Source organism: Melospiza georgiana, chromosome 1, assembly GCF_028018845.1.
Source record: "Melospiza georgiana isolate bMelGeo1 chromosome 1, bMelGeo1.pri, whole genome shotgun sequence".
Taxonomy (NCBI): domain Eukaryota; kingdom Metazoa; phylum Chordata; class Aves; order Passeriformes; family Passerellidae; genus Melospiza; species Melospiza georgiana.
Genome location: NC_080430.1, coordinates 22092964 through 22148000, shown reverse-complemented (window position 1 = coordinate 22148000; position 55037 = coordinate 22092964). Strand labels below are relative to the sequence as shown.

At 35.6% G+C, this 55037-nt stretch overlaps 1 protein-coding gene across 1 annotated transcript; it reads left to right on the top strand.

Moving 5' to 3' along the window:
- Positions 1-355: 355 nt before the first annotated feature.
- On the top strand, positions 356-48595 carry ABCB1 (ATP binding cassette subfamily B member 1). The gene is made up of 29 exons (XM_058020327.1): positions 356-531; positions 12455-12617; positions 13412-13527; positions 14280-14340; positions 15627-15774; positions 18623-18695; positions 22306-22497; positions 23113-23284; positions 24403-24527; positions 25266-25437; positions 27017-27130; positions 27433-27543; positions 28611-28736; positions 28928-29131; positions 29495-29665; positions 30756-30917; positions 32455-32697; positions 33456-33602; positions 33927-34031; positions 35264-35341; positions 36742-36825; positions 37897-38100; positions 39972-40072; positions 41051-41191; positions 42311-42467; positions 42775-42972; positions 44656-44862; positions 45787-45933; positions 47316-48595. The coding sequence occupies exons 3-29, from the start codon at positions 13436-13438 to the stop codon at positions 47508-47510; spliced, it is 3930 nt and encodes a 1309-aa protein (XP_057876310.1). The 5' UTR covers positions 356-531; positions 12455-12617; positions 13412-13435; the 3' UTR covers positions 47511-48595.
- Positions 48596-55037: the final 6442 nt, after the last annotated feature.

Sequence of the window (55037 nt, the reverse complement as noted above, 5' to 3'; positions counted from 1 at the left end):
TTGTATTTTCTTCAGTTTGTTTGATTTTCTTCAGTTTGTTTGCAAGCTTGCTGTTTCTTCCAATATCAAATCTACTGGGATTACCACAATCTTGGCATGGGTGTGTGCTTGACTGTTATTCCAAGACTGCTACCTCTGTGTTTCTTTTTGGTAGGCTTTTACATGACCTGCATTTTTTTTCTCAGTGCTTCTATTAACCTATGTTTAGGTTTTCCTTTCTGTGATGGAGAGGCCACCAGATTTCCATACTTTGGTAGCCAAATAGTTAAAGCTTGATGTATCCGGTCTGAAACCAAGTATGAAGCTAGGTCATTTCCTTTGGGTTTCTCTTTTAACATCATTAGCAGAGGTTGTGGCTGTGTTGCTTGTGCAGAGTGAAGGCAGACAGCTCTTTTTTAGTTTTCCCAGCATATCTAATAGAGGATTTTCCATACTTTTGATAAAAACTGGAGCCATTTGTGAACCACACAGAATAACCTGTGGCACGAGGACAATAACGGAGCTTTTATCCAGTGAGAGACACATAAAAAGGTAAAGTGCACTTCTGTTCTTTCCAGTGATTAAAAACTCTATAGAGCTAGTGGTAAAGTCTTGCTTTATTCTACAGAAAGCTCTTATTTATAAAAGCCAGTGAGCATCCAGCTAGCCTAGATTTGCTATATATTCAGGTTTTACTTTTCCACTGATTATGTACTTTAGTGGAGCATGTGTGATATGAACTGCTGCAAAGCAGCCTCTAGTGATGCCTATCCAAAACTAATTGCCTATACTAATGCTAAACATGGTTTTTAATAAGGAATAGAGTTTTTTTCCCACAAATGTTAAGAATCTTGAAGCTAAATAAATTTTTTTTCTGTGTTCTTTAAACAGCACCGTATAGATTGGTAGTGGCCAGCTGAACATGAAGCAGCTTACAGTAATGTACATCTAAAGGCCAGCATTTGAACTAATACAGTTTTACTTCTTTTTTTTTCTTCTTTTTTTAAATTCTTTTTTTGTGAGATTTCTTCTCTATTTTGGTTAGTGGTTTACTAATTTCTGCAAATATGATTCTCACAAAAATGTAAGCAGCTGCAAAAGTGAAATAAATACAATTTTTTCATGCACGGACTCTCATAGTCAGTTCTACCCTTTGGTGGTACCAGCATCACCATTCTTTCAACCTAAAACTATGACTGAGTATTTCACTTTAGATTGTACCTGAGTTTTGTCATGATTAGCTTTGAAACCTCTTATTTAAGTAATGCTGGCTACTTCTTGAATATATTACCAAACTTTTAGTTTTTCCGTGTACTGATATATCATTAATGTGTGGTATGACATAGCATATTCTGATGGTAATTTCATGCGTATGTGTTGTATTTTGTCTGAAAGTCTGGAGTAACATGGATGAAACAACATTACTTTCTCTCACAACTAGATGTTGTTATCAGCTGTGCTCTGTTAGTGGAATTCCAAAGAAAGCACTGGCTAAATCAGGAACAAAATAGCAGTCAAATAATCTGCTTAGTATTACACGAATTTCAGGCACACAAACAACCTGAGAGATGGTTACATCATTATTTAAGTGCTAAAATCTCACTTTTTGCATTTTTTCTTTGCTTTTAACCCTGGACAAATAGGATGTTAAAATAATAGGTCTCTGTACTAATATCTTGCTTGCCAGTAAACTTGTTGATGGTGGATTGGAGTCCTTCCTCTGCTATTAAAACACAATTTCTATTTTTTCACATTTTAAATTACAGACACACAAAACTTGAGGAAATTCTGTTACCCAAATATCCACTGTTTTTGCTTCCTCCGGATTCTTAATAACAAAGCATCAGTGACTTGCAGGAATCACTCCACCCTCACCTCCCACTGGTCAGGCCCAATTTCACAAACATCCGTAGCAAAATCTGTGGCTAATCCATTTTGTTTCAACAAGGCTGTGCCAATAATTCCCTGGTGTTCCTAAAAGGGATCCTCCCATTCCTGAAGAAACAGGGAGGACTCTTGAACTTGGCAGCTATTTAACTGCAGGCAGAGATCTTAATACAGGTACTTGAACATCCATTCATGCATACAGGGCTGCAAGTTTTATTATTTTCCCTCTTTCTTGATCTATAGCTGGAATAAATATTTGTTGAGGAGAGTGGTTATTGACACTACAGTATCAATTAACAGCATGGCACTAGTGGTGGTTAATGTTCTTCCTTTGACTACCCAGTACTGATATGGCTATTGGCCATTTCCATTGGTTATATTGCAATTTTACCACTAGACCAAGGGCAAATAGACAGCAGAGTCTCCCTAGACTTTGTTACTGAGACGAAGAGATGATGCCTGAGGGCTTTGCTGAGAGGGACCTATAATTTTCCATAGTTTTCATTCCTCATGATTTTTTATTTGCTTGACAAAAGGAGCCAGCAAGGAATTTACGTATTCCATTCCATTTTCTAAAAGCTTTGCCTCTTTTTCTCAAATTTACGATGTTTTCTTCCAGCAGTTTCAATGTTGTCCCCTAAAGGAAGTTTTTATTATATTGTCCAAAAATATTTTGCAGTTACCATTACAACCTCTTTTTACATAAAGAGCTTAACCCACACTGAAGACTGTTTTTTCCTTTTCTGTTCCTTTTTATCATTATCTTAAATGGAGACTGGGTCATTTAAGGCTGTATTTCTGAAAACTATAGTCTACAGTGTGTAGAGATCCACAGAACTGGGATTTCCTTGTATTCTTTCTTACCTCCGTCACCTTGCCATTTTCCTTGTCCATACCTGCTGAAGCTGAATTTGCAGCTCTTTCCATTGTATCTCTGCTTGATTGCCACATCTGATAATTACTCTTTCTAGCTTAAGTCTTGTACCACTGCCACATGAAAGACAGTGGTTCTATTTCACCAGATACATTCCCAGATGCCAATACTAACAATTATCTTAGAATTCACAATATTTTATAGTCTCATAGCATTCTAGGTGGAATAGCCTGCTAGCCAAGTCTCCTGGCATTGCTCAGATAACTGTTCTGAGACATCTACCTACTAAATTTCTTGCAGAAAATTGTTCCTGCAGTATAGCTGATAATCATACTCCATTCTGAGGCTGTACAATCTTTACTAGTTAAGGAAAACTAATTCTTTAGCCCCGAAACCCCCATTTTAAAAGTTTCTGAATTCAGTGGCCCCAAGTTTTAAGCAAATCCTCTTGCTCTGCAGTCAGGTCAGCTACTATTGTTATAATAATCTCCCACATTTTAGGAACAGCACAGCCCAATCAGGAGGAACCAGCAGGGTGCATTCTTTTTTTACCACTGTTTTGGTTTTAACATCATAACTAGGTCTTAAAAGCCTATTTTGTTTTCACTTTAACCTGAATTTTCAGTATAGTTACGGCTTGAGTTTCCCTTATATCCTTCTAGTATAGTTGACAGTTGTGTTCTGGGTGACTGGTAATGAAGTAAAATGGCTTTCTGAGTGTGCAGAAATCCATCTGTGCAGTAGAGGTTTCAGGGTGTGTCTTCAAGTTAGTAAATGGTTAACTGCAGAAACTTTAAGGTAAACCTAGAAATCAGAAACTGAGAATCTACCTTTAAACACCACTAGACTAGTATTATACACACAGATCCAAAGAGAGACAAAAGCCTGAATGTTCTTATTATCAGCTAGATTAAAACAGATGCAAAACAGAGATAACATTTTTTTGTAAGAATTTGCCATTATTTCCACTCATATTTTGCTGATATATAAGATATACATATATTTTTTCCCTTTCTATTGTTCACCCCTCTTTTTTCTTGTATTAATCTAAATATATATGAAGAAGGGATTTTTAGAGTTGAACAATGTAATTATTATTATTTTCTTCTATTTCCTATCATGGTTTAACACTAGTGTATATGAGTCATCTGATATGGCATGACAGTCAGGTTCTTATCTGTATCCATGTTATCTGTTGGGAGGAGATCAGTTTGCAGAATAGCCACTACTGTGAACATTGTGGTCTCACAAAGGATATTTTGATGACTGCAAAAATGGTGGCACATAAGAAGGAGCAAGATAACTTTTACTGCTCTTGGGGTTAGAATGTTTATGGGGAACATCTTACTATGAAATCTTGAGGTAAGCATTATTCTTCCTGCCCAACTTCACCCTTTTGTGAAACAGAGGAGATTGTCTGTTCTAGTGCTGGATTTAATGGAGCAAGGTGAACTCTGCAACAAATTAAATGTGATAACACAATCCAACCCCCAGTTCATGAAAAGACATGCACTCATGATGACTTAGACTTAGTTTCATTATTGGGCCTGAAGGAAACATGTACAAATGCTTCTCTTGAGAGATCTACTACTCTTGAATAGTTCTGTTTACTTGATATGTGACTATAGGTGGAAATCTATTAGGAAAGTAGGTTGTAAGTATGTGACTATAGGTGGAAATCTATTAGGAAAGTAGGTTGTAAGTCTATTCTGTGAAACAATGCATCACACCAGTATTCAGAAAGAGATTTTGTCACGTATATATTTGGAACAAAATGAAGTACTGAATTTCGGTTATTTTGTTCTTGTAAACATACCATTTCATATACACATTAGATTATGCCATTAGTGTGTGAGTAATTTTTATGGTCTTGTAACATACAGTAATAAGCATCTTTCTTTCCTAATGTGTTGCCAAGGTGTTCCATAAATAACCTAGGCAGATACATTCTCCTGCCTCTTGTGCACCGTACCATGGAATCAGTTTCATTATAGAACTTGGCCTGGTTCTGCTCACACCTGCTTATAACTTCCAGCTCGGTGGATGTCTTCACTAACTGATTGTCAGTCATGCATGATCACTGCAGAAATCATTTTTCTTCTTTAGGGTGTGGGGTAATTTAGCAATATATCCATCTACAGACACCACGAAAAGTCCTATAATGTCTTTTGCAAATGGCCCATGACATGGAGTCACTGCCAGATTTTTTCTTCTATTGGTTAGATAAAAGGCTTTTTTTGCATACCAAATCTCATAGATACTCACCAGAAGTAGTTTCAAAGAGATCAATTTTCTAAATTTGGTTCTGCTTCATAGTACTGACAATTTAGAGAACCCCAGAGGATGCTCCCATTGAGGAATCTCAATTAGCATTTAATAAGCATACCTTGCCCACAGGTATTCTCTGGATCCTTTGCCTTAGGTTCTCTAATTTCTACTGGAACAGCATTCCTTGCATGCCAGGTGCAGACAATGAATGCAAGGAGAGTAGATTTCTCCTTACAATAGGAGGTATCTTGGTTTGATTAGTGCTCAAATGAGATGCTGAGAGTTGCTTTCTTGAATGTTTTCCATACTAACAAACTCATTTGTCCTCAGTGAGTGGTGTTATGGCAACAGGCCTGCTCTGAACACTTTATTCAATCAGGGTGAGCTGTTAATCATTCATGATTTATTGTTGACTATAAAAAGAAATCAAGGTATACGTGTACTATCAGGGCGTTCACACTGGCTCACGTGTCATTGCATGTGAGCAGAATGTAAACTCTGCAGAGGTCATGACACGGCTGAGTCAGAAAGGAGGATGTCTAGAGTGCAAAGAGTGAGGAAGTTGGAATATGAGCAGAGATCACTTTGTTCCTTCAATTATCATTTTGTGGTGCTGCAACACTGTCCAAAGCCTTGTGATTCAAGGGTTCCCATGAATATCAACATTTGGGGAGCCACCTGCCAGTCCTTCTGCCTCTGACCTGCAGCCTTTATCTTCCATTCTGTCTGGGAAGTAGGAAATCATGTCGTGACTTCACTGTCCACACAGGGAAGGGGAGGAACATTGAGGAAGACCTCTGAGGCTTGCTGAGTAGTTAAATATCTTATGTGGTGCTCTCTTCTGTTTCTTGTCAGGAAGGTCTGAATTTACTAATATTACTCAAATGAGTTTGGCCATGATTAGCACTTCTTAAGTTTCATTGATTGCATTACTGTTTAATATGTTATGTCTCTTTTACACAAAGTTTATACTTAGGCATCAGTAAGAAATAAATAAGAAAAATGCGCTGAAATCTGGATTTGCTATGCATAGTCTAATAAATTCAAGTTTCAGTGGGAAGTGTATGGAAAAATGATGTTTTCCCTTAACAAGGATAATACCTGCGGATAGAATGATAAACTTTGTTGTAATCCAAATACACTTTAATGATCTTATGATGAATTTATGGAAATTAAGATTAAAGATCCTTTATGGAATTAGGAAAATAGGGATTTAGAGAAGATGCAAGTAGATTAATCAGACATGAGAGCATCAAATCTAAGTCACTAGAAAGACTGCAGGTAATTGCCTGTTCAGTTACTGTAGCCACAATGTAGCTGGCCACAAAATAGAGAAATCTGATTTTCTAGTTGCTGAAGTCTTGCATGGTGAAGAGTTATTTCCTCCAGGCTCTTTAGAACTGTTTCTTGCAAAATGATCACAAGCAGACATATCTTGATATCATAACTGGAATCTTCCTGGTGAGTCTCCCAGGATTGCTGTCAGGCATCATTGGTGTTGACATGTAAGGTAGAGGTGTGGTACGTGGCAGATGTTTCTGGAATTATATGAGGGAGCATTGCCTCTATTGTCTGTGGTTATGGATGTTTGAAAGGTTTGGAGCCTGTGAACATGTGTCTGCACAGTATCCAATTGCCTGCAGAAACACTTTTACCTTAGAGTGCACAATCATTTGTTTTACTGTAAACATCAAAAAGGAACAAGGCAATTTGACTGTGGTTAAAGACAACGTGCAGAGAACATGGTCACAGTGCTGTAACCAATGTCTTATGAGAGGATTATCTTTAGTCACTTCACCACAGCTATGAAATCCAAAGTCTAAGATCAAATAAAATAAGTAAGTATACTTTCATACTGCCACAGAAAGTGGAAGTCAAATTACTTAGAGAAATTAAAAATATTTGCCTATTATTGAAATAACCCTTAGTTTGGGGCTACTTTCCTGAAAAAACACCAAATCTTTGAAATAGTTTTGTGTCAAGAGGGTAGTAATGTTCAAGACCAAAAACACCAATTCTGCCCTAGAGGGGTTGTAGGAACTGTGAGGGGGACGGGGGGGGTTGTTTGTTTCTTTTGGTTTGGGGTTTTGGTTTTGTTGAGTTTTTTGTCAAGAGATGACAAGCAACACTTGTGAAAGCAGCATTAAAATTTTGAACGTACTGTAAAGTGAAGTGAAAGAAGAAGTTCTTCCTATTTGTTGTGGACAGGGAAGGGGTAACAGGTCTAACTTGTCTCAAGAACAATTCATTTTAGACATCCAGAAAAACTCCGAGTAGTTCAGATAGTCTGAAGTTCTCCATCTTTGCTTTTGGAAACTAACAGTGAAGGTACAGAATTCAAACACCTGTTAAGAATTTAATATGTAATATTTGATGTTATCTGAAGGAAGGAGGATGGACAGGACAGCATTTTGACATTATATGTCTTCCACATATAATGAACTTCCAAATGTAATTAACTGTAACTATAGAAATAAACAAAAACTTGAAATTCAGTATTACTGGGGAAAAGCGGAATGAGAGGTTTTTCAGTCTTATAATTTCCTGTGTGATTGAGACATTTCACAGATAGTATGGAATAGAATGCAAGCATTTAGAAAATATGGCTTTAAATGCTATTGTACGAGGGAATCAGTCAATAGCTTTGATTTCTGTATAAAATATAAAATCAATGCTGTTATATATTTCATATATAGGGAGTTTGTAAACTCCTTTCCTTGTTTCTCAGGTGTTCACCTGTCTGTGATCCAAGACAGAAGTGTAACCATCTTTCAGACCTTTAAGGAAATTACTTAATTTGGAGCAAGAACTGCAAAAAAATTGATAAAACTGGGGTTCTGCAAGGTAAGAAAGGTTGCAGACAGAGGTACATCTCTTGAAATGAAGTTAAGCAGCAGTTTAGGTATTCAAGAGAAAAAAAAATATCATCATGAAAAGAAATAAAACCCTAAGGGAAAAGCAGGGCTTTGAAAGACAGTAATTCAGTCCCAAAGAAGATTCCTTCCAGGGGCAGTAGAAGCCAGCTCTACCCTACCTCACTGAGGACTCCTTGGCCCACAAAGATTTTCCCTATTTCTTGCTAATGGGCATTAACACTCAGTTTAGTATTTCATTAATTCAAGTTATCAAAAAATGGCAATGTATGGTAACTAATCAGTAACTGCTGAATACTTTTAAGCTGAGTTTACCCAGTTCACAAAGGGCTCTTTGTGCGTGGCAAACGGTCACGGTCCAATCAAAGCCACTCGGTGAGGGAAGGATTACTTGTACTGTTACAATGTCACCAGGCGTATCCTTGCCTAGAAAAATTATATGGACAAAAATTGGACGTGTCATAGTATTATATATTTTATTCAGATTTAAGTGGGAAAAATGTTTTCCACCTGCACAAAAAGTAATTTTGTTTATCTTTTCCTGTCAGTTTTCATTTGTAAAATATAGTCCTGAACATTTTTAAAGCCCTAATGTTCTGTATTATATTTATTTAAATAATTTTTCCAATAATAGAACTTTAAATGCAACTATCCAGCAAGTAATGGTTATGTTTTCAGAAACAAGACTGAGTTTGTAAAGCTGAAAACTAGCACATTAGTAGTAGGAATCCAGTGACATTGGTTTGTGGCAGTCCTCCTTATGAGAATTAAAAATTAACTCCAAATCAAATCACATACAATAAGAGGGGAGTTTTGTAATTTTAAAACATGCTTTTCAGAATAGACTTTCCTTTTAAACACAAATAGAAGCTTGATGTTTACATTAACTTGATTTGTTCTCATGCTTCGTCCAGGAAAAATAAAATGTCCAGCAATTACAATAGACATTATCCTGTAGCTGAGCATACGGCATAGTTAAAGGAACACAAAGTTGTCAGTTTCTGACAGTATAATAATTCCTTTCATATAGGAAAATTCTCATTGATAGAATAGTATTCAAGTTGGCAAAATTGCTTTACAGAGTATTATTCTTTTCCAGCCCTGATTAACAGGCTGCTTAACTGGAGCAGGAGTTCTAGTATCATAAATCAGAGGTTCTTCACAGGTTCTATGCTAGGGTTGAATATCATTGTGGAATCATTACATAATTCCTGCAATCCTTTCAAGCATTTTGCCTACCTGGCTCTTACTACAAAATCCAGCTTTCCATCTTTAAAGTAAATAGAAGAAAAAAGTAGCTTTTGTGATTTTTCTCTGGCCACAGTATATGCAGACATTGAAGTATTTGCTTCAGTTTCTTGTCTTGTTTGCTAGTTTTGTTAAAAAGTGCATTTAAAAAGTTAGCTTTTCTTGATATTGTTTAGAAAATTTTGAAGGCATTGTGCCATCATTTCACAACAGTTTGTCTCTGATATCAATGATTATCATTATTAGATTAATGTCTCTGTGTCAGTAGTTCCAATATCATCGGTCAATTTATGATGTGCTGGCCTGCATCAGATAAAACAGAGTGAATAGATCCAATTTGTTGTTTGTGGGATGAGATTTTCCCAACAAAAATTATTTTTTAGAATGATATGTAGTTGAAACTTAGCCACAGAACCTGAGAACCCTATTTTTCAAATGCCTTTTTCTGCAGCTTCAGAAACTCATATCTCATGATCAGTTTGTTAATAAAATATTAATACATTGTGACACAAGAAGGGGAATGGATAAGTAAATTTAGATAGTCAAATACATGGAAACAGTCTGAAATAATTAATAGTGAGTATGGTACAGGATGATCTGTGTATACCTAATTTAACTGCAGTCCAAAAATTATGTTATGATCATGCAAACTACAACTTAAATCACAGAGTTATACTGAAAAATCTGGTGAATGGTCTGTAAGAGCACTGACTCAAAGAATGATTTAAGGTTTGTTTATTGTGCCAATACAATCTCTCATTATACTGGAGAGCCCAAGAGAGATTATTCAAACCATGCACTTATAACATATAAGAGAAGGGAACTACCTGTGCTCCAACCTATGGAATCAATGTTGACAGAGCATTTCAAGGGGCCTATGATCATATTTCAAACATGTGAAAAGTATTCATGCTTAAAATTCTAAAAAAGATGTGTGAATATAATGCAGACACAATAAAAGTATTTTAGACAAAGGGAAATTGGCTACTATCTTAACTAAGAGGGGATTAAGTATACCTTATGAATATATGTAAGTATTTTCACATAGAAAACACATCTGATGATGCAGAGCTTCACAGAAATTGTAATATCCAAGAGGTATTGTTCTATCTTCAACTAAATAATGTCTGTGAGGGGAGATGGAGCATTGAAGTAGTTAGCCAATAGGTGTAACAAACTTATGACCACTTGTAATTTTTAGTCTAAAATTAGAAGTTTTCCTCTTGTACAGGCATTGCTTTAGACAAGGCCAACTTACCTGACCTCATGAGTCACTTTACTGAACTTTCAACTGTCTAAAATCTCTTAAAACAATTACTCCATAACTCAATAAAGGTAGCTCTTTGAGCTGCAGTTGTCATTATCTTCATGAAATCCCACTGATCCGCTGTTGAATTGGGCTGAAATGGACCTGGGTCAGAAGTTTTGACAGTCCAGGATGATGAAACTTATCAGTCATTCTTTATTTGCTTCTGAAACAACAAGGGATTTGAATCTTCCAACAGTTCCCACATTACCAGATCTCTGCTTCTTCTAATCATAATATAACAAACGGGGTTGAGAAGGAATTTTAAGTTGTTTATGAACCTTAAATAGCCCAAAGGTCATGTATTGGTCATCTCAGTTTAAATCCCTCTTCTGTGAGAAATTTTGTGACTAGTAAGTAGAAGTCAAAAAAAAAGCCCTTTTCTTTCGTTTTGAATTATTCAATGATCAGGACACTCTGCTTCCAAGACATCCTTCCTTATCTTCTAGTCAATGTCTACTTGATACAGACAATGTCTAAACAAGATTTCATGCTTCAAGTCTTGGGCCGATAGAATTAAAAATTCCCCCTTGATGGTATCAAAGATTGGCTAAAGCTGAGGGTAAGCTGTTGATGTAACCAAATAACTGAGCTGAATTTTCAAACACTGGCTTTATGAATCCTGCTAATGTATTTAGGGCAAAACCAGTCACCAGACTTTGGATGAGAAAGTATTTCTCCTTGGATTAGGTTGACTGGCACCTATATTGTTTCTAGGTGGTTTTGTAGATTTTGGTTGTAAATCAGCTACTTCATGATTTTCATATACTCAGGTAATGTGCGGTGGTGATGCCTCAGATTCTGTTGCTGTTGGTTTATTTTACAGATTTAACTTTTTCAGGTTGAAATTGTATACTTTCACCCAAATTATAGGTTTTAAACCAGATATGAGAGATTAAAAGAAAATCTAAGTATCTTCTCTGATTTCAAATTCACTGCAATTGTGAAGCTATGTCACTGAACAAACTACAGAAGCTGTAGAGAAGTTACAGAATTTTGCATCTTATTAAGTAGATGCAAAATACTATACTTCTGTTTTCCCACTTTTTAATATCAATTTAGTTGATTCAGCTTCTAGTGTGATAAAAACAGATGTGTTTAATTTTCTTTGCATTACTTATGCAGGCAATAGAAACTCTGGTAAAAATTGCTCTTGTGTTTTTTTTTTTTTTTTTTTTAATCAATTGACTTTTCTTTAAGGATTCTTACTTACTTTAGTTTGTTTTTGGTTCCCACTGAAATAATTGGACCAGTCCATTAAGATCATGTCCAGGAAAGCATTTAGGCACACAAGTTAAAACCCAGTATTCCCAGTAACTGTTGTGGATAGACTTCTATATAAATACATCGCAATGACTTTTGATAAACATATAATACTTATTAACTCTTTATATTCTTCTCGATTGGCAATGATAAACTACCCTTTCTAAAGTAATTCTCAATCTGATAAGACTATCTCTATTCCAAAATATTATAAAAATACTGCTTCACTAACATTTTGAGATTACAGGCATGCATAACAAAAATAAATAAATTTTTTTTTCTGGGTAATTATCAGATTAAGTAAATTTTGTGTGAGTAAAGTGATAGAAGACCTACAAGAAAATTCATGTAAAACTTTTTAACTTCTAGGACAGGTATTTTTATTTAATTTTTCATAAATTTTACTTCTGTAAAAATGTTGAACATGTCTATTTTAATACATACATTGAAATAAGGGTTATGAAGTGCAAATAATTTATTTAACTGTTTAAAATTTTTGTTATTTTCATTGAAGCAATGCCTACAGATACTGATAAAAACAGAACATTCTACAGTAGAACAAATGGCCTATTTCAAACTGTTTAGAATATAAACATACATTCAAAAATCAGAATAATAATTAAGCACATTTCTGCTAACCAGAGCTATTTCCAAAACACTTCTAAATTGAGTCTGAAACTCATCTTGCTGTTCTGCAGTTACTCAAATGAGGAACTATATGCACTGTAGTGAAATCCTGTTTTCTTTTCATGCTAGATGGGCAATGTTCTCCTGGATTAGATTTAGAAGATGGGAAAGGAAGCAAAAGATTAAAACAATGTTTTGGTGTTACCTGGTTTCATTCTCACTTTGTATTCAAGGATGGATTCATCTTTAAGTGCAACAGTTACTTCAAGCATTCAGCAACATCTCTAATAAGGTAAAGGGGAGTTCCTTTCAGTTTAAGGGGCAAAATCAAAACAACAGTACCTATAACAGGGAACTTTTCCTGGTGGAAGAATAAAGTATTCAGGCTTGTTTTCCCAGGTGACAATGAACTATGCATGCGTTCAAGGGATAGTATTATTCTCTTTAGGAAAAGGGAGGTACAGTCCAAAGTGCATACATTTCATTACCCAAGATAAACGAGGCTATTGGAGTGGGAAAAAATCCAAGAGAAAGCTATTTGTCATGTCTGTCTTACATAAGAGGAGCAAAGTCCAATCATGCTGCATGTCCTTACCCGTATTAATTCTGCTCAGGTTTGAATAATTTTTCAGAGGAGTAGACGCAAACCAGGAGGAAACTTTCACGGTATGTCAGTAGTTTGGAGGGTTTTTTTAAAATCAGTGATATTTTATAAATTCACTGATAACTAAAACAAATCTAATTTACTGCATATTCTTTTAAATACACATTTAATTTTTCATTTATTTTGTGTATCTGGGCTGCATTGCAGAAAATACTACTCTTATATCATTAAAATGAAACTAAATAAATGACGGAGATATCAAATGGCTAAATACAGAATATAAATGTTTGTAAGGAAACTCCAAACTTCTGGACTGATTTCAATATGCTTATACTTGTGCATTAGGAATATTCACTTTGTAATCTATGATATTAATAACTGATTATAATAAATAGCCATGTTTTTCTTTCAAACAAATGATTGTTGAGATTGCTCTCCTCAGCTTAAGATTTTTTATTTCTCAGTCAAATATTATTTTACAGGAAACTATCTTCAATAAATTTAAAATGCCTTCTGAAGATGAAAAGAAGTATACTGCAGATGGAAATAGTCATGAGATCGCTGCATCCAGCCCGGGTCATGAATCTGAAGACAAACAGTAAGTATTCTTAAATATAGTAAACATTATGTATTGAAGCTTATTAGACTCCATTACCTTGCTTTATATTTTATTGAAATTCATATTTTAAAACTTATTGTAACTTACTTTGCTAAGAAGACCTAGTAAGAGAAAGCTTTGTATCAACATAAGAGTAGCATTGATTGGCACATTCATTTCATGCAAAAGGGCTATTTATTTTCTCCTTTAAAGGACTAAGTACTCTCAGTATTGACTAGAAAAACAATTCTAAAATATGACAGAAATTATGTTGGAATGGAAATATTGAATACATTTATGTCATCTACTAAAAATTATCTTAAAATTTTTAGTACAGTGGTTAATCAACATTTTACATACTTTGAACATGTTATCTATTCCCTATCCACTATGTACAAAAGTTTTCCTCTCTTCTGTTTTGAAATCTATACAGTGCTTTAGTTCACAACTTCCCTGACCAGATAGTGGAACCACCAGCCCCACTGATGTTGCTTCATCTTTGAAGGGGTGAATTGGGAAGAACATGACTTAAATTTATAGAAGTTAGGAGATGGTGCTACTTACATTGCTGAAGTTTTAAACAGAAACATCTCAAGAATGCCCAGTAAATCATGTTCATTTTACACAATTGTTTGCTGTAAAATGATTTCAAAATTATAATATATTTGAACTGCATTTATATGTTGAATTAGTATTTCTGCAAAATTAAGTCTCTTTTAAAATTCACTAAAACTACCACACTTTTTTTTTAGCAAGGCAAAGAAGAAGCAGAAGAAAGGGGAAAAACCTAAGGTGGTGAGCCCATTTGCACTGGTAAGGTTTATTCTCTCTATATGCGTCTACATATAGATACACATAGGCACATTTCAAAGTTTAGTCAAAAATGGTTACAGTTATGTTAGCATCCTGAATATATGATACTGTCTCTACCAAATGTATTCATTCTTCAGAATGTTGACTATAGTATAGAAATCAATCTTTTTGTGGGTGTAGTTATAGTAAAGAAGATGTCTTTTACAGATGAGTATTCTTAGGAGTGTTCCCTTGGTAAATCATCATCCTAAATACACCCATACAGATATTTGTTTATGAAAGATAGGAATTTCCACGTTCACAGCGAGAAGCATGGCCACATACCTACACTGAGTGTGGTCTTGTCCTCTAAATTACCAGTCAGGTACTAATCACACTAATTATCCCCATGAGTCATTATTCAATCACCTGTGTCAGCAGTAAAGGGCAATTCCATGCTACTGATGAAAGTTAAAATTAAGAATTGTATGCTAAAAGGTTCCAGATTCTTTAAATTTTTCTGCATGTATTTTAAACCACAAACTTGTAATATTTAATCAAGTAAATCCTAGGTCCTCTCTTAACCATACTGAAATATTTTATATTTTGTAGGTTTAGTGTGTGTAACACACAGCAATGACACAGCAAATAACAAACATAAACATGATGGTGGCCAGTGCCCAATTTCTTTGCTTTGCTATATCAGTTTACACTAGTATAATTACACCATACAACTATAATTTGCATCAGTAAACTTAGTAGTTTACAGTACAGAATGAACCCAATGATTTTGTAATAGATGAGCTCAAACTTTATTAAGTTCAATGGCAAGAGAATTTAAGATTTAGATTTCAATACCTTTTCATGATGTCTGGGTACATTAGGGACATTAGATTTTCTAACTACATAATAATGAATTTACAGTAAAAGAAATTATTGCCTTAGTTATCATAGCACCATAAAAATTTCTTATAATTTGAACTTTAAATGGCAAATGTAAAAAGCATAATTTTTGTATATCTTGTTTTCCTATGGTCTTTCTTACTCAGATGGAGATACTAGTGCATTGAAATGCCACATCTCTCTGGTTTTGAGAGTTTATAGTATATAAGGGCTTATATAGAAAGGATTTATACCTGTACATTTAAAATTATTTTAAACTGTAATTCTAAAGAGATAAAGTTGTAGATTTGGGAGAGCAAGTGTACAATTTATAGCTTTTTCTTCACTTTCTTGACTTTGTAGACATAACATTGTGTTAGCATTCTAGTACAACAGTTAGAATTAATTTCTCTTCTCACTCACAGTTCCGATACTCCAGCTGGTCAGATAAATTATTAATGATACTGGGCACTGTGATGGCAGTAGCCCATGGAAGCAGTCTCCCTTTTGCCATGATGATTTTTGGTGATATGACTGATAGCTTTGTTGGATCTGGAGAAAAAAATTTGACAGGTAAGAATATATCTGCTATGACAAGAACAATGGCTCCTATTTAAAACAGAAACAGGAAGATTCACACATCTTCACAGGAGATACAGTTGTCAGAAACAACAATGCTATGCTATGATGCAAATTAGCCGCTCATGTTCATTGAAACAGAAATACACTGTGGTTGGGGTGACATTGTAGTGAGAGTCTCCTATAGGCTGCCTGACCCGGGAGACCAAGCAGATGAGGTCCCTGTAGATAGATTGGAACAGCCTGGCATTCACCAGCCCTGGTCCTCATGGGGGTCTGCAACCAACCCAATAACTGCTAGAGGAACACCACCAGGCACAAGCAACCCAGGAGGTTCCTGGTTTGTGTTGATGATAAATTCTTCAAATGATAGAGGAGCCAGTGAGGAGAGGTGCTATGCTGGACCTCTTTCTTGCTAAAAAGGAGAGACTGGTGGGGAATGTGAACCTGGAGGGCAGCCTGGGCTGCAGTGACCATGAAATCATGGAGTTTTAGGGCAGCAAGGAGGGAGGACAGCAAAATCACTATCTAGAACCTTAGCAGAACAGACCTGGACCTCTTCAAGGACCTTCTAGGTAAAGTACCATGGGATAAAGCCTTGGAGGGAAGAGGAGCCCAAGAAAGCTGGTTGATATTCAAGGATGACCTTGTCCAAGCGCAAGAGCAATGCATTCCAACCAAGAAGAAGTCAGGCAGAAATACCAGGATGCTTACATGGATGAACAAGGAGACAAGCTCAAACACAAAAAGCAAGCCTTGAGAAGGTGGAAGCAAGGAAAGGGAGCTTGGGAGAAATACAGAGTACCTGTCAAGCAGCCAGGGATTAGGTTAGGAAAGCTAAAACCCTGATAGATAAATCTGGCCAGGGATGTCAAGGGCAACAAGAATAGCTTGCATAGGTAGGTCAGTGATCAAAGAGTGATGAGGGAAAATGTGGGCCCTCTCCAAAAGGAAATGGGAGACCTGTTCATTTGAAATACAGAAAAGGCTGAGGGGCTCAATGATCTTTTACCTCAGTCTTCACTGGCAAATGTTACAGGCACACTGCCCAAATCACAGAAAGGGAAGGCAAGTTCTCTTCCAAGAGTCAAGAACTGCCTGCTGTAGGAGGTCACGTTTGAGACTATCTAAGGCATCTGGAGTTCCACAAGTCCATGAGACCCGATGAGATGCATCTGTGGTGTCTGAGGGAACGGATGGAGGAAGTTGCTGCCCATTATATTTGAGATATTATGGCAGTCTGATGAAGTTCCCACTGACTGAAAGAGGTGGAAACATAACCCTAATTTTTAAAAAGGGAAAAAGGAAGACCCAGGGAACTCCAGGCCACTCAATCTCACCTCTGTGCCCAGCAAGATCATGAAGCAGATCCGCCTGGAAACTGTGCGCAGGCACATGGAATATACGGAGAGGATTGACGATGGCCAGCATTACTTTTTTAAGGGCAAATAATGCCTGACAAATTTGATGGCATTTTGCAACTGGGTTACCGATTTGGTGTGTAGGGAAGAGATTGGACATCATCCACCTGGACCATCTGCAAAGCACTTGACACCGTCCCAATCAACACAGTTTTCACTAAATTGGAGAGGCATGAGTTTGATGGATGGATCACTTGGTGGATAAGAAATTGGCTGGAGGGTCACACTCACAGAGTTGTCCAAGTGGAGACCAGTGATGAGTGGGCTCTTCAGGAGTCAGTATTGGGACTGACACTGTTCAATGCTTTGTCCTTGACATGGACAGTGGGATCTGGTCAAGCTTTGTCCTTGACATGGATCTGGTGCACCAGTGGGATCTGGTGCACCCTCAGCAAGTTTGCCAACTACACCAAGCTGCGCAGTGCAGTTGATGCGCTTGAGGGAAGGGGTGCATCCAGAGGGAAATTGACAGGCTGGAGAGGTGGATCTCTGGGAATGCCATGAAGTTCAACAAGGCAAAGGGCAAGGTCCTGCATGTGGGTTGGGGTAATCCCAAGCACAATACAGGCCGGGAGAAAAATGGTTTGAAAGCAGCCCTGAGGTGAATGATTTGGAGGTGTTTGCTGACAAGAAGCTCAATGTGAGCCAGTACTGTAGGCTAGCAGCCCGGGAAGTAATATCATGTGCTGCATCAAAAGAATTGTGACCAGCACGTGGAGGGTGGTGTTTCTACACTCTCTACATCTCTCTGGAGTGCTGCATCCTGCTCTGGGACCCTGCACCATAAGAAGGATAACTGTTGGAGTAACTTCAAAGGAGGGCCATGAAGATGATCAGAGGGCTGAAGCAACTCCCTTATGGGGACAGGCTGAGCAAATTGGGGTTGGAAGGCACAACCTGTAGTAATAGGATGAGGGATAATAGCTTTAAACTGAAAGAGGGACAATTTAGACGAGATATCAGGAAGAAATTCCTCACTATGAGTGTGATGAGTGTCTGGGACATGTATACCAGAGATGTTGTGTATGCCTGATCCCTGGAAGTGTTCAAAGCCAGCTTGGATGAGGCCCTGAGCAATCTGGTCTAGTGGAAGGTGTCCCTGTTCATGGTAGGGGGGTTAAAACAGGGTCGACCCATTAAGGTCCTTTCCAATCCAAACCACTCTGTTCTTCTATGTGTGTGTGCTCAAGAAGACTTTTAAATCTCAAATTACAGTGATGTAGTTTTGTAATCAGTGGAGTTATGACAAACCCTGTATTAGTAATGTTCATTCATGTGCATTAAAATTTCCTCCTTTCTTCCAAATCATCTTGATTCAAAAGGAGATGTAGCAACTCCAGATATGCTGAACAGCATGCAGGAAAACTAATTTGTTAAATCTTGCTCTGTTAAAAGTATTTACTCTTCTCTTCCTTTCTAAGAAAACTCTTCAATGAATGAATTGACGAATGTCACTGCAGAAATGTTTAACCAGCTGGAAAAAGACATGACAAGGTAATTAAAAATTGATATTTCCTCTTCTTTTTTTAATGTAGTCACACATTTCTAGTCAAGCCATTCCTCTCCCAAAGATGTTTCGCACACTTTAAGCAACATAAAAAACCAATGATTTAATAATATGTGTAACTAAAGATTGACACAAGGGATTATTTGAGGCCCTGGTAAGATTCTTGAACATTCCTAGCTATTTCCAACAATTTCCCTGTAATCTCTTGCTCTGATCCATCCTGACAAATTTCAGGGGTGCCCTATATCCCAGTGAAATCTGCATTGCCATCCTTCTTTCTTCTCTTCCTCTGAATTTATAAATAGTAATTGTTATGATAAAAAATTATATTGATTATCATCTGTCAATACCTTGAGCTATGGTGATTCACCTGCAAAAAAACGTTGAATTTTCAGATACTACCTACTTTGCTGCCAAAGCATCAAGTTCAGCTAAGTCTCTCTCTACAAGTACCTGAAAGGAGATTATAGCAAGATGGGGCTCAGTCTCTTCTCCCAGCTAATAAGCAACATGACAAAAGGAAATGGCCTCAAATTGTGCCAGGGGAGGTTGGATGTTAGAAAAAATGTCTTTGTGGAAAGGGTTGTCAAACACTGGAACAGGCTGTCCAGGAATGCAGTTGAGTGACCATCCCTGGATGTGTTTAAAAGATTTGTGGATGTGAGACTGAGGGACATGTTTTAGTCATGGACTTGGCAGTGCTGAGTTAGTGGCTGGATTCAAATATCTTAGAGGTGTCTACCAACCTAACAATTCTATAATTCTATAATTATCTAGACTGTAGAAAATGCAGATTTAGATTATATGCCACCTTAAATCTAGCATTCTAGAGTGGGAAACAGCAGAAGACAATAGCCAGTAGGTGCTTCTGCTACAAAACTCCTTAAGGAAAAGATCAAATAAGAAGAAACATAATAAGCTGCTAATAGATGTGTTTTGTTAAAAGCTTTATTAACCATTGTCCATACACTTGATTTATGCACGATGTCGGAAGTTTGTGTGTTTCTTGTACCACTTCATTTTCTTTTCTTCAGGCTGAACTCTGTTCCTCATTAAATATTGAAAAAGTCTGATGTACTTTGAAGGGAAGGAGATAAGGCATTTTTTGTAGTAAATCTCGCTGTTTGATATCAAAGAGCATTATAATTTTGGGTAACAGTGGACTGTAAACTTATGTAGCTTCAGCAGTTAATTTTTTCAATTAAAAAACCTATGACTATTTACACCTAAAAACCCCAAACCAAAACATACCCAAACAGCTCTTTACCATAAAATAAATGGACAAGGTATGAAAAGGCTGTTTCTTAGAAATGAAGAACCTGAATGTAATGAGAATGAATCAAGAGGGAACTGGCAATTATGCTTTATAGGAGAGCTTCTTGCTTCTGCAATATTTCTGTCAGTCTCTGACATGAATGTAAGAAATGTTCAGTGGAATATACTTGTTCCCACTGATTCAAAAACAAATTTGAAGGCAGAATTGCAAACTAAATAATGTGTGTGTGGGTGAAGTTACCCTAACTCTTCTGTGTTTAGTAAACACTTGATGCCTAGCTGCACAACATTTTTAAAGTCTGTCTTGTGTTTATTCTGAAAGAACTTTTTAAAAAATTACTAAAAATTGCTACATAGGAAATAGTAAAATTTGTTTTGCCCATTATTTAATTGGTGAGTGATCTCTCCATGTCCTTATCTTCACTTATGAGCTTTGAATGATATTTTTCTTTTCCTAGTCTAGCTGAAGAAGGAAAGTTGTAGTGTCCTCAACTGGAATCCAACCAGGGCCAAACCCACCACAAATTAATTCTGAAAGTACAAGCAAGAATAAAAAGCAGCCTTAGTTTCCCTTTAGAAACAGATTGTTTACTGATAAATATATCAACAGCAGCACGGGAATAGTTGCTCTTTTCCAAACTTTCTAAATAGAGCCTTGAGTTGGCATTTTCACTGGTGTGACGAAGCTCTTTGTGCCAGCTCCTTGTTTCTCTAGAACTCCTGCCAGCAGGTCAAATAATGATAGAAACTGTTTGCAAGGACAGAGTTCTCACACGGGTGTGTTCAAGTACTGAACTATACATGTGGACTTAGTCGAGTTTGTTACTCACACAGTTTACCTAAACTACAACAATTACCCAAAAGAAACAGAACTATTATTTTTCAATTCAATGTGCATTTACTCTCTGATAAGTTACAGCAGTGAATTTACAGACTTTATTTCATCAGCATGGAATCTGGCAAAGCCATGAATCTCTTTGGAAATGATTTGTCAGTAAACAAAGTCCACGCATAAATCAATTCTTTGAAGGAATGTCGCATCATAAAGTAATTGTCTAAACTGCTGAATTTAGAATTGGTGTTCTTGGTTTTAGTTTGAGAAGCTTTTTTTTTTAATGGAGCCAAATGCAATTGAAGTCAATATTCAACGAACCAGCTTTCTGTTAGGCATTAACCTGATTTTATTAAACACTTTTGATACAGTGAATTTCATAATGAGTACAGTTTCGAAGTCCCTAACTCAACTGTATGATATTATAACCACAAGAGAGATTGGAACAAATTGGAACAAAATTTGAGAAGTTTAATTTGTAAAGCCATTCTCTCTTAGAGCAGAGCATTTGCACACAGATTCCTGAAATTTCTCCTGCCAAGTTTCATTTTAAAGTTCTATAAAATCAGTAGGGATAACTTAGTAAAAGAATGAAGGTCACAAGAGTTCACAAAAGGTCATGAGTCAAGCTTTGTGCTAATGGTTTACTTTTATATAGATATATTATTCTTATAATTGCAGGTGATATACATCATAAATATTTAATCATTTATTTTAGTTGTGTTTTGCAAATGAAATCCATTAAGTTACATTTTTTAAATTCAGTTCTAAGTTCCATTATGACTGATTCTGATGTAATTCTTCATCAAATCAAAATCGATTTTATTATTTTTAAACAGTTTAAAGCTGTGACTCAGATTTACTCCCAGTCTGAGAAATACCGTGGTTCACATACTCCTGGTTTGGATTTGACACCCTGCTAACAGCACAGGGCTGAATTAATGTAAAAATGTAAAAGTAAGATATCAGTTATGAATAAGAGATCCAAAGAATTTTTGATCTAATGGCATTTGTTTTCAGTAGCAGTAAGTATAGTAATGCTGTATTGTCAAATCAGGAAATATTTACTGCATCCATCCACTTATTTATTTATTTATTTACATAGACAGGCATGTTTATTATTTAAATGTGTATATGCTATACATATATGTGATTTGGTCTGTCTATGTATGTTAAAAATGCTAGGCAGTTTATGGACATGACAGATTCAAGTGAAAAGGGTATTGTATCAGAAATACAGTTCTAAAAGAATCTTATGAGAAAAAACTTACTAAATTTTAAAAAAGATCATTCTGACATTTAATGCTATTCATGGAAAACTCAGCAAGTTTTACAGGGAAGTGTAAGTTTTAGTCCAAGCATATAAACCCTAATTCAGATCAAACAGAAAAAGTAAGCATCATGATAAATTTGCACTAGCAAAGTAATTAAACCAATTTTAACCTGATTTCAGAGAATCTTGCCCTTTTTTGGTTTTGCTTTCCTTACAGATATGCATACTACTATTCTGGAATAGCAGCTGGTGTTCTCCTTGCTGCTTATATTCAGACTTCATTCTGGACCTTAGCAGCAGGTCGGCAAATAAAAAAAATTAGAGAAAAATTTTTTCATGCAATTATGAGACAGGAAATTGGATGGTTTGATGTAAATGATGTGGGAGAACTTAACACTCGTCTTCTAGAGTAAGTACACCATACCTTTTACAATGTTATTTGATCTTGTTAAACATGCAGGACTAAAAAGTTTTTATTTTTAAATTAAACTATGAGACTGACTTGCTAGTACTTCTGATACAGGACTGTCACAAAGATGTCAGAAAAGCATTTTGTAAAGTTCCCTTGAACTCTGAGGATGACTAAAGCCCAGCCTATGTTATTACCCCATGAAAAGAAAACAGTTCCTTTCTGGACACACTGAGGACTGAAAAAGGTGCTGGCTCAGCCCAGCAATGTGAACAGCTTTAACTGCATAACACTGCCTATATGAAATCCTTTTCTTTTATTTCCAAACAGCCCACAAATACCAAACTGATAAAAACTCTGGAATTAAGAAAGTGAGAGTAGTTTTGCTCTATAGAAAAAAATTTAACTTTTTCAGACAAAAGCAGGTTTATAGCATTACAATTTCACAAGAAATATGAAATTTTCCTTGGCCACACTACATAATGCTTTACCTTGAAGAAAACTGTTATTGTGAGCAGTAATTGAATAATAAAGATTGTCTTTCACATGTAAGAAAACTGGAAATCTTTCTTGTGCTTTCTGCATTTTCCTTCCTCTCTGTAAATTGTTTTTCAGTGATGTCTCCAAGATTAATGACGGAATAGGTGACAAGGTTGGATTGCTTGTTCAAGCACTAACAACATTTGTGACAGGATTTATTGTTGGTCTCATAAGAGGATGGAAATTAACCCTTGTAATACTAGCAGTTAGCCCTGTCCTGGGACTTTCAGCAGCCCTCTGGGCAAAGGTAAGTTAACATATGTACAGCGTCAGGTTTTATATTAATGACAGATAATGAAATATATCTACATATCCGTAACTCTTAGTATTAGAATGTGTCCTTAGAGCAATTATAGCTTTAGATAACACTTAGGTGCATAAGCTCTTAGGTGAACTGTGTATCAGTACCCTCTCATTCAAGGCCAAGTCAGACTGGGCTCTGAGCAACCTGGTCCAGTGGTAGGTGTCATGCCCATGGCAGAGCAGCTGCAACTAGCTATCTTTAATATCCCTTCCTAGGTCATTCAATTCAGTAATTTTATGTCATTTGAATATTATAATTCCCATAGATTGGGTAGACTTGTTTGGTTTGAAGCTGTTTCTGCTAATATTGCACATACAGAGAAAGAAGCAAGATATATGTGTAGAATCTACATCTGTAAATCTTTAACTTACATCTGTATATGTACTTTTTCTCTGGAAAGAAAGAATTGCACCTCCTGGAAAATAAGAGAATAACTTAGAAAAAAACCTTTGTCTGAGACACAGAGGTTTTTTCATAGTTGTTAAAAAATTTGGTAAGAAATGCTGTACAGACCCAGATAAGAAAAGGTCCAAATTTCCATGGGACCACAGTGCCTTATATTTTAAAATCTTCAGACTTTTATGGTATTTAATTTCCCTTATATTTCAAAAATCATTAAAGCTGTCACTGTCTTGAGTGAGTATATTGCAGAAAAGGTAGGATTGGAGATGTATGTGCCATATATGTCAAATGGCTGGGTCCTCACAGACTGTGGCCACTTCTTCACAGTTTAAGCTACAGGGTCCTCTGGCTAAGGCAGCCAGAGATGAGAATGAGCTAAGGAGGTCTGCCTGGGGAAAACCACAGCAGCTCACTATGAGCACTCCTCTTATCTCTTGCACTGGGGGAAAAGGGAAAATCCAGGCCTTAGTTGTTTACAATGTGGAATTATTTGATTGAATTCACAGCATACTTAGGAATTTGATTATTGGACATTCTGTACCCATGCCTAATATTGTTAAAAGGCTTCATATTGGAGCGCACTAATTGTGATAAAAGTCATTTTGAGTGCTTGAGCTTATTCTGGTTTTCATGTGTCAAAATACTTGATTCTGTATTAGGTTCTCTCTGCTTTCACTGACAAAGAACAGGCTGCATATGCAAAAGCAGGTGCTGTTGCAGAAGAAGTTCTGGCAGCAATCCGTACTGTAATAGCTTTTGGAGGACAGGAAAAAGAAATTAAAAGGTAAGAGCAGTATTTGCTTTCATCACTGGATTTTAAAATACTCACTTCAAATGGCTTGAGATTTTCTTGTATATTTTCTGTTGAGAGTCTTGCGCTTTCTGCATTTTTAGTTAATGAGAGATTGTTAAAAGGTTTGCTACATGTTGAAAGACAATCAGTTATTTTTCTAGAGTTGATATGTTGTCTCTGCATTAAGGGGTATGCAAACGACTTCAAATATCTTACCCTGAGAGCTTTAGACAAAAAAGGACCTCTGTTCTGTGAAGAGATGATGATATGCTTGGTAATCTATAAATAATCTGAGTAATCTACTGAGTAATCTAATCTGAAACTACACTATTGCAGAATCTAATCTGATTACTCAGTAGTTGAGAAGGTGCTAACAAACAGTATCTCTATTTTCGCTGTACTGTAAAATATAGATCTGCTGATATATTTTAACCTTTAATCTTGAGTGGTTCCCAATAAAAGTTCACTGATCTATAGAAGCAATTTAAATGGCAGTCCCTGACCTGCAATGCCCTTTTATTTCCATATACCAAGTTGTCCAATGCTGGCATTTTCAGGGGTTGCCTTAGAAACTCCATGCCTGACTAGCAGGCTTACCTTTATACAGTCTTAGGGTTAGCTATTTTATGTACTTTGTAAACATTCTTTTTCTAATCCATCCACAGAGCTTTTGTGAGGTCTGCCATGGTACAAGTGTGAGTCTATTTTGAACTTCTATCTTTCTTCCAGATATCATAAAAATTTAGAAGATGCTAAACGGATGGGAATAAGAAAGGCTATTACTGCTAATATTTCTATGGGTGCTGCTTTCTTACTAATATATGCATCATATGCACTGGCATTCTGGTATGGAACTACTTTGGTCTTAACTGATGATTACACTATTGGCAAAGTTCTCACAGTAAGTATTAATGAGTAAATTCTCAGTGACAGTGAGAAATAATAAAGAACAAACCTTAAAGTGTGTATTTGACTGTAATAAGAATTATGTCTCAAAATTGGAAAAGTAGCATCCCTTCTTAACAAAAAGATTCTCACCACAGAAGCCTACATGTTGTTTCTGTAGGATTTCACAATCTATATGAGCCCAATCAAAACATATATGATTTTCAACTAATCCTATATATCTTCTGATTTTCATAAGATCAGACTGATATAGAAACAGTTCAAGCAAAAACTGAAGTGCAAGACCTTTTCTAGTTGCTATTTGCTTTCAGAGGTCTGAATACATTTCCAGGGTGCAGAAACAAATACTTTTTTTAGCTGTTGTGCACTCTAAGTAGATAATTTTCTTAATGTTTGCTTATGTTTTGTACCATGAGAGGTTGGAATCACTTCTTGGTATTTTTTAGAAATTGGGGGGGTAAAAACATACTTGTGACTAGGAAATACTTCACCATCTAACTGAAGGAAGAAAGCCATAACACTTAGATAATAACTTAAATTATTTTCTTGATGTGGAAACCATTCTAATTTTGTATGAAATATGAAGAAAACAGGGGAAGAAGAATAACTTTGTTAACCATGATGAAACCCAGCCAGTTGACAATATGCATATATTTGTATATTTTTTAAACTATCTGTTTCATTGATCAATCACTGAAGCTTGTGGAAAATGTCTCTGATATGTGTTTTTGGCTCTTTTGAACCTTTTGTACAGGCTGGCATATGGAAGGTTCAGTGAAGTTCATGACCTTATGTGTAATTTATTCTGTTCAAAGTATTTGCAAGCTCTATTGCAAATTGTGTTGTAGTTCAAACGATGTTTTTATGGCATGGATGATGCATTATTCGGTGTAAAACCTGTGAATGATCTCTGTTCCAGAGGATGGGTGTGACAGACTTTGCTCTGACTACTATGGCTGTTATGATCTCTGAGCAGGGTGGTTTAATTGCTTTTCTTTTGATACTAACTGAAAGCAATGAACTGCTATTCTGAGAAAATGATGAATTTTTCTCTTCTGCTGCTGTTTCTTGTTTGCTTGCACTTTGCTCTTTCATTGAAGTGGGGTATCCTTTATTACTTTTTGATGAAGAACTTGACTTTCTATACTTGTCTCACTGTCTCTTTGAAAGCAGAATGATAGTGTTTTGCATATCTGTTGTTGTTCTGTGGCAGATATGTAATACACTTTCCAGTCTTTGGCCAAAGAATGCATTAGTACAATAAATCCTGATACATCAAGTGCAATTCTAAATTTTTTGTCATAGGTTTTACAACTCTGAGTCACTTTTTCACTTTTTCTCAATGTATTTGCAAAACTTTTGTTGTACAGCTTCTCAGTTCTGATATGAACCTTAAAAAGCTCTTTTCTTAATGTTTTTCTTTGCCCAAGAGAGACCTTTTCAGTTTTGCTTTAATTCTAGATTCATTAAACTTCTCTTAACAGACCTCCTTACCCAAAAATACCTAACAGAAATAAATATCATTTTCTGCTTAAATGAGAATGAATACATGCCTCTGTAAACATTTCTTTCAGGTCTTTTTCTCTGTATTGATTGGAGCTTTCAGTATTGGACAGACTGCTCCAAGCATAGAGGCGTTTGCAACTGCAAGAGGAGCTGCCTACGCCATCTTTAACATAATAGACAATGTGAGTATCATTGCCCTCATTATAATTTCAAAACTTCTCTTGAAGGTAAGAGACCCTTCTTTTTAAAGACAGGAACTAAATTCACACAGAAGCTTAATGGAAAAATTTTGTAAGTATTCTTGCATGAGCATATCAGCAATGTAGCAATGTAGCAGTGAGGGAGGCAAATATTGTGTCATTTAGATCTTTCAGAAACCTCACCTAAATTACTTAAAAAACCTGTTTAACATTTCTGCAGAATAATGGTGCACTCGATGACTTCTTTATGAAAAAAAAATTGGTTTTTATTTTATTTTGCACAGGAACCTCAAATTGACAGCTATTCAGAGGCAGGTTACAAACCAGACCACATAAAAGGGAACTTGGAATTAATAAATGTTTACTTCAATTATCCATCCAGACCAGATGTTGAGGTACTGTAATTGAAACTTCATATATATATATTACAGTGGAACATATGGATCTATGTTGGGAAAAAAAAATTTAAAAATTCACATAAATTAATTTCTGTTGAAAATCTAACAGTTTCAGATTGATTCTTTAATGTATTTAAAACTACCGTGTCATCACAGTGATTTTAGTCAGATTTATTTCCACCTTAGGTAAGCATGTTAAGTTTCCTGAATAATTTTTTTGTCTAATGCCCTAGTTAGTGTGGCTATGCAAAAAAACTATAAATATATATTTCTATAAAAATAATTTTACAATCCTAACCCAAATGTTTGTGTACAGTAATAATAATGAGCTAATAAGTTTTAAAATAATTGCAATGCAGCTTTTTATGACTGTGTCTGAACCAGGAAAAAAAGAAAGCAGTTTCAGCAAGGACTTGCTGTTTATGGAACAGAGATCAGAATCTGTACTTGTCTAGACAGAGAAGTTTTCTTTTTAAAGCACTATCGTGTATTCGGAATCTTAATGCAGTGATAATAGATAACATATCAATGGTTCTTGAAAATATTTCCCTGGAAAGTGTCTTTGCATTATGTAATTTTCCTTCTTTACCTTGAAGGAAAATCACTGACCTTGATAAAGTGACCGTTCTTAATTTTGGTAGGCAGCAAGGAAATTTACTCAGCTTTTAACCATGACTTTTACATAGCTTCCCTGTAGTCAGCATATGATGAATTAAAGAAAAAGGTGAGGCAACATAACACAGAAATTCTTCATTGTATTGTTTTTGTATTTTCTGTTAGTTATGAATAGTGTAATACTATTATTTTGTCATATGAACTGGTTCGTGAGACAGGTAATTGAGAAGTGTGTTGTATGGTACATTGATACTGAGCCAATTGTGATGTAATTATAAGGAAAAATAAGCTGAAGTCATTAGTAATGCAAAATTTAAATCCACATGTTTATAAATTTTTTCTACAAAATTTGGCTAGAAATATAAAGGTTATTTCATTCTAGTCTTTCAAATTTAGCTTGACATTTCTAAATACTGTTATGTTTTTGACCAACCTTCTCATATGGACAGATACTGAAGGGCTTGAATCTCAAGATTAATTCTGGCCAGACAGTGGCCCTGGTTGGTGGCAGTGGCTGTGGGAAAAGCACAACTGTTCAGCTCGTCCAGAGATTTTATGATCCCAAGGAAGGCACGGTAAGACACCTCAAGTGAGATGAATGCTCTGCACACCATGTGTGGAAAGTCTACTTCCAGCCTTGCTGCTCTTGTCAATTTTCCAGTGACATGGTGAAGCGTCCCCTGAAATGGCACATGCTGGCATGGAGAGAGAGGTTCCTTGATCAAAACAAGCAGTAGACAGTTTTTGTCTGCTCTCTTTTGTTTAGGTTACCATTGATGGGCAGGACATTAAGAGCTTAAACATACGGTATCTGCGGGAGGTTATTGGCGTGGTTAATCAGGAGCCCGTGCTCTTCGCCACTACTATTGCAGAAAATATTCGCTATGGCCGTGAGGATGTCACCATGGAGGAGATTGAAAAAGCCACCAAGGAGGCAAATGCCTATGACTTCATCATGAAGCTACCCAATGTAAGCAGATCAGCTCTTCTGATGCAATAATTTCTTCTAAAACTTCTTGTGCCAAATGATTCCTCAGAAGGAATGCTTGTTAAGACAGGAAGCTATCCTGGACCTGTGAATATGCAGAGCTATGCAGAGCTTCCTCATAACTTTTGAGAATAATGTTCATTTTATATCTTCAGGCAATGATTTGGCTGTCATTTGAGGAACTACCAGAATTCCAGGAACACAAATGATTAGTCGGGTGTATCCAGTAGGTGTTTATTCCTGTAGAGAAAGGAGAAGGTGTTACCAGCATCTCTGGCATTGCTGGCATCTTTAGTGGAGGGACTGTGACACTGAGTCTTTTCAATACATGTGTTTGTCTTGTAGAAGTTTGAAACTGTGGTTGGAGAAAGAGGGGCACAGCTCAGTGGAGGCCAGAAGCAAAGAATAGCAATTGCCAGAGCTTTGGTTCGCAATCCTAAAATTCTTCTGCTTGATGAGGCAACATCAGCTTTGGATACTGAGAGTGAATCAATTGTGCAGGCAGCACTGGACAAGGTCAGTGGAGTTTTAGAATGAAGCATGTAAGTAGGACCCTAATATTTACTTCTTTCTTGGACTTTTGTTGAAAATAGAGACACATAGAAACAGAAAATGTAAACTTTAATCTGGCAAATATTCTTTGTACAGAATATTTGCAGGCATTACAGAGAGAAATCCTACTCCAAATTAGAAGATGGAATAATATTTTCTGCCTCATCCAGCTTAAATCAACATTTCGTTGATGTAAATACCATCCTCGTCCATTATCTGTCTTACAGCCGTTCATATTGTTGTCAGTCACCTGTCCTTGCTGAGCCTCATGAGATTCTCCTGGGCCTGCTCCTCAGGCCTGTCAGAGACCTCCTGAATGCCATCCCTTCCCTCAAGTCAATAAACTGCACTGCTCAGCTTGATGTCACCCTGAACTTGCTGAGTATGCACTCAATCCCATTTACCAGTATCGGTCATAAAGATAATGAATAGTATGGGTCCCAGTATGAGGGACCACTTGAGGGACATCACTGAAGATGACAGAATTCCACTGCTTGGGATCATTGCTTTCATTATTTAAACTAAAATTTGCTTGATCACTTTAAAACAGCCTCATAATTAAAATAACAAGCTGTGATGTTTGGAATATTAAGTGTATTATGCTTATGAATATCCAAAGAAAGGTACTTAGTTGATATGCAATTCATATAAAAGTGAGTGTAAAATATTTTCTAGTGTTTCTGAGTATAAATTCTCCATGGATTTTATAGTTTAAGTGGGCAACTCTGGGCCTAAATATAAAAATCATAGCATTTTAAACACTTTAGTGTTTGTAATATTCTGAAATTCTATATATTGAGATTTTTGTTTAGATATTTTTTGATCAAATGTGATGTATTTATGTGCCACAGTGAAAGATTTCCTCTAATATTAAATTTCAATCTTTAAATTATATTTCTATTTTAAGGAACTAATTTTTAGATTTTTTTTTTAAAGTTATATTTTTCTGTGAACCATTTTAATGTTTCCTTTAGTTCGTACTCAATTCTGCCATGAAGATGAGCAGTGTTTGCATTTACTTGTAAATGCTGACAGTAACTATTGTGGTTTTCAGGCAAGGGAAGGACGCACCACGGTGGTGGTAGCTCATCGACTGTCAACAGTCCGGAATGCAGATGTGATTGCTGTGTTTGAAGGTGGAGTTATCAAAGAGCTGGGCAACCATGCTGAATTGCTTGAGAAAAAGGGAATCTACTACAAACTTGTTAACATGCAGGTACTTCTGTCTCTAGCTGTTGCCTCATTTCCTTTTTTATTTTCCGCCCACCCATAGTCGTTTTAGCAGAAGTATGGGAAATTCTGCAGCATATTTTGATAACAGCAAAAGACTCATGTACTTTCAAAGGTGAGTAATAATGACAGAGAGCACTAGTTTGGCTACAAGACCCGTTCAAACCCAGGATAGTACATTTTTAATCCTCTAGGTATTTAAACTTAAAAGATGATTTTATGTTTTCTTTTTATGCAGTTAGTGCAGAGCAGATAACTACAGTAATTTGGTATTCCATTGGTTGTTCTTAGTCTGATAAAAGGTAAAATATAGTAGCTGACTCTGGAGGAATGCAGCATTTTAAGCTGTTTAGTTATAATTCTTCATACTGAATTCCTTTCTAAAGAAAAAAAAAGTGTTGGAATAGAAGAAAAAGAAAAATAATTCAGCTGTGCCAAGAGCAAAAATGTGTTCTTAACTTATACAGATAGAAAAAAAGAGATTGCAAATTATAATAAATTTCTGAAATGTGTTAGCTATTAAATGAAGACCAAGACTCTTAGATACTTTCATCCCAATGTCCCATGTGACCATTAGGTTAATTAGGTTATAGCAGATTTTCATTGTAGCCTTTGTTTTACTGCATAACCTCTACGTGCATTAAAGAAACTGAAACTGCCATCTCAGTATGTCACACTGAAGAGGTTAACCAGACCAATTAAAATATTTCTTCATGGGAGAATGCATTTGGTTACCTTAGATTCAAAGTAACTTTGTATCCAAGCAAATGCAAATATGGAGAAAATGAGGAAATATAAAATGGAAAGAAAATTGAAAAACAATAAAAAAAGAAAATTAAAATTTGAAAGCAAGTAAAAAGAGATGTTTTTAATAGTAATGCAAAAAGCAGTAAGAAATTTAAAAAATGGAAAAAACAAAACACAAGTTGAAGGCAACTTTGAATCCAGTTGCTATCAAAAACCTCAGGATGGGTAGACATTTATTCATTCTCTCAAAGAGACTGGCAAAAGTGCCACTAAGGGTAAAGCTCTTCTCCAGGCTGCTCTAATTTTTCAGACAAAATGTCTTTTTAACTTGTTTCCTCCTGAACTTCCTTATTCCATTTAAAGTCAAGAATTGTTTAGTGTGTTTTCCAGTAAAGACAGTAATGTTTTATCACTTCATAAATAAACTGTATATTCCCCAAGAATTAATTCTAAATGATCCCAAGGGGAGTGCAAAGGGCTTACTCTCAATTTAAATTTTTTTGTTTAATTTATTAAAAAATAGAGTGGCTACTCTCTGTCTTCTACTTACTATAAGAATTTTCATGAGATGCAAAACTCATATATGACTAAAGCTCTGAAAATAGAGCTCTAGTAATTATACAGATTTTCATACCTCCTTAAGGCATTATATGTTGTTCCCCAATATCTCTTTCAACTGAAACAAAGTTACTTTTACTTTGACTACCTCATAATTTTGAAAGATTGAAGTAATATGTGCATGTTTAATCTTAGCATCATGCTCTTCCCACTTTTAGTCAATAGAAACTGAAGTTCCATCATCAGAAAATTATGAGTATGTACTTGCATCATCAGAAAATTATGAGAATGTACTTCCATCATCAGAAAATTATGAGAATTTACACAGTGTCAAAAGCAGTGAATCTGGACCAGACTCTGAAGAATCCTTAACCAGAGGATTGAGAAGACGATCAACTCGGAGAAGCATGAAAAAGCCAAGAGAGCAAAATGATAGTCCTGATGAGGAAAAATCTTCACCTGTAAGTATCTTTGCTGAGCTGTTAGTAAACTTAATTCCTCTAAACAAAGTTTGTTAAATTCATTCTCCTGCAGAAAAAAGGTACAAAAAGACATAAGAATTTAAAATACTAAATAGCCTTTGACTGATAATATTCATTACTTTCTTTTCTACTTTCACCAAAAATGATAATAGAAATAAAATGGCAATATAACAAAGATGATGAATTTGTTATTGAAAGTAAGTTTCCCTTAAAAGAAACATACTTACATATATTTATGTACCATATTAACATAAGCTATACAGGTTAAATATTCATTTTTGGATAAGAAACAAAATATTTAGCCCAACATAACAACTTACAACAAAAATTGCAACCCCGTCCCCAAATATTATTACATTCATATTTACAACAACTGTTTTACTGTTATTAATTGCTTCATGAACAATTACTTGAATTAATCAAGCCATGGATTACTCACTATAATATGCCCAGAATAAATAGTTCAGTCATCACTGACCAATACCAAAGTATTCAGCAACAAAAATTACATGGATAAACTAATATAAAAAGAAAAGTGCTATAAATATCGTGTACAGATCTCCCTCGTGTTAGAACAAAAAAAAAAGTACAATCATTTATTCATGTTATTAAAAATTATACAGTTTTGCTCCCCCTGAATAGATTCTGGGAATAGGAAATTGATTATTAATCTCTCCTTTTCTCTGTATTTTGCCAAATACATTGATGTTTGTCCTAATGCAATTCACGTTTTTTAGGCTGAAGAACTACCTCCAGCTTCATTTCTAAAAATTATGAAGTTGAATAAAACTGAATGGCCATACTTTGTAGTTGGACTCTTGTGTGCAATTATCAATGGAGCTTTACAACCTGCATTTTCAGTCATATTTTCTGAAATTATTGGGGTAAGTTGGAATAAAATAAGCAAAAAAATAAGCAAAAAAAAAAAAAAAGCAATATCTATTTTAAATAAAATTAACTTTAAACAATCACTAAAGCTGAAGAGTGGATTAAGCATTCTTGCAAAAATCTGAAAAATTTTATGACACAAAATGCTAAAAATCTTACTACAACCTGACATATGCTTGTTATACATTAAATATTATGTAATATATGATCAAATTTCATATGAATGCAATTGACTACCAAAAAAAGTTACTGAGAAAGATGAGAGTATTTTAAATTGTTAGCTAATTTTATAAAACTTTCTTTCAAATTTTATATTATAGATTTTTACAGAGACTGACCGTGAATTGTTAAGAAAACAGAGCAACTTATATTCACTGCTGTTTTTAGTGCTTGGAATCATTTCCTTTTTTACTTTCTTCTTTCAGGTATGTTTTAATATTTTAACCTTATTTTAATTGTTCATCATGTTTTACAAATCTGAAATATACTAAAAATTTGCATCTTCATAACATGTCTCCAACTCAAACCAGAACCTGTATTTATGGTTCTAGATATGTCTTGTGCTGAAACTTTTTTGACCTAGAGCTGCTTGAGTTTAAGAGTGTTTTGAATCTATTCAGACCTCTTCACTTTAGAAATTCCCATCTTGTTCATCAGTCAGACACTTCTCAGCACGAAACTCTGGATTTTCTCACTCATTTTCCATTGTCAGCTAACAAGCAACCTCTCCAGTCCTCACATTCTACCACCCTCCTCTCACCTCAAGCCCTCCTATTTGAATCTGTTAGTAGTTGAAAATCTATCCATCTCCTGCCTTTGTTCTCCAATTTGTTACTTCCCTAACCCTTGTCCAAGGGAACATCCTATATTTCTCCTTGGGAGACTCCCAGGCCCAGTTTGTCAGGTAACACTCATCACACTGATATTCACTTTCTCCTGCTGAAATACTAAGGGTTGAACCTGACACAGCAGTGCCACTTAAAAAGAAAAAAAGGTCATAATCATAGTAAATATTTTCATATATAGTCCATTTTATAATTTAGGAGTATATTGATGTATTTTTATCTGTTAAGTGAGCCCACAGAGTGAAATAATACTGTGCTTGGAACAGCAGCATAAACAGCCTCTTGCAGAAACCTGGTTTGTTTGTGGAATTGTCTCATTGCACAAGCAAAAAGGGCCTTGAGTATGGAAGGCTGAGTAGTACAGGGCTGTGATAGGTTTGCTCAGTTTAGAAATGTTCAGGTAATGTTTTTAAATTTGACTGTTGCATTTGACTGAACCCAGGTTGCCTTAAAAAGCCTTTAATCTAAAATGAATGACCTAAATGTTGCTTGTTAAAATCTGACTTACATTGACTCAGACAAATGAAGTCAAAGGGTTGATTGGTAACCTTCTCCTTAAAGCATGCTGGTGAAGCAGTGCTGGGAAATATTGCTATGCTCCCTATATTTTCTTTTCATTAAGAGTATTTGAATATAAGTACCGTGAACCTACTAGAATTTATGTTTATTAAACTGGTTTTACATTTGCTTTCTGCAAACAGGACAGCAATATTTTTTACTTTGACATTATAGAGGCAATTTGTCTAAAATATGTATTGAATAAACACAAACAGTGTAATACTATACTAAGCATTGTACTTTCTCTCAAACAGGGTTTTGCATTTGGCAAAGCTGGAGAAATTCTTACAATGAGGCTTCGATTCATGGCATTTAAAGCAATGCTTAGACAGGTAAAGATAATAAATATTTTAATTTCCAGTGTTTTAAAAAGAATTTATGGTATTGGTATAAAATAACTGGATTCTACACCACTGTATCATACAGAGAAGATTGTTTAAATCAGACTAGAAACCAATTTGATTAATTACATGTGGTTATGCAAAGTGTCCTTAGAGGGAGAGTCTTAAATCAGTACAAGAGCTTTTTATGTGCTCCTTGCACAGACTTAGTTTTACAGCCAAGTTACAAGGGCCTGACAAGTTGATGTGCACCAGCAGTTTCCCATTACCTGTTCATTTGCCTGCTTTGCTTTCTTTGGGCCCTCTCTCCCCTAAAGAAATGCAACACAACTTACACTGTAACTCTTACTTCAAATGTCTGATTTGAATTGTGATATGTACAGATACGTGGTTTTATATATTTATTTGAAATCTCCATACAAGCCCCCAAATCTCTAGTTGTTGCTTGTTAATGCAACATTAAGATTGCGTATTGAAAAGTAAAGCCACTTTCAGAGAGTTAAAATATAAATAGAATATAATGTTGTTAATTCTAAATTGGCTTAATTGTGCATGATTTCAGGATCAGTATTTTAGATTTTGAAATACAAAATATGATAGTTATGGAATTTTAAGTCTTGCACATAAAGCTACATGTAGACATAGAATTTGATTCATGTGAACATGACTATTTTCAATGTGACAGAAAACTGTTGTAGTCTGAAAAATCATGATTTATAGATCAGCCATACTAAAAATCTAATGAAAAGGCAATCTTACAATTGAGTCTTGAGGTCACAAAGGCCTGTAATGCATTACCAGGACTTCATTCAATGCATACTACACCTGATAGTTTAAATCAGATATTTGGTGAATAAATCATAAACTGTGTACCCCATCCAAACAATTAACTTTGATCAGGTAGATAGAACAAGTTGATTTTTCCTTTGGTTGGGTTTGGGTTTGTTTTGGTTTTGTTGTTGTTGTTGGTTTGTTGGTGTCTCATAGCTTAAAAATAAGCCTCTTCAATATGGGAAGAAACAAAGCAAGGAATATTTAGTTTGTAACCTGAAAATGCTTTACATTTAACCCCTCCGCAAACAGCTTTGCACCCATGAGGGAGTGAGACCAGCGTCCTCTCCTCCCAGCAGGTTCAGTGAAGGAGCAGCAGTGAGGGAGGGTAAATTTTACTTTTGGAATCTCTCAGCTGCTCCCCTTCCTTCTCAGCAGTGACAATGAATACATCAATGATTCACGAGATTTCACTTCTTTCTAAATATATTCAATGTGCAGTGATGGAATTAAACTTATTTAAATATGTAGAACTGAGGCACTGCCACTTACCAGATTTACTTAGCAGTTTATTTGAAATGTCCAAAATCTGGTCTTAAAAATAATTTTTCTTATTGTAGGATATGGCCTGGTTTGATAATCCTAAAAATAGCACTGGAGCATTAACAACAAGACTTGCTAATGATGCCTCTCAAGTGAAAGGAGTAAGTAAAATTTTGTGTTAGAAGTTTTCCTGTTTGGTTTAGCATGTAATGAAATTGCAGCTTGGTTTTGACTAGCTGGATACCAGTCTTGATTTTGAAAACTAAAATATACTATAAAATAATTTTTATATTATTTATTTTATATATAAAATGTACTATTATACCAGCTATTGGTATATATATAATAATTATATATATACCAATAGCTGGTAGAGAATGCACTGATGCACTTTATGAAAATTATGGTAATATATATTTACAGACTAATTTCCAAATAAATTTTTCTAAAAAAAAATCTATTTTGCTGTATTGTGATCTTTATTATTAAATGAATCTATTGGGAATCTCCTACCTTAGAAGTCTTTTTAAAGAGGTCTTATTCACTTAAAGACATGCAAATAAATTTATTCAGTTTAGAATCTCCTGCTACTTTTTGGTTGTACAGATTTCTTATTAAAAACAAAATGAACTTCCAGCAATTGACTTTCATTTCTCAGTTACCTTATGGAGATTCTTTATAAGTAAATTCTGTGCTTTCAGGGTTATGTAATATCAAGCTAAAGTACACTGAATGTAATCATTTGTGTATGCTTAAGTAAATTTTTACTGCTACATGAAGTTATATGCTTGGGGTTTTTTCTAAACTGAAGGATTCTGAAGCATCTTTGGCTTTATTTCAATAGGGAAAGTTAAATATTTAATTTTCTTTCTTATTGGACTCTGTGTGATGACTTGTAAAGCTAGCTCTGTGATCTAAAAAATTTGACAGATTTTAATGTTTAGATGTAAATGTGAGTATGTGAGGAGGGTAAAGTTTGTTCAGTTTCAAGAGCAGAATTTAGAAATTGCAGAGTAAATTGAGGTAATCATAATATGGGGAAAGAAGATATAACTATGATCTAGATAACTTTTTACAAGAGCATTTAAAAACCTGCCATTTTGAAAAATAACAAAACTGAGTTAAGACTTTCTAAGCAGTGCTTTGAGAATCAGGAATTTTATGGGTGAAAATGCTTTTCTTATTTAAAATACAGTTATGTTGGTAAGAAATGCCTTTTGTTCTTTGTCCAGGCAACTGGTGTCAGACTAGCATTAATTGCACAAAACATAGCCAACCTGGGGACTGGAATTGTTATATCTTTGGTTTATGGCTGGCAGCTGACCCTGCTGCTTTTAGCTGTTGTGCCCATCATTGCAGTGGCAGGAATGATTGAAATGAAGATGTTGGCGGGGCACGCTAAGAAAGATAAACGAGAGCTGGAAGCTGCAGGAAAGGTGGGTCAAGAGAAATGAATCTGTTTCTGTATAATGTATGCAGTCATATTTACCAAAGCATTGTTAATGGATGGATGACTTCTGAGCCCAGAACATTTCACAATAGGCAAGCTCCAAAGACAGCCAGGTACACAGCCAGGTACACTAGCAGACCTACAGAGCATCACACCTCTTCAATAACAATTGAAGACTTATGGTATTAACCAATTAATATTTTTGTAGTTAAATGTTGGAATGTGCTAAAGACAATTCAGGCATATTCTCTTCTCATTCCTTTTCTAGACATCTTTGTTTTCCTTATTTTGCAACCACTCTCGTTTTGGCTTTTTTTTTTTTTTCCCATCATCCCTTTTTGGCATGCCATCTATCTTATGTTTATTACACTGCTTTTTTTTTTTCTCTCTCCTTCTTCATCTTATTAATGTTTGCAGTGATAATATGTATATATCCACTGGTTTCTGTTTGCCATTCCTTTGTTTCTTGAGTGGAAGAGAAAGATGAGAAAAGAAAAGCAAGAAGGCTAGACTCTTGTTTAACAAATTAAAAGAAGGCATTTAATGTCACTTCATTCCAAAAATCCTTTTGGAACAGAACAACTATTTCATCACTTTCCAGATGTTGCTTTCTTCAAGGTAAAGCTTTTCTAAAATCTCTTCTTATGTCCTACTCTTTTGAAAAGTTGCTGAAAAGAAAATCCTTTATCTAAGGTCATGCAATTCCATTCCTTTCCTTTCAACTGCGTACATTTCTTCTGCTTCTCTCTGAGGGATGAGCATTTATTTTGTTTGGTTGTAAGATGTGATAGAAAATAGTTGACAATTTTTAGAATAAGCACTAAAGACTTTCTTAATGCAGCATATTGTGAATAATTAGCACAGGTGTTACAAATATTTATGATTTCTTTTTTCAAAACTGAAAAAAAAAAATTCTTTTCATAGTAATGTTAGTTTTCCTTCTCAAGGCCACCTAAGCAAGCACTGGACTACAGGCATTTTATTTAATTCTCATTTTTTAAAAAATATGCGAGTTTTTTTGGTAAAAATAATGTTCCCCCTGCAAAATTCACTTTCTGCAAGGAGTTGCTGAGCTTAGGTTACTAAAAAACCTTACTTTATGGTCTTAATTAAACTAAAATTACATTAAATGTATACCATAGCAAAATGCATTGAAGACTTGAGAGTCTTCTGGAGAATCATCAAGTTTGAAAGGGACCTTCTAGGTCATCAAGTCCAACCATCAAGGCAGCACCACCATAGTGACCCCTAAAGCAAATCCCCAAGTGCCACCTCCATCTCTTGAGCACTTGCAGAGACAGTGACTCCACCACCTACCTGGCAAATCTATTTGAATGCCTCACCAACCTAACAGTGATTTTTTTTTGTTTTTAATGTCTAATCTGAATCTCCCCTGGAACATTTGTGTATACAAATGACTCAAGTCTAAAGAATCTGCAAGCTAAAAGAAGGTATTCAGGGCAAATATTTACTGCTGAGACTTCAAGCTCCAAGGCACCTAAATAACCTGGGCGTTTTGATTGTAGCCCAAACTCTGCAGACTGGAAGTTGAATGCCAATATGCCATTTTTCATGTTGAGTATCTTCTCTATATTTGTTATTGCTGTCTAATGGTTTTTCACCATTTTTTTGTAGGACATTAAAGAGGTCTTATCAGAAAATTCTGAGCATTGTAAGAAAATCTCATTCCTAAAAAGAAAAATGTAAAATGCTTATTTCTATATTAACAGTCTATGATTTTAACAACCAGTATAAAATATAAAATTGTATTCCAACAGAATCTTCTATTAATTTAGAATAAGGAATTGCAGCATACTACATTTTTGATTTCAAAAACCATTTGCTTTTCCATTGTAGATTGCTACAGAAGCAATAGAAAATATTAGAACTGTTGTTAGCTTGACCCGAGAAAGAAAATTTGAGTTGATGTATGGAGAACATCTGATTGTGCCATACAGGTATAATAAAATAACTAAGCTAAAAAATGTCTGTAATTAATTGCAAACATTTACTTCCACAATAATAGATTTTTTTAATATTGTGTATGATTTGATGTATAATTTAATTATCTCAGAATTAATGTCAATATTTTGCATATTTGTATTGACAAATGTAACCATCACCAGTCAACATTTTAAAAAATTTTATTTAATTAATTTTCTGTTATAATATTGGTATCTTCTATTAAAATGTTACTTGATTTGGAAAAATGTTGGTTTTAAGTGAGCTTTCAAAGTGGTCTAATCTAAATTTCCACCTGATTTGTTGGGTATTTAATTAAAACTATTTTAATGGAAATTGAATATTACATTAGGCCACTTTTTAAAGTGTTAGTAAGATTGAAAACATTTGAATAATTACTTGCTGGTTTGGGGCTGAAAATAAATTAATATAAGTCTGTTTGGACTAAATCAAAATTTAAAAGTCTTAAAGTAAAAAACTAAATAGATCCTATGAATTTAAGTTTTATTTGTTCCAGACTGTGCTGTTTCCTTTTTGGACATCTATGAGAAAAGTAAAGAAAATGAAAGTATATGTACACAGATATAATGGGAAAGAAGCAGGGTGCCACTAACACATCTACCATAATAAATGAGTGGTTAGAGCACAGTGCAGGACATAAAAGATATTACTTAGCTTTTTTCCCAGGCTGCTGGCTTTTGAGTTCATATCTCGTGATTTGCAGAACAATTTCTAACCATTCCCAGGGTTGGCATTGGTGGGATAGCTCCAAGACTTTCATCTTTCTGTTGTTCTAGTATAAATAAGAACTTATTGCCCTACGAGAGAGAAGTGTTTTTAGTTAATGTTTCGGTGTATGTAAACTTTACATTCATAACAGTATCAATGGAAGTTAATTGTTTAATTGTTTTTTGTGTACTAGGATGTCAGTATGACTGCACACTTTGATGAAAATATGCATTTTTTCTGTACAGAAATTCTGTGAAGAAAGCACATATATTTGGCTTTTGTTTTGCCCTTTCACAAGCAATGATGTTCTTTACCTATGCTGGCTGTTTCCGGTTTGGTGCCTACCTAGTGGTAAATGATCTCATGGAGTTTAAAAGTGTATTTTTGTAAGTATCTTTCTTACAATCCCTTTTCTATCTGTTCAGAAAAATTATTTAAGAGCAACAGTTCAATACATGGGCTATGGAAACAAGTATGATAGACTGAGATTCTACCAGTGTGGGTATCAGTGACCTGAATACCCAAGAAAGTCAACCATACTGATTTTTTGTTGCCAACCTAATTAAAGATAGTTAACACAGCTCATTTTGACCAGAAGATATTAGAAAGTGTCTGCATTCCATCTACTAGCTGAACATCTCTAGCCAGCTGAGTGAATTTTTGGATAGATTTGAAAGGGAGGGTTTGAGCAAAAACCATGTGAGCCCTTCTATGTGGTTCAAACAGAGAATAAAACAGATCACTTCATGTAGCTCTGAAGAAAAAAGACAAAGTTAATAAAAATGAATCTTTTTTACTTTGCCTTAAAACAGGCTAAGAGGTTTCATGTGCCAAATAGCTGTTCTTGGTGATGATTTATTTTCTATGGTGTGTGGCAGTAAGTAATAGCTGAAGACAACAGGTTTTTAAACTATTCTAATGTAGCCTATAAATTACATAAAATTACATAAAATGACATAAAAGTCATCAAAAACTAATAAAAGCATAGTTTTCAACCTTTATCAGTGTTGTAAATCCTGCAATTTTTTCCAGCAGAGATGCGGTAGAAAATTAAATCTTTATTGTCACCTTGTTACAAGCTTGATTTCTTATTTTCATTGGTGCCTTCAAAAGTGATCACTAACTCCCAAAGGTTGTTAAACCCTAGAGAGGAAACCACAGTGAGGATGGAACAGCATTAGAGTAACAATGATGCCATCCATTGATCCCTTTCTTCACAGCCCCAGCTGAGACTTAATATACTAACTAGAATAAAAGAAACTAAAGAAGTTACTGCTAATATGTAATGAAAACAGTGAATTTGGAATGCAGGCATGTTTATCTCATTTAATAAAAAAAGATAAAAAGAAATTTCTGGAGCTAAATTAATAATTAAAGCAATAATAGTTGATTACTACTTCATTCTTTCTAAATTTAGCCCTCTTTTTTCTCTGAGTAAAAGTTGACTGCAGCCACATTTCCATTGTTCTTTTCTTCATGATATTTTTTCCCTGATTTCTTTATAGAGTGTTTTCAGCTGTTGTATTTGGTGCAATGGCACTAGGACAAACCAGTTCTTTTGCTCCAGACTACGCCAAAGCCAAGATATCAGCAGCCCACTTGTTTCAGCTGTTTGAAAGAGTGCCCTCAATAGACAGTTACAGTGAGGAAGGAGACAAGCCTGTGAGTAAGCCATGAGTTCTGGGTGATACTATTTACTGGTGATATGGACATCCCTCTCCTCACTTTCTTCAAACTGATTCTTCCTCTCCTTCTGATTACATCCTTATCACAATGCATCTTCGACTCTATCTGAGAAAAACATGGACCAAGTTCCCTATTTTCAGTCCAGCTTTTGCACATAGAGTCAAAAGGGTATTTGTTTTGAAAATCTCTATTGACTTCTGGAGGATGGGGATACTTCTGCAATTCTAATCATCTGTGAAATTGTCTTAAAAAAGATGTAACGGTGATAATATTTTCATTATAGGAAACATTTGAGGGAAACATAACAATCAAAGATGTGGCATTTAACTACCCAAACCGACCAGAGGTCAAAATCCTTCAAGGGTTGAATCTAAAAGTAGAAAAGGGACAAACTCTGGCTCTTGTTGGCAGTAGTGGCTGTGGAAAGAGCACTGTTGTTCAGCTGCTGGAGAGATTTTATGACCCACTCGATGGAGAAATGGTAAGTTTTTTTGCAAGAACATGTCAACAGGTTAAGTTAGGGTGTTCTTCATTGGTTTTCTGTGATTTTGTAAGTACAACAGGTATTTCTAGTTTTATTTTTAAGTGACTCATTGGGTCTCCTTAATTAAACTAGATGTATGTAAGTCCCAGTTTCCCACATCACAATTACTGATCCGCAGTCTCATTATGGCTTTAAATTCAGGACAAATTTCTTGAGGTTTTTATAATAAGAACAGTTTAAAAACTAATAAATATATGTATCTACTTCTGTATGATCTAGTAATAGAATTTTCCATCTATGTTCTTTCAAAAAAAAGGTGAACATTGACAAAAGTATTTTTTTCATTATTTTTTCCTTGTCAGGAACATCTTTAAGAGTATGCCTGCTTATTAAGTGATAGGTTGTAAATACTTTCAGTAATATTGGTTTAAAATGTAGGGTTTCCTATACTATTCATTTAGCAACTTTACAATTTTTTTCACATAGTGGTACTGTTAATTACTGTTGCTCTTTGGTATAAATGTGCTCAGAGGGTTTAGAAGAATTTCAGAACTTGTATCTGCAGAGATACTCACAAAGCATAAAACTATAATTAAATGAAGCCTAGATACAATGGAAAAGATTTTTTTGAGGTTAAAAGTGCCCAAAAAGGTTCAATGTAGCAAAGCGATGTGTAGAAAGAGGCAGCATAGGTGCCTCAAAAGTGTGTTGAACAAAATGCAACTTCCTTCCCAGTGTTTCTGACCTTGTGTCCATGAAAAACCAACAACAGTTTACCGAAAGGTAAAGCACAGACCTTTGCCATAGAAACCACAAAAGTGTTGGACTAATTCTCAAGCTGAGTTGTACTGTGAACTGAGTGAAAGGGGTTTAGCTTAGAGCAGAAACTGTCAGAACAGCTGTTCACAAAAGTTCCCTCATTTTGAGTCAGGTTTATTATAACACCTTTTCCATTGAAGAAAAAGATACATTAGCTGAAAATTGACTGTTCTAGCACCAGCTGTGGAGTTCATAGAATAATCTCCTCCAACAGCCATGCTCTGAAGGGGGCAATTCTTCATAGCAACCACCCAGCTGATCATGTTACCCAGCACAGAGCCCAAGTGCTGCACTGGGTCACTCTAGCGGAGATTTAACACCCTTTTTAATGTCCTGGTTTATTTGTGTCCAAGGCAACTGTGTAGTTATGAAGCTGATACATTAAAAAAAAAATTTAAATTCTATATTTATTTAATAAAAAATGATAGCAATTCAGCAGGCATATTTAGCAGAAGTATGAGAGAGTTGCCAATAAAGAAAACTGGCTGCAAATGACATCTTAAGGAAGTAAATTTCTTCTTTATAGATGCAAAATAGAGGAAAATTTTCCTGCTGAAGAAACAATTGAAAGAACTTTCAAAGTTCTTTGAAGTTGCTTCAGCGTATCCTATCTTCCACTGTCTTCAAAATCCTAATTAAATATTGAAGTCAAGAAAAGGACTGAGGCAGCATTCACTTCTATTAATTAGAAAATTTTGGAACATAGACAAGAAGGAGGGGAAGGGATTATGTGGGCTTGCAATTGGTAAGAAAGAGCTAAGGAAAGAGCTGCAATTGCACAACTGCTGTGTGTGAATTTACAGTGAGTCTCAAATTTATATATAGCCACGTGACTAAAATTTAAAATGTTTCCTTTCTCAGTTTTTTGATGGCAAAACTGCAAAGGCTCTGAATATCCAGTGGCTGAGGGCTCAGATTGGTATTGTCTCACAAGAGCCAATCCTGTTTGACTTCACTATTGCTGAAAACATCGCCTACGGAGATAACAGCCGGCAGGTGTCCTTCGAGGAAATTGTCAGTGCAGCAAAACAAGCCAATATCCATTCCTTTATTGAATCGCTGCCAGATGTAAGTTATCCCCTTTCTTTCCTTCTCAGAACTGGATGTGAACTTAAGTGGCAGGGGAAAACTCTCTGGTCATAATTAGCTGGGGTACAATAATTCTCTGAGATGAAAATACATCTGAAATATTTTTAAAAATATTTTCCTTACTTAATTCTGTTTAGCATATTTATTTTCACTCTGGGAAATTCCATTGTCAGATGGAGAGTGGAACTTTTAAGATCTCAGGGAAGAAGACACACAATTATAACTAACTGAGAGCTGCTACTAAGGGGTGGGGGTTTTAAAGTTGAACATTTTTTTAAAGCTCCTGTCTTTCTCAAGTATATGTAAAAGACTCTGCTAGACTGATGAGTTTATACTTTCTTCCAGTTATACCTAGCCAGAATTTGAATTTCAAGTATTCCTGTCGTCTGAAAATTACTAAGAATTTTTTGCCTATATGCATGAGACAAACACATAATACTATAAGACTGAGCCTCTTGGGTCAGATGAAAGGTCTGCCATGCACAAAATCTTGTCCCTATGCAGTGAGCAGGAAGATGTAATTACAAGTATTGAGAAAGGCTAAAAATTTAATCACATTTCCCCTAAATACTCATCTCACTTTGAATGATTTTTCAGAGTTTGAACCCCAGTTTTGTCACAGACTTTCACTGACATTTGGTGTAGTGTTGTCTGATTGAGAATAACATTGTCTTTCTAACCTCAGAGTGGCTTGTTGCTTTGAATTCATTAAACACTTGATGTTATAAAGTCTACCAGTAAAAGATCAATAGATCCGTGACAGATAGAAATTCTGGTCTAGAATTTCAAAGCTACTGGTGTGGAATATTCAGATTATGGGAGGCTGGTGTCAGAGTTGGTGTGCTCCAGTATACCTCCAAACAGATTTTCACTCACAGCCTGAATTTAATCTGTTTTTTACAGAAATACAATACCCGTGTAGGGGACAAGGGGACGCAGCTTTCTGGTGGCCAGAAGCAGCGGATCGCTATTGCCCGGGCTCTCGTGCGCAGGCCCCAGATTCTGCTTCTGGATGAAGCTACTTCTGCCTTGGACACAGAAAGTGAAAAGGTAACTTAAGTCCCAGCCAGGGATCTGGAATCTAAACTTTTTTTTTGGATTATGATTACTGTTTTTACTCCCACAGTTTAAAACCAAAAGCTGGAAATATGGCGTCTTATGCAAATTACATATTTAGGCAAATAATAGGCAAATATAAATGTCTTACCCCTCCTTGGGGGAAAGAAAGTATTTTTTACATCTGTATGACAGTAGGCAGATTGAAGTAGCTATGAAGAATGCATTCCTTAGCCTAGAAGTCTTCAGGCTTCAGCTGAGAAAGTGCTATCAAAATTGACGCACAAACTACAGAAACCAAAAGGATTGAGGATGGTGCCAGAGAACATTGGGGGTTTTTTTTCTGTGAAACTGTGATATGTGGCTTTCTTAAGTTTTCTTCCTTTGCCCATTGCTCTCTGGTCCTTGCTACATGTTCATGGCTAAAATGAAAATTTTAGGTAAAAATTGCTAAAACATTTACTTTTTTTTTAAGGCCAAAACTGTAATCTTGATACTACAGAAGTACAATCCAGCTGAAGAAAATGAACAGAGTCTACAAAAATACTTACTATTAATGAGGCAAATATTATATAATATATTATAATCTGGAAAGTTAAGATTTCTACTAAATTTTGATCAATTATAGACATGAAAAATGAGATTTAAGGGAAAAATGCCATTAAATAATTCCATGATTTATTGTTTTCTTGATTATATGCCAGTTAGGTATTTAAATTTAACCTCTTACTTTATTCTGCATTAATAAGCATAAGGAGTAAATACAAGAAAGCACACATTGTTTTTAATATCTTCTGCCAGTGATAGCTTTAAGAAAATGTGATTCATGAGACTCTCTGTGAAATCATGAGAACTAGTATGATAGCAGCTGGCCCAAAAATATAGACTTCCATATATAATTAATCAGTCATGAAAGGAAGCTGTGGAGGTCCCCAATTAAACCTCTTTTTCCCACAAAGGCCAATACTGAACTCAAACTTAGATGACTTTATGCTGTGTCTGGTAGGGTACTTGAAAATCTCAAGGAGATTCAGTAGAGATGTTTTTGTCCCTGTTCCAGTGCTTAATTATCCTTGCAGTGAATCCTTTTTATATCCAGTCAGAAGATCTCCTACAATTTACAACCATTTTCTCTTTTTCTCCCGCCATGCATCTCAGTAATGAGCCTGGTTCCTTCTAATTCTCTTAACTATCACAGCATTATCCACTCTAACAGTCTGGACTCTGCCAAGACACAGGCTAACTCTAAATCAAGAAGCTTGAGCAACATATATTCCCTTTCCTTCACTGCCATGTTCAAGCTTACAGATGGCAGTGGAGGTGTATGTCCTGGCAGCTGCCAGAAGAGCTCAGCTCCTGGTTTGTTCCTTGTGCAGATTGTCCAGGAGGCGCTGGATAAAGCTCGGGAAGGTCGCACGTGCATCGTGATCGCGCACCGCCTCTCCACCATCCAGAACGCCGACACCATCGCCGTCATCCAGAACGGCAGGGTCATAGAGCAGGGCACCCACCAGCAGCTGCTGGCTGAAAAAGGTGCCTACTACTCCCTGGTCAATGTTCAAAGTGGGTAATGCAACATCTCACCTCAAGGCAGTATTTATCTCTGAATTGTCACTGTGGCTACTTTTGTCATTGTAATTATTTCAGTATCAACATTCAGTCTTGATACTTTTGGTTTTCTTCATTCCTTTCATACACTATACAAACCCAAGAAATACTAAGTAAATGTGTACCATTTTCTCTAGTTTTCATTATTCAAACCTCTTTTTTATGTGGCCAAAGCAGATGCCCATGGCACTCATGAAAGTAGAAGCATGCTAAGCCAAATGTAATTATTATTAGCTTGCTTTGAACTCTTTCAAAAATCACACTAATTAGGTGCGAGCCACTTGGAAATATTTTCATGCTCATTAAAAACAGTTTTGCTCTTGTCAGAAATAAACCTCAAGCCTTATCCTCGCTGTGCCTGTGTAAGACAGTCAATCCTGGCCTATTAGGCTTGTTACCATGTTGTGAGAATTTGCAGGTCAGCTGAAGCTTGATGCCAGGTGTCTCCTGTTATGATGAGGAGTTTTAGTAAAGGCCTTGAAAATATGGGGACAGGCTGAAAACAAAGGTCCCAGAACTGTAATTACCTTACTGATGGTTAGTTGCTGATCACTGAAGAGTTGCAACCTTAAGAGATGGAAAAAGACTGCTTGAAATGAAACAGAAATTAAACAATAGATAAGGAAAAAACCCAAGGCCATAACTGATGGACGAGACAAGGCATCTGCTACAGCCTGGGAAAGTACTCTCTGCAAGACTCTCAAAGTCCTCGGAGTCAGAGGTCAAGGATTAAGAGGCTCTCTAAACACTGCAATATTTTATACAAGGTGAAAATCCTGGATTTGGACTTGGAGGAGGGGGAAGAAAAGCTTCCTTTTCAGTGCTGACATCCTTGGTTGAAGAGCTCTTGAACCTGAGCACTTTGCACATGACTGAGACTCGCAAGGACTGTAACCATCGGTCCTGAATTCCTGCCAAAGGCTCTGGGATATTGTATATTATTTGCAAATATAGGATAGCTGTTAAGGTAATAACTGCTTCGAACATGTTGGCATTTGCCTCTAAATGCTACTAAACAGTAAAAATGTGTTTTGTTAGTGAGTATTTATGCAGTAAAGTTTTGTTTTTAAGTTTAAAACTGTCTTGATTTATCAATCGTCTGCACTTCCGTCATAGAATTTCTCATTCCCTGAGATTTATACATAAGGTCTGTCATACCCACACCCAGATATTTATTCACACAGAACCAGTCTGTAGCTAGATAGGCCATATCAATTAGGCTCAACCATGGACTAATTACACTCTACAGAATGTTGATTGATGCAGTCTCACTGTATTCCTGTTGAATCACATACCTGTTTTCTTTTGTTTCTGTCTTAGATGGAAAACCAGTTTGACTGGAAAATTTGTTTGTTTCTGTTTATGCATTGCTTGATACAATGGGGTTCTTGTCTGTCAATAAGGATATTACTCTGCATAAAAATGTAAGTTATAGTTGCAACTGTAAGAATGAAATAGGTACTCTTCAACATTATAGTCCGAAGACTCAAGAACAGAGAGTGATTTTTTAAAATTAAATTCTGGATGTTAGTATTTTGTTTTTAAACTAGTATTTTTAATTGTTGATGATACATTTTCTAATTATTGGATTAGGAATGATTGAGTTATTTCACCAACTCATTCAAGCTCTTCATGAAAATCAAGATAACACTATAAATATTTTAGCAGAAACATCCGAAAACCATTTTTTTTAAAATTTTTGCCATATAGTTTAAAATATATTTCAGAAATTCACGTCAAATGCAGAAACTTTCCAAAACAATCTATTTTCCCCATTCTTTTCTTCTACATTTTAAAGAAGTATTTGTTGAGACTTATGAAAAAGTTTGTATAATAATTCCAAATCCACTCTAAGTGCTTGAACAGCTATGCTGCTGCTCACAATTACATCCTTTTCAGAATTCTTTTTCAGAGGACCCTGACAGCCATATTGCTACAATTTAACTACCGTTCAATACCTCATCATTTGGCACAAAGCCAAGAGGACAGACAAAGATACCTCCAAAAGTGTGTTCTTCATCATATTCTATTCATAACCCTTTCAATTGCAATGGCTTACCCAAAGGAAGGGTTGACTGAACTAGGACAGCTCTGCTTTAAGGACCATTATTGTACCACATCTTTCCAAGGGGCTGAAGAGATCTCACTCCTTAGCTCTGCCTTTGCAGTTAGGCTCTAACCATTCTGGTTCTCCTTGAAGTCACAAGACGCCTGTCTGAGCTCTGAGTCCTCCTTGTTGCAGCAGTCATCTCTTGTCTTTGCCCATGGGTGAACACAGGGTGATATGTATCTGTTGTGGTTCTGAAATAATAGGCCTTCTTTCCTCTGTCTTTGAGGGCCTGCAGCAGTTTCAAGCAGTACTCACTGTTTTGAGGGGAGGTAATTTAATGTTTTCCACACATTTCTTGTGCCTCTAGACCACATTTCTTGTGCCTCACTATCTTTGGAGCAAGTCTTTATGGAGATGTCAGCATTGTCACCACCTTGGCAATCCTAAACACGTTGCAAGTAAATGCCACTGACTGTGGGGAAACAGAAAGCAAGGACTTACATTCAACAGTCTGATAGCCCTCCTGCTGAAATGATTAATCAAAAGAGAGTTCTCAGAAGAAAATGATGATTTAGGTCTAGAAAGTCATTCTTACTGCAGTTTTTTATCTTGCTGTTAAACACCAGTATCCTATTGCTCAGCTTTCTTCAGCATTTGATTCCTGCAAGGATAATTGGCTGTTCCTTATGCAACAAGTATCTCATTTCTAAACCCTTCTATAATACCTGACACAGAATGAGAGCATGAGTAAACTCCTAATTCTCCCTCACTTTAAGAGTTTCTGAAAGAGTATTTCTCACCAGTACTGTAGACCATGCACCGTGTCCAAAGGAAGAGTATACATCAGTTCTGGATCTCCACTAGTCTCTTCTTCAGGCATTCCTTCAGAGTTCTTCCTGAACTATTCCACATGTTGGGAGAAGTTCAATGGTCTTCCTCCCTAAAACTGACTCCCCATCAATCAAGATTTAATGGAACCAGTTCTCCTTTCTTGCAAGTAAATCTTTGAATGTGGTGTCTCTTTCCTAATCCTATACTTGCATCAACCTTCCTGTGAGCCTAATTTCTGTAAGACACTAAATATCTCCTTTAAACATTTGTTAATGAGAAATCCTTGTAATCATTCATAGCACAAATAGACATAAACATCTTCCTCAAGGTGTATCATCTTTTTTTACCTTTATAGCTATTTGTCATACTCATCTCCCTCAAAATCCAGTCTAACTTGTAGATTTGATCATTGAAATGAAACACAAAACTTGGAGAAAAGAAGAAACTTAATACACTGCTTGTGAATATAGGGCAAAACAATTCAATTCTTGTGCAGAAAAAGCTACATTGCAATACGGATGGCCTAAACAACTGTTATTGGCAAGTACTCAGTCTTCTAGACAAATTGTCTAGAACAATGTTGTTTAATCATAAATTCATTCTGTATTTCCAAGAGATCATTATTCTATCATTATCATTATTACCTTAAGGTAGTAAATTGAAAGCTGAAAGTAAGAAACAGGACTGGCAGCAACTTCAAATTCTTTGCTGTGAATTTAATGGACTCTAGAGCTATCAAAAGTAGAGAACAGGAAGGAAAAGAGCAGCACACACAAGGACAACTATCTTTAGTAATCCCTGTTATTGAAAGGTGAGTAGATTTCATTTTGTCCTTGTGTGCTTATTTCTGTATACATTTCATTCCACTAAAGATGAAGATCAGTACCATAATGCTGTTGCTGTAGAGATCTGGCACAGGACTGCACATAACTCACAGTGAGTATTCAAACCTAAGTAATTTCTTTAAGCAAGTCTATCTTCTGCAGAGTTCAAAGAGGTCTGGGCAATGAAGACTGGGGCACATTTCATCCTGCTCTAGAGCTGCTGTCGCTGGCAGGTCAGATTAGCAACAACCTTGTATTGTATCTCTCCATAAGAGGTGTGAGATGATCATCATAAATACCTACATTGTTAATGCCTTGGCATAGAGTACATGAATCACACCTTGAATGAGTGCTCTACTAAAATTAGCGTCTTAGATCCTGCATTATGTAACATTTTATAAAAGAGAATCCATCAACACTAGCTGCAGACTTACATTCACTAAGCCAGAGGCATTTTTGATGGAAATACTAGAAATTGTATGGTGCTGTTTTAAAATGTCCTGACATTTAAAGTTACTGATGTTTTAGGTAACTTAAATGTAAATATTGTGCTTACATATATAACCTCTGAGTAGAAATTGTCATTATTTTGCCTATTAAAGGAGACAAATATGTTAAGAATCTTTTTTGAATACACAAACACTTCTTCTAAGATAAAATAGTGTGGTCCTTACATCATCCAACAAACATAAATTGTTTTATTTCCATGTTAATTCTGATTTGGTTCTCAAATCACAGATGAAAAAGGAGGAAGTGAATAACTTGATTAATCCAAGAAAAAAAAAAAAACTCAGTTCATTATATATACAAGATGTTAAAATGAAGCAATGTTGAGGGGAGAAGGGATGCATATCTATATGATACAGGAACCGTGGGTTCCCACTTACACATCAAATGTCCATAATAAGGACAGCTTTCATTACAGCAATATATTAAAAAGCCAGAGCAGAACTTAGAAAGAATTAAGCTACCACAGAATCATAAAATGACTTGGGTTGGAGGGGACTTAAAAGAACATCTGGTTCCAACCCCTCTGTTGTGGGCAGAGACACTTTCCACTAGACCAGGCTGTTCAGTGCCCCCTCCAACCCAGCCTTGAACGCTTCCAGGGATGGGGCATCCACAACTTTTTAGGCAACCTGCTCCAGTGCCCCACCACACTCAGAGTAAGGGATTTTTTCCTACTACCTGGTCTAAGCCTGCTCTCTTTCAGTTTGAAACCATTTCCCCTTGTCCTGTCCCTACCTGCCCTTGCAAGCAGTGTAGGTGCACCATGGCCAGCATTATTTACTCTCTTCACTGCTGGGGCTGTTTGGTTAACACTGGCACCACACTTTTTCTTTTTAGGCACTCTTCTCTTTCCCCAGGATTAACTTCTTCTTACCTTCCCTTTTACATATATGACTTTTTGTACATCTTTCATTTGGGATTAATCAATGTGCTTGCTTGTTGTAGAAACTTTTCTGTCATTCTTTGACATGCATATATTTAACACTGTTGTAAAGCAATACATCATTCCCATGTTGTTCAACAAAAAAACCCCAAAAAACAAAATCCCACAAAAAACCAAGAAAACAAAGAAACAAAAACCCCACAAAAAACCCCCAAAAATAAATAAAATTTTTGCACACATTCCAAGGGAAGAATAGGAAAAGACAGCATGGAATTATGATGAATTTCTCCATCCATCAGATGAATTACTACTATAAATTAAATTTTCCCAGGATTTTCTTTTAGATAGTTCACAGAAGATTTATCTATATGTATCTGTCTATTTTTCACTGTAAAAGAAGATGAGTTATTAAAGATCAGAGTTATTTACATATCTTCTGAATCAAAACCAGCTTAGGCCTGTTATGCATATTAGAGCTGTGAATTACAGTTCTGGATGCTAATATTTCCCTGTTCAGCTTGTTAATGGTACATTCAATGAAGCATACAGCAATCTAGTTTTGCAGATGTTTATAATTTTGTTTCCTGCAATTTCCTGAGGAGCTTGATAGATAATCTGAGGCTTGGTTGCTCACTTGGTGCTTGTATGTAGACATTTGAAATCTTTCCTCTGAAGATGTGATTATTCCTCCTAGCTCTCACTTCCACACTAACTATGAGACTTTAGCTGTAGAAAAAAAAGTATGTGATTTCCATCTGAGAATATTTCATTTAAAATGAAAATAGATTTCTAAATATCTTTCAAAATTTCTCTTTAAGTACTTGTGAAAATTTGAAATACTAGAAGTAATTTCTGTTTGAACTTTAGTATCAGTTTCCTTTGAGTTCATGATGAAAGGTATATGTTTTCTTCTTTATTAATCTATTCTGTAAATCAACAATTTTTCTTCCTATGGCCATGTCTTTAATTTGCCACATGATGGCCACATTTGTTCAGAAAGTGGCTACACTGATCTGCATTATCTTTTTTTCTTTTTATTTCTTCACCTATGTCTTGTTCAACTCAATATATGCAGTATTCTTCTAACCTAAACAGCAATGTTCTCTTTCCTGCCTAAGGGGTTGGCACATCAAATTTACAGTCCTGATGCCATTGCTGCCATGTCCTTTAAAGTCAGAATTCCTAAGACCTAGGCTAAGGCAGTAGACACTAGCTGCTCTCCCCAGCTCCTACTGTGTCAAGCAGACCTGCTGGAGGCAATCCAGGATGGTAGATAATGTTTATCTCTGCATTCAAATCAAAGGCCTTTCAATTGTTTCTTCCTAATTTGATCTAATTTGTCACAAAACCTATTAAGATAAAGGAGGAGAATAGAGAAGAATCTTCTCATGTGAAAAGTATTTCAGAGTATCACAAGAACAATGAGGTTTTCATTTAGTCTGGATCATTTGATTCCAGATACAGAGTTTGAGTTCCATTTTTTTTTGAGTGACTTGCTTCTCTAAGAGAAATTTCTTTCAACACCACTATCATTCTACATTGAATTTCATGTGACCTCTGCATTTTACAGAACAGATATAGGAATTTACAAAATAGGGTATTAAAATGCCACATTTATATTGAAGTGAAACAGTCCACCTGTGAAACAACAGGCATTTTACCAGCAACACTGGTATTTTATACTAGGTGAATTTAGTATTGCTTGTTAATAAAATGTAAAAGCATTTCACAATAGCTTAATTTTGCAGCTGTGGGCAGGAAATTCAATGTTTGGTTCAATTTAATATACCACAGACTTTAAAACAGATGTTCAATGCACTTTTGTATCATGTGAATATAAATGTGCACAAACACTACTCTTTTTTGTGTCCAGTAGCAGAAGAAGAAATGATAGGTCCAATTTCATTTGAACATGAGAAAACAGTTTATTATTGTGAGGGTGGATGAACACTGGAACATGTTGCTTAGAGAGTTTGTGGAGTTTACACTCAGATATCCAAAACTAAAATAGTTATGGCCCCAAATTACTTGTTCTACTTGACCCTGCTTCAGCTAGGCCTTGGACTAGACAATCTCCAGAGGAGCCTGTCAACCTCAGCCATTCTGGTTTTCTGTGCAGGAAAAATGGTGGTCAGCCATGTGGATCCAACCAATTAAATATATCCATATACTCCATATGGTGGCTTTCAGTATGTCAAAACCATTCAGTACATCACAAGTGTATTAAGAAGTAAATAGTTATGAAAAAATGCTTGAACAGAACTTCATAGACTTCTGTACAAAGAGTACATAAAAGTCTCCCATGCCTCAATGACTATAACATGACAAAAGGAATGTTATAGAAATACCTCATGACCTCTGCTGACTGCCTGAGGCAAAGAATCAGATTTGG

Bases quoted from the DNA above. Each gene is read 5' to 3' on its own strand.
- ABCB1 (XM_058020327.1), top strand. From the start codon at position 13,436: ATGCCTTCTGAAGATGAAAAGAAGTATACTGCAGATGGAAATAGTCAT. The intron at 25,438-27,016 runs GTAAGTATTAAT...CATTTCTTTCAG, and splicing joins CTATTGGCAAAGTTCTCACA to GTCTTTTTCTCTGTATTGAT. The intron at 27,544-28,610 runs GTACTGTAATTG...TCATATGGACAG, and splicing joins CATCCAGACCAGATGTTGAG to ATACTGAAGGGCTTGAATCT.